At 42.9% G+C, this 71,502-nt stretch overlaps 4 protein-coding genes and 1 long non-coding RNA gene across 11 annotated transcripts; 2 read left to right on the top strand and 3 right to left on the bottom strand.

The window, feature by feature from the left end:
* Positions 1-11,734: 11,734 nt before the first annotated feature.
* Positions 11,735-12,828, bottom strand: LOC101532785 (olfactory receptor 52B2). The gene has a single exon (XM_004589974.2). It carries the CDS (start codon positions 12,826-12,828, stop codon positions 11,860-11,862), a length of 969 nt encoding a protein of 322 aa, XP_004590031.2. The 3' UTR covers positions 11,735-11,859.
* Positions 12,829-24,654: 11,826 nt separating this feature from the next.
* Positions 24,655-40,544, bottom strand: LOC131480204 (uncharacterized). Of its 2 annotated transcripts, none has more exons than XR_009245330.1 (2): positions 37,943-40,544; positions 24,655-24,768 (listed from the first exon to the last, which is right to left on the bottom strand). It is a non-coding gene; the product is annotated as an uncharacterized LOC131480204 (long non-coding RNA). The 2 variants fall into 2 exon arrangements; XR_009245329.1 differs by lacking the exon at positions 24,655-24,768 and adding an exon at positions 37,555-37,619.
* Positions 33,956-35,005, top strand: LOC101528164 (olfactory receptor 52W1). Its single transcript, XM_004590104.3, has one exon. It carries the CDS (start codon positions 33,959-33,961, stop codon positions 34,919-34,921), a length of 963 nt encoding a protein of 320 aa, XP_004590161.2. The 5' UTR covers positions 33,956-33,958; the 3' UTR covers positions 34,922-35,005.
* Positions 39,775-45,528, top strand: C4H11orf42 (chromosome 4 C11orf42 homolog). Its single transcript, XM_004589975.3, has 3 exons — positions 39,775-39,906; positions 44,222-45,020; positions 45,303-45,528. Exons 1-3 carry the CDS (start codon positions 39,835-39,837, stop codon positions 45,431-45,433), a joined length of 1,002 nt encoding a protein of 333 aa, XP_004590032.2. The 5' UTR covers positions 39,775-39,834; the 3' UTR covers positions 45,434-45,528.
* Positions 45,529-45,758: 230 nt separating this feature from the next.
* On the bottom strand, positions 45,759-67,440 carry FHIP1B (FHF complex subunit HOOK interacting protein 1B). Of its 6 annotated transcripts, none has more exons than XM_058663473.1 (12): positions 67,419-67,439; positions 58,462-58,787; positions 57,716-58,354; positions 57,232-57,390; positions 56,989-57,075; positions 56,614-56,781; positions 52,839-52,918; positions 52,425-52,630; positions 50,707-51,498; positions 48,030-48,208; positions 47,710-47,872; positions 45,759-46,281 (listed from the first exon to the last, which is right to left on the bottom strand). In XM_058663473.1, exons 2-12 carry the CDS (start codon positions 58,597-58,599, stop codon positions 45,920-45,922), a joined length of 2,973 nt encoding a protein of 990 aa, XP_058519456.1. In that variant the 5' UTR covers positions 58,600-58,787; positions 67,419-67,439; the 3' UTR covers positions 45,759-45,919. The 6 variants fall into 6 exon arrangements, with proteins under 6 accessions (XP_058519456.1, XP_004590035.2, XP_004590033.2 ...); XM_004589978.2 differs by having other exon boundaries at positions 51,301-51,498; XM_004589976.3 differs by having other exon boundaries at positions 67,296-67,432.
* Between the last annotated feature and the right edge of the window lie 4,062 nt (positions 67,441-71,502).

Genomic DNA, 71,502 nt, shown 5'->3' with positions numbered 1-71,502 from the left:
CAGATATGGCTCTAGTAAAGTGTTTTCCTCTTGAGAAGAAGTGTTCATTAGGGAGAATGCTCTGGACTTGTTTCATGAAGTTCTCTTTTGCCCCTCCCCATCTACATCCATCAGGGATTTTTTCTGGGCGTCCTGTAAGAATCTGTGCAGTTCTTGAGGATGAAACACGGGCTGTCTTAGGAAGGCACATCTCTTGATGGTCTACATGTATCCTCCAGTGATTTGTCAAAATTACCTTTGAAGTTCTACAAGTTTGTGTCTCCAAAAGTTTCTGATGTGAGTATCCAGATCTTAGCAGTAGTTTCCTGTATTTAACGCCTCCAGATTTGAGGATGGCATGACGCCTTGCAAAACAAATGTATAATGGGTCTATAAAAATGTATTGACTTTTCCTGTCCTTCAGTTGTTACTTATTCTATGGATTAGAAGAATGATTTTTAAACTTTATATGTCAAAAATTCTACTTTGGAATTATAACACAAAGTTGAAGATAAATATCAGACTGTGATCATTCATATGAATGATCTGACAAATAAATAATCGAGAACAGAATAGTTTCCCACACAGCAATATTCTAAATGATTTGTGGAGATGTGCCACCCTCAAATAGCTGCAGCATGAATTCTCAGTTCTTAAGCTCATATGACTTCTTTCCAATAAAGAACAATATGGAAATGAGAAAAAGTTTAACTTCTATTAAAAAGCCTGGCCACCCTACGTTAGCAGTTAAAAGTTTACATCAATAGAAGTCATGTTCTTCACTGGTTATCTGTGATGATATGACATGTAGATATGATGAAAAAGACACTTTACCTCTCTCACTGTTGTCTTTCTAAAAACAATAATAAACAACAAAACAAACAGGAATATATAGCCCACTCCAATCAAGTGAACAGCATCAGGCAATTCCCATTCAAAAGTGTATTTTCCACAAAATGCCTGACAAAAAAATAAAAGGAAGTCTGAAAAAAATGCCCTGACCTAGAGTTTAAGGAGACCAAACATCTAAATGCAATAAGGTAAACACAATGGAATTCTAGAATGAAAAAAAAAAGGACACTAAGTAAAAATTAAGGATGCCTGAATAATGCATAAACTTCAGTTAAGAAAAATGTATTCAATCTAGTTTATTAAATGGAAAAAATATATAAAAGTACATTGTTAAGAATAAGGGAAACTGGAAGCAGAATATATGGAGACCGCACCATGTTCACATTTCTATAAACATAAAACTACTCTAAATAAAAGCTCCTTTTTTACTCGCCGTTATCTACAGCTGTCTGTTTCTTTTGTTATTTCCATTCTAGGAGGTATGGAGAATATTACACTAGGTTCTGACTTCAATTCCCTGATGGCCAGTGATGTAGAGCATCTATTTATTTGTGTATTGACTGTAAATCATCAGAGAAATGTCAGTTTATATCCTTTAACCATTTTAAAATTGGATGTTAGATGAATTATTTATCTTATTTTTGAGCTGTAAGATCTTTTTAATATTCTAAGGACAAACTGTTCACCAAATGTATTATTTATTTTCTCCCATTCCATGGGTTGTCTTTTTAATTTTTAAGGGAATTATTAAAGATTAGATTCTCAGAGTCACAGCAAGTGCTTGATATTTATCAATACAATTCTATATTAATATGATATTAAATGTAGGTCATAGATAAAAATCTAAGAATATGAAATCTCCCTCCTTCCTGATTTCTTTCTCTTTCTTTTACACTCTTCTTTCCTTCTTTTCATTTCCCTTTCTTTTTTTTAAAAAGAAAGGGTCAGGCAAATCACCCAAATCAACCCTTGTAAGAGTCATGTTTTACCTGAAAGGCAGAGTTAGAGAAAGAGAATCTTCATCATCTGATTCGCTCCCCAAAAGGCTGCAATGGCCTAAGCCAGATATTGGAAGCTTCTGGGTTTCCTAAGTGGGTTGCAGGGGCACAAGGACTTGAACCATCTGCTTTTTGCTTTCCCAGGCACACTGGCAGAGCAACTAGAACTACAATTGGTGCCTGTATGGGATGTTGGCACTACAGACAGTGATTTAACCCAGTGCACCACAGCACTGACCCCTTTTCTTCTCTAGTTTTTGAGGTAACGTATTTTTAAATTTACATTATACTTAAGTCTACACTATAATGCTCCTCTAAATAGAATTCAACAAATAAAAAGCAATGAGACTTTAGACCAGCAGGAATATAAGCAAGGCTATAAATAATAATCAAATCAAAAGATGTTCCTTTAACTCAAATGCAGCAAATTTTGAAATAACCTCAGATCGTTAAGACTATAGTCACATAGCATTCTTAACCATTAGTTTGGCAAAGATAAAGTTTGGCAAAACTATATTTGTGGTCCATATGCGATAGCCTAGCATCTAAAGTTCTCGCCTTACACACACACCGGGATCCCCTATGGGCGCTGGTGCTAATCCCGGCAGCCCCACTTCCCATCCAGCTCCCTGCTTGTGGCCTGGGAAAGCAGTAGAGGACGGCCCAAGGCTTTGGGACCCTGCACCCGCATGGGAGACCCAGAAGAGGCTCCGGGCTCCTGCCTTCAGATTGGCTCAGCCCCAGCCATTGCGGCCTTAGGGAGTGAATCAGCAGATGGAAGATCTTCCTTTCTGCCTCTCCTCCTCTCTGTATATCTGACTGTCCAATACAAACAAAACTTTTAAAAAAACTATATTTGCAAACATAGTAATATACCCAGGCACTTCTTTATACCAGATCATCTGTTGTAAATGTTATTAATAATTCAAATCTAGAAATTTTCAAGCACTTTACTTTCTTTCCTGGCTTTATAAAATAAATCAAAACAAATGTCATTGCACCCTTAAAGTCTATGAGGCTTGAATCCAAAGGAATTTTTTCCTAGCATTTAATATTTGTACACATTGTGCAAGGCAATGCCACAGATGTACAACTAAAGTTCAAGCTTGCATAGCCATACTCCCATGTGACTCAAACCTCCTAAAAGTTCCTTTCTATGCCAATGTCACTGATTCCAGGGTTTTGTGGTGAACCCTTTAACCCATGCTTTCTCTGAAGCCGCAGATGCATATTTCTTTAATAAAACTCATCTTATTATTGAGGCCATTGAGGTACCTGTTGTTGAAGTGTGAATGACATCAGCTTTGCTGAAAAGTCTAATAAAAATGGACTTGGACTTGCTTTTGCTTTGGCCTTACGGCAATTTTCTAACTTCTTTCTTTTTAAAAGATGTATTTATTTATATGAAAGGCAGAGTTACAGAGAAAGAAGGAGATACATATTCCATCTTGTGATTTACTTACTTCCCAAATGGCTGCAACATCCAGGATTTAGCCAGAAGCCAAGAACTTCATCCAGGGGTGCAGGTGCACAGCTCTCCTCTCTGACCAGTTGCTGAAGCACTGTCCTTCCAGCGTTTGAGGGAACTTCATGTTCTCTTTAGATGTCCTCAGGCACCACAACTCTTGCTGCACAACTTTGAGGTTGCATGGGTTCTGCCATTTTGTTAGCATGGAATACAGCTCTTGGGTTCCCCACTCCATGAGAACTATCAGCTCCATTTATACTAATTTTGGTTACAAATCATACCAGGTGGTTGGAGGAGTTGCCTCTGGGTGTTTAGCCCACGTTTAGGTTTTCGTGAATGGTTTTTGGAGGACCTTTTACCATCCCTGTCCATCTCGTGTTATGTGTTCCCTGTTTCCTAGCTCCCAGCTAACTGTTGCCATATCCTATTCCTTTCTGGCATTCTTCGAGTTCTTCCAAGAATCAGAAATTGTGAGGGACTTTTACTCCAAAGTCCATGGGTGGCTGCCAACATTTGTAACCCTAAGTGTGTAAACCAGTAACTTCAAGCTTTGTTCAATAATCTTTGTTCTGTTTTGATCAGCTGCCCCTCAAAAGACAGAATAATATCCTTTACAGCTTGTCTATTCTCCCGATTTTTCCGTGTCATTTGTACACTGGGAATAGTTACTATTTTCCCTTTAGAACCGTAATGTTAATAAAATCAATAGATACAGAAAGAGAATATTTTATTCATACAGTAGGAATTAAAACTGTTTTGCCATAAAACTCAAAGCATAGAAAACGATTTCAAGTGTGTTTTTGGTGAACTCTGAGTAGCATTTTACTGTTTTTTATCTCTCTAGTGAAATTAGGGACAGGAAGTATATGCGTCACAGAACTCTGCCTCCCTTAGCTTTCCAACACTTCTGGGTGAAGGACTCAGTCAGAGAGCTAGTAAATGTGCCATTGCACTGAGGCAAGCCATCCTCAAAACGCAGACCAGCTCTCTGGAGGCCAGAACCTGGACAGAACCTGGCTGTGGAGCAGAGATGGGAACCACAAAGTCAGCTACTGCAGTGCCATACATGGAAGCTGAAAACTCACAGCAGAGCTAAACTCAGCCTTAAAATTAGAGTAGGTAAACTGGAGAGACAGCTGGGAGGAGAGAAGTTGCATTCTGCCAGGCTGCTGCTTCTCCCTGTGGTCAGCAATGTTAGACTCCAAAAAAGACAGGAAGAAATGGGTAGTTATTTAAATGAGTTCCAGTTAACACATTAGTGTCCATGTCTCCACCTGGAGAAAGTATAGGAGTGACAGTGAAGTCCTACATGAGGTGTTTGGCAGATTAAAAATTACCCGAAAATCCATTTGGTTCCAATAAAATCCTGTCATTTAAATATATTGTTTGACATTCAAAACTTTTGAGTCAGTTAACTGTTTAATATATAATTTCAGATTTTCAACCAACATAATAAAACACGATTTGTTTTCACACAGAAAAGGAAACAACAATGCCTGTCGAATGACTCTACAAATGATTATTCTGCAACTGTTAGTGTTTGATACTCTTTTCATTTAATACTTATTTGAAATGCAAGAGGGCAAGAAAGTGCAAAGAGAGGAGAAAGAGAGAGAGCAATTTTTCATGTATGAGTTCACTATCCAAATGTTCCCAATAGCCAAGGCTGGGCCAGTCCAACATCAGGAGCCATCCAGGAAGACCTGGATGACCCAGGCACAGTACCAGATAGCTGGATCAACACAGAAGTGAGATCTGATTTCTGATCAGAGCAGAAATGAAAAGGACTGGTGAAACTATTTGGTTTCTACTTCCACTACAACAAATTGCCACAAATTTGGTAGCTTAAAATAACTGATTCCTGATCTTCCAGCTCTGGAGGTCAGAAGTCTGAAATGGGAGTGGATGTAGAGTAACTGTGTAGTAGAGACTACCGCATACAGATGTGAAGCCAGTGCACCAGTGGATGGAGCTTAGCATAAGAGTTAACATAACTATTGGTTTCATCAACAGGAAATATACTGATACCTTCATATCTCAAAGAAGGACACAATGCCAATATCGATGTGGCCTAGGAAGAAAAGAAACTTCCAAAGAAGCAGCTTCTGTGAGCCACAGTGACACTGTGACAAAGGATCTAATAAAGAAATTTCTGCCAAACCTAATATGTACAGCCTTCACAATTCCTGCCCAGTGGGGATTTCGACATTTCCATGGATCAACCACTGCTTGTTTCCTACTTTCCCCCTTTTGATTGATTATTACACGATCCCGTTACATATATGTTACAAGCTAATTACAAATTATCACGTAAATTTCATTTTAAATCATAGGTATCTGGACCTCAAAGAAAAAAAAAATAAAACTTGTGTCCCACCCACCTTCCTCTTTACCTGACCCTCCCCACCCTAATCAGAGGCTTATGTGGGATGCGTCCCTTCAACTAGGTAACAATAGTGAATATAAATTTTTTAAAAGAGTATCTGTTTTCCTCTCTGTTGGTCTCTCCCTCTTTCTGTCTCTTTCAAATAAAAAAAAATCCTTTGCTTATACAGAAGATGAGCCAAACGACACTTCAACATGCACTACTGGTAAAGCACTAAGTTTCTGAGCTGGGCACATGAACTAAGAACAAGTTACGGGGTCGCACTAATAAAAAATGAGATAGCATACAAATTCTGATATTAAAAGGTTGAAACAAGTTGATATTTTATGATTCTCCACCCTATTTATACCTATACTTTTTGTTTATCAAAGCTAGTTACATGGTTTTAAATCCCACTTATAAATTATGGTAAATTTAAGGGTATTCTCCAGCCCTGTTTTTTCCTTTGATACCTAAATTTATATATTCAAATATTTTTGACATCTCTTGCTGTGTGTTTATTTAGGTATCTCTAAATAAACATGACTATTTCAGAAAGAATATTTCAAATTATGCTATATTAACAAATCATAAAATTTTAGTAAATTATCAAAGCTAAGATTATTCCTCTTTCATTTGATATGTAAGCATGCAGTAAGATTTATTCTCATACAGTGACACAAAACACTTGGACCCTTCATCGTTACAATACACATTTTTAGTTGCCAAGGCAGGGAAATGGAGGGAAGGATGAGGTGCAAAAAAATTATTAAATATTGTGGTCTTGAAGTAATTCATTACTTTTGCTCACATTTCCAGTGGTAAGTGGCCTTGGTGACCCAATTCAACTGCAAGAAAAGCTAGAAAACACAAGAACACTCACAGACTTACATTGAGTACTGATTGTCTCTGCCATCGTCTGCATTTGTGGTCACTGGATATTTTTTTGCTTCTATTTGCCCCATATAGATCATTTTTAATTCCACTCCCCAGGACAAACTTAAAAATACCACACAGGAACTTTATCCAGAAAAAGTGTAGGAATTTCCAGATATTCAAAGCCTTTCTGTCAGAATCGATTGAGTCTGAGTCCAGCAATCCACAGGAAACCTCTCCTAGGTGACCTCAAACAAGTGCGCAAGCAACTGCAGGGTCAGGTGTGGTCTGTCACCTGCACCTGCCAACGCACCACCAGTGGACAGAGCTTAGTCAGTTCTGCTCAGCTCCATACCTCACACGACCAAAGGGTGCTGCAGCCCAACCCAGTCAGCCATAACCCAGTCCTCACACATACCAGTGGATGCTGCAGTCTAGTCGAGACAAAGCCAATACCTCTCAGCAGGCCAGTCCCCAGCACTGGATTTTTATGCTTGCCAGCATCTACTGCAGCCTAGCCCAACCCGGTCTGCATCCCATCCAGCTTTCTGCATACCCTCGGGTGCTGAAGCTTAGTTCAGCCCTACACACCCCCACAAAACCTGGTCCTCATGTATGCTTACAGGTGCCACTGCCTTGTCCATCCTGGCTCACCCCCAGCCCTGGCTCTTCTGCTCACTGGTGATAGGTACAGCCTAGTAGGGGAGTGCCCACAGACCCCCGCCAAGCATGTTCCCAGCTCTAGATTTTATGCCTGCTAGGGGTTACTGAAGTCTACCCTGAAATGACCCAGTCCCAGTCCAGGCACTTGCTAACAGGTGCAGCAACCTAGCTCAGCCTGGCCTGCCCCCAGACCATCCCTGAAGTTCCCCTACTAGGTCTTCTTCCAGCCTTGGATCTTACATGTGCCAGCAAGTGCTGTGGCCAGTCTGAGATAGCCCACCCACAGTCTCGACATTCACAAGTAGGTGCTATAGCCTGGCTCAACCTGGCCCACCCCAGTCCCAGATCACCAAAAGAGCAGCAGCCTAGCACAGACTGGCCCACCCTCAACCTCATGTGAACTGTGAGCTACAGGATGTTACAGTCCAACCTAGCCTGGCCTACACCCTGCTCTGGCTCTCATGCCAGTGTGTGCTGTGGACAACCCTTCCCAGCCTACCCTAAGACCCAGCTCACACATGTGCTCCCAGCCCTGGCCTTTGTGCTCACCAGTGAGAGCTATGCCTAACAGGGAAGTTCCCCAAGTCCCCCTACCAGATCAGCTCCCAGCAATGGAGTTCATGTGTGCCATTGAGTACTGCTGCCCAGACTGACATGGCCAGACCCCAGTCCTGGCACTCACTGGTGGGTAATGTGATCTAGCCTGACTGGTCTGTACCCATTTTGGCTCTCACCAATAGGTGCTAAAGCCAGGCCTGCCCCAGCCCTGGTTCTCATGCTCACCATTGGGAGTTGCAGCCCATCAGAATGGTGCCCATAGTTTCCCTCCTGTGCCCACTCCCAGTCCCAGCTCTTGCACTCTTCAGGTGGATCTGTAGTCTAACTTGACAGGACTTGCCTCTCAGTCCCAGCACTTGCCAGCTGATGCTGTGGCAAAGCCCAACCAGCCTGCACTTACTCTGGCTCATGCATGCACCAATTGACACAGTCAGTTAACCCAGCCTGGCTCTCCCCAAACCTGTTTTACATGCATGCCAACAGGTGCTGTAGCCCTGCTCAGCTTGGTCTGCCACCAGTCCCAGTTCTCACTCTCACCAGGGGGCGCAGAGGAATTCCCACAGACGACCTACTGGGTTCACACCGCTACCCTCTACTTCAGGTCTCACATGTACTGGTGGGTGCTGTGGTCCAGTCTGGCATGGCCCGCCTCACCTCGGCATCCACCAATGGGTAATGTGGCTTGGCCCAGTCTAGTCTGTCTCCAGTTCTATCTCATGTTGGTGGGTGCTGCAGCCTAGCCCTGCCCAGTCTGCACCAATCTCTGGCTCATGCAAACTGTCAGGTGTCATAGCCTAGCCTGGCATGATCCACACTCCAGCCTGGCTCATGCACAAGCCAGTGAACTAAGGTTTGACCCAGCCCTGCCAGGTCCATCCCCTTCCAGAATCAAACCACACAGTTGCAAACAGGTGGAGCTATCTTGCCCAGCCTTACCAACACCCAGACCTGAATCACATGCTCACCAATGGGAGCTACATTCCACCAGGGAAGTTTGCCAAGTTCCCCCACCAGGCCTATTCCCAGACCCAGATCTCATATATGCTGGTGAGTGCTAGGTCCTTTCTAGGAATAGTCTTCCCCCACTGTCTCAGCCTTTGTATGAGCTGGTGGATGTGACAGCCCAGCCCATCCCACATCTTTTTCTTGGATGCCTTTGCTGGTGCTGCAGCCTGGACCAGCCTGGTTGTTCCCAACCCTAGTACCCATGAATGTCAGAGGATTCCCTGGTCATGCTTAGCTCAGCCCATCACCACACCCTGCTCTTAAGGAAACCATCAGAAATTGCAATGCCACAGGGGTGAACCCACATACCCCCACAGAATATGCCCCCAGACCTGGTTCTCTCATGAGCTGGTAAGTGTCATGACCAAGCCTAACATTATTCATCCCCCTGTTCTCTCACTGGCAGGTACTCTGATCTAGCCCTGCCAGGTAGGCCCTCAACCTTAGCTTTGGTGTGCACTGGGGAGTAGTGGTCAGTGGTGATCCATGCTAACTGGCCCAGCTCAGGTTTCCCATATGGGCTGGTGCATTGGTCTGACTCACAAAGGTCCTCCAGCTTTCCCCCTTCCAAACTGCTCAATCTCAGCCCCCTTGCAAGAACGTGGCCTTGTTGATGGAAGTTCCCCAGAAGTCATTCCTCACCTGTAACGTATTCCCTCAATGGTCCTGCCTCCCACACACCTCCTTACCCTTACCACTTCCTTGGACAATCCTTGTGCACCAGGGAGCACGAGGGCTTTCCAGCCCAGCCTTCTGAAGCTCAGTCTTCCAGTGGGGTGGTGTGCTGGCTTGGAGCTCTGCTGCCCACTAGGGTCCAAGCTCCACACACCCAAGACCCAGGGCCATTCAAAGTTCCCCTAGCCTGGTCCACAGCACACCAGGCCAGCATGCTAACCTAGGACTCTCTCCTCCCCTCCCCCAACCCTGCCAAGGATCAAGCACAGGGAGAAATCCACAGGTTCACTCCACCTGCCTGGAAATGAGCCCCCAGGCCCCCTTACACTCTCACCGGCTCCATCTCCCAAGCCTCCTGCAAGCCCACCCAGAAAAGTGCAAAAGCACCCCTCAAATTTTTTTTAAAAAATTGAATATAAGAAAAAGAAGTGCAGTCATTTTTAAAATATCCATGAAGAATTGCCATTATGTACATATTTTAATCTAGAAATTTCATTTCTGAAAACTGCTGAAATTACAGCATGAGAACATATAGTTATATCTATATTTATTGGCAAAAGAAATTATTACAACTTTTATAACTAACCATAGAGCAAAAACTTATGGTACATACATTACAATGCAATGTTTTATTAGTATTTTAAAGAAGAAAGTATATGTACTGTAGCATTTAGTTGATTTGAAAAAGCTAATTAGAGGTTAAAATATATGAAATATTTTTTTCTTCTGCATGAGGATCAAGCATCTTAGATTTTAAGTACCAGAATTGAACTCAGTTTGGCATGAGCACAAAGGGAAGTATATTTGCTCCTGTCTCTAGTGTCAGTTTCAACTAAAGATTGAAGACATCACTAAAGGCTCCATTTCTTTATGATTGTCTTGGCGCTCCAGGTGTTGACTCCCCTAGAATTAGAACTAAGGTGAGACAAGTGAGGCCAAAAGTGGTGCCAAAAAATTTCAGCAGCTAATACAGGTAATAGTTTAGTAAACTGTTTTTGAGATAAAAAGTAATGCAAAAAAAATCAATAGAAAACAATATATCAAAATTTAAAGCAAAGAGAAACTCTGACATTGTGATACTGGGCAAATACAAATTATTTGTTGAAAAACCAAGTCTGAAAGGAAGAAGTTGAAAAAAAACTCCAGGGTATTCAAGTCCAGGAAAGTTGATATAATCACCATTATGTTGTTCCAAAAAAAAATAATAATAAAATAAAAACTAAATTGAGAGTTTTATTTTTTTTTTAAATTGAGAGTTTTATATTCTTGGTAAGTTAGTACAACAACTGTTGGAGTTATGTATCTAAAACACAGAAGAGAGTTCTTGCCTAGAGAGAGAAGTGGGATTCATTCATATAAGTTGAAGCAATGGTGTACATAAATTTTATGCAAAGTATGAAAGAGTGACCAAGAATCTGAGCTCCAAGGGAGTATTCCATTTTTGCTAACCTAGTTATGAACAATGTGTAATAATTCTTAATATTGAGGCAGGTCAAAAGTCAACTAGAAGAGAATCAAACATATTCTTGCTTCCTCTTACTTTGCACATCTCCTTATTTCTGGATTAATCAAAGGTTTGAGAAGTAACTACTATGTATCAACAGATGATCTGTATCCAAAATTTTTGTACAAAGAACTGGTTTACTAATGACTGGTATGGAGGCTAATTCAACTAATGACTTCAGTGTATCATAGAGATGCATGTTTTGACTTTAAGAAAGTAAATTTGTTCTCATTCATTTTACAAAGACATAGTTACCAGCTATGTTGTAACACATAAAAGATAGAAATATCAATGATACACACTTTTCGTTTCAAGAAGCCAATGGTGCACAAATAAATAATTCATTGTGTACACTTAGAGATTGGTACAATGTGCACTAGATGGGATAGGATAGGAGCCTTAGCTTGCCTGGAAAAATAAGAAAAGACTTCTCAGAAAAGACAGTTCTTGAACAGAAATCTGAAGAATGAAATGGAGTTTTCCATATGTCCAAGGGGCATGCACGGTTGTTTTTCACACACTTCCCATTGCAGAAGTGCATGGGGGAGCTACTGGACTCTGCACAAAGAATCAACACACATTCTTGAGATTTAAATAAATTAGAACTCCTTCATGTGCTAAATGTGAAATTATTTTTATTCACTGTTTACAACCTCATTTTATATAGTATTCAGCTCCTGTGTTCCTGGAGTACATCTAGTCTGATGAAGATATCAAATATTTATATGAGAGATATGTACACTTAATTTCATTTCTAGAAAGTAGTCAAAGAGAAAGAGGTAGAAGAGAAAAAATAAAATCAATGAAACAGAAGAGAATGAGGAAAGGAAGATAAGAGCACTCCCAGTCTCAGGTAATTCTGTATTTCACACTTAGCTTCTTCGGTGAACCTGGGGGTGATGATCAATGGGATTCATCATCCAAGAGTGGAGGAACAGCACCAAGCCTTAACATCCAAAAACCGGTGGACTAGACCCTCCCGGATCTGCTTAGTCTTTACACCATAGACAATGGGGTTGAGCATCGGTGGCACCACCACATAAAGATTTGCCAGCAAAATATGCACATGTCGAGGAATGTTACGCCCAAAACGGTGGGTCAGTAAGGTAAAGAAGGATGGAACATAAAACATGAGGATGACACAGAGGTGGGAACCACAAGTGCTGAGGGCCTTGTGCCGAGCATCCTGGGAAGGCAGACGAAACACGGCCCGGAGAATCAGTGAGTAAGACACAGCGATGAGAATCACATCCAAGATGACCATGACAATGGGCACTGAGAAGCCATACCAGATGTTAACCGTGATGTCAGCACAGGCCAAGCGAGCCACTCCAATGTGCTCACAGTAGGAATGGGGGATGATGTTGGTGCGACAGAAGGGCAGCCGCTTCAACAAGAAGATCACTGGGAAGATGATGCAGAAGCTTCGGGTGACAATGGCCAGAGCCATCCTTCTTACAGCAGACCATGTCAGCACAGTTTTGTATCTCAGTGGGGCACAAATGGCCACAAAGCGATCGAAGGCCATGGCTAGCAGAATGGCTGACTCACCTACAAACATCACATGGACAAAGAAGACTTGGGTGACACAGGCATCAAAGGCAATGTTATTTGCCTGGAGCCAAAAGATTCCCAAGGCTTTGGGTATGGTGGTAGTAGACAGCAGGATGTCTGTGATGGCCAGCATGGAGAGAAAGAAATACATGGGCTCGTGAAGGCTGTGTTCTGTGATGATGACCACTGTGAGAATGCTGTTTCCCAAGACTGCAGTGACATACATGAGGCAAAGGGGTATTGACAGCCAAATGTGATAAGCCTCCAACCCAGGGATGCCAAGTAGGACAAAAACTGCAGGGTGGAAGACAGTAAGGTTGATGGGAGTCATGACGCACTTGACGGTTTCTTAATAATGATTCAGGAGCTGATCCGTCTGCTGCAAGCAATGAGAACAAAAAGCACCCTTGACTATGCGCAAAAATCACAAAAGACTTCATAGATTTTTAAGTTGCTGTGCTTTCCAAGAGAAGATAAATCCAGAGGATGCTCAAATGACTGTAGAAATGGCTTCATTTACCTCCAGAGCTTTTGCAGCAACATTTCTGAAATCAGAACGCATAGAATATGCAGCTGCCTCCAATCATGCTGATCCCAGAGCTGGCCCCACCGACTTTCTGATCTCCTTTTCTACTTGCACACAAGCAGCATCGCCCTCTGCCTCTATTATGCTTGGTCCTCCCACCAGCACTTTTCTCTTTCCGTATTTACCTAAATTTACCTTTTCTTCTACTTCTATTTATCCAGATTTTATCTTTTATATGACTCCTTAACAAAGGATATGAATAGGCATTTTTTTAAATGATAAAATACACATGGCCAATAGACTCATGAAAAAATGCTCAGGATAATTAGCCATCAGGGAACTATAAATAAAAATCACATGAGGTTCTCCTGACATCCTAGTAAGAATAGCTATCATCCAAAAATCAAAAAATAACAACTGGTGGAGAGGCAGAGAAAAAGTGCGCTAATACACTGTTAGTAGGAATGTGAACATATAACCATTGTGGAAGAATATTTAGATATTTCTCAGAAATCTGAAAATAGATTTACTGTATGATTCAGCCATCACACTCCTGGAAATATACCCAAAGAAAATGCAGTCAGCATATGAAAGAGTTATCTATATCTCCATATTCACAGCAGTTCAACTCATAATGGTTAGGATACAGAATCAGTACAGTTGTCCACCAACTGATGACTGGGTAAACAAATGTTGTACATAAACATAATGAAATTCTATTCAGCCATACAAAGAATGAAATTCTGCCTTTTGCAACAACACGAATGCAACTGGAGATCATAGTGCTAGTGAAATCAGACTCAAAAAAAGATCATGTCTTCTCTGATTGGTAGTAGTTAATATGTGGAGTACCAAAAAACCAACAACACAAATTAAGCTAAACCTACATCATGTGGCTTGATTGTTGTCTACAACCTTTACCTATACCCTGAAGAACAATGACATATCTATCTTTTATTTATACAGCTCTTTGTTTAGAGGAACATTCAGTCCATTGAGAGAATGCTATCACAAATAAAATTAAAAGACAGAAAGAGGAAAGAGAGGATGGAAAAGACTAATGCAGTCCTGCATTCTTGGGATTGTATCTATGAAATCAGGAAATCTTGGCATTATATCTATAAAACTCAGGAAATCTGTTTTCCAAATACCAATACATTTTAAATGTAATTTTAAAATTTCTCCTTAAAGCACATCATTTGGGAAAAAGACATCACTTTGGATGGCTTGTGCTCATAACAGTGTTTCTCCTTCCTGAAGACCCACTTCCTAAACTATGTTTTCACTTAACTACTCATTGTCATATTGAGTTTGTTTAGCTATTACCTGGAACATTTTACAGGACACTTGCATTTGTGTTGCCCTGTGCATGGAAGCAAAGTGTCAAATGAAAATTCGGAAGGAGCCTAAGTGTTGCACATGTATTTCTCTTCACTCTAATCCGAATTCCCAGATTCCCTAAAAGCAATGACTAGTGGGAAAGCCAAAAAAAAAAAAAAATGGAAGGGACAATTTTTATTGCTAGCTCTTTATGAGCTAACTTCTTATGCTCCTCTCAAACAATTCCATGCAATTCATGTTTGGCTGTGTGTAAATTTCTTCACCCACAGAAGCCCCAAACTCTCCCAGAGAAACTGTTTTGAGGAAGGGAAGTCAATACATCTTGCCTGTCCCTCCCCGATTACTAGAGGCCTTCTTCTTGCCCCTTTCATTCCTTGGCCTGTTAGGTTTGTTTTATATTTCCCACCACTCATCTATTTGTTTCCTTCTGAAGCTGAACTGTGAGCTGTTATGACTACAGAAAAGATGAATGATTAGAACTAAAGACAGGAACACACATATACATATAAGGCCATGGACAGAATGAGAGAATCAGGAGTATAAAGGTACCAAATAAACACCAGCTGGAGATTCTGACACTGATTCTCTGAGGGATCCAGGGAAAAAAGCACACAAGAACGAGCTTGTCATTCCATGAGTCTGTCTCGCCTACTTCTATGCAAAGATACTGGCCCAGAGCATGACAGACTGTGCATAGGGAGCAACGAGACTCCAGGCAGGGATAAAGTAGGGCACAGGGCCAAATTCTGTCAAGCCAAAACAAATCTGATTCTTCACCTCAGATGGGAAAATAGCCTGAGATCAGTTCTCTCCGATGGAGTTAGTGTCTCCAAGCCCAAGATCCAAGGACTTTGTGTGGTGTATGAGGCAAGTCCAATAGGATAGATTTAGCTTGAGTCAGAACCACCTAGACTTTTCTCAAATGCTCTGAAAAACGTCAAGTGCTGAGCAAAAATATATAGTATCATTTCTATCATTTACAAAGCCCCAGAGACATGGTGGATTAATGCGAGTCAGTTTTAGTTCTATAATGAAGAAAAGCCAGCAGTAGCAAGCCACTGAATCACAGAGCAGATTCAGTGTAGGCTAAGGAGAAACGGAGGCACTACTGCCATGCAGCCCGTGAGCAAAATGCTTTCTCTTTCTCTTCCCCAGGTCTCCCTTCCGTCCACTGAGTCCTATTCAGCTCTGGTTTCAGTAAAGCTTCTACCCTCCTTAGGGTTGTAGAAAGGTCTTTTAGGTCTTTATGCAGTCTTGGAAGACTCCTCTAATATGACAACAACATACTAAAAGAAACCCACAAACCACTGGATATGGCTGTTCGATAACTGTGTAAGAGTTGACTTCATTATCATCTGGACATTCATTTATACATGTGTTAATTGCACCGTGCTGTTTTTTCCTTCGTGCATTGATTCAGATCTCAAGCATTCCCCAGCCCCAACTCAGGCTCTTCAGAATTGGTGGCTCTATAATAGCCATGTCTCTAACAATAAAATAGATGCCCCCTTCACCCTGTGTGACTGTAACCAGGACTTCTGCTGCACAACAGAAGGAGGATTGGTTGTGAAAGGTGTCACAAAAATTTTTTTTCTTAATAATGCAGAAAACATCAAACTCTTTATATGATTTAGCCTTTTAATATAATGGAGCAAAATCAGATTTATACCTTTAATAACCTCACTCTTGTTCACAGGCATGGAAAGCCAGCATGCAAAATGTTTTCAAAGCTAAAGCTAGTGCTATCCATGCTGCAGAGCGACTGTCACTCCTTCAATTTGATGACATACCCTTAACACAGACCGGTAGGTCTGAAAAAAAATCATCATTAGTTGAAATAAAAATGGTGTATACTTTATAACATGATGTTTTTTTAAAAACTGTATGCATTGTGAAATAGGTACAAGGTCATAGCACTAGCTAATATACATATCATTTTTGGTGTTCATTAGAACACTTACACCTACCCTCTTAGCAATTCTTAGGTATATGATGCATTGTTTTAACTATACTGACCGTAAGATACAATGGAGCTCATGAACATATTCCTTCTATCTACAATTTCATATTCCTTAACCACCATCTCTCCTATTGCTCCACCCCAAGTCCCTGATAACTGCCATGACTCAGGATTTCTAATGAATAGACATGCCAGGAAAAATGTTTATCTACCCATTTGCTCTATTCCCTTTAAAAATTTTGAGGATTTTTTTCCCCAAATTTAAGAAAGCACAGGGTGGAGTGTAATGTGTAAATAACCTCCATGTTCTTGCAGTGTAGTGACAGAAACGTAGAGAACCCCAGTCCCAAAGCATAACTTCTTCCTTTTCCAATGTCTGTCCCTGCTTTACAAAATCTAAGACAGGAAACAGAATAAGAAGAGTTTGTTCAGGCTTGGTACACCTGACACACAGATAAACAAAGGAAGTTTCATCCAGAGTCCTCCTCATTTTTGGGCTGGGGAGCTCACATTAAGCACAGAGCTCAGCACACTGTAGTTACTAGGAAATACCTGAACAAACCAGGCACATAGTACTGCATTAATCTTTCTCCAAAAGCTTTCCTTGCTTCATTAAAATAGAAGTGGTGCTCAAAACTGGACCATTATCATGAAGTGGGCCCACATGCCCCTCACCCAGTGCAGTCTGATTCTGGTGGACTTTTAAACTGTCCTTCCCTCATATCCTCTTGGGGCTTTTTCTGGTCCCTCTTTCACACTATCATTGCTATTTCTAAACATTATCCACTGCCTAGTTTCATTTTCACCCAGTACTCTGTCACACTACAGTTCCTGTCAGCTTTATCTAATTGATCTATGTGTCATCTGTATTTTCATGTCTTCTCTGCTAGCTACAGTTTTTGTCCTTTGCAGATATCCCTAAACACAGACACACACACACACACACACACACACACAGAGTAATGCCAATCTCTCCCCCACCACGAGAAAAGCTCTTAAACTCACCTACTATATCAGAGTATGAGATTAAGTACCTGATTAAGTGGTAAAGGAAATGAAAATTTTCAAAGATAAATGAGGAGGGCAGAGAAGACTGTGGCCTGATCATGGTGGTGTGAGGAAGTGTCACTAGTCGCCTCGCGCACGGCACCCTTTTATTTTAGAGACTGAGAAGCTATGGGCTCCCTCCTGCTAAACCCAGATGTCAGAGTTCCCCCTGGGATCTCGAAGGACGATGCAGTGAGCCAAGAGAGAAATGAAAATCCTTCTCTTAATGCAAGAGTGGGTACTCGAGGGATAACTAGCAACTCCAGAACAAAAAAGAAAGCACATAAAGTATTTGAAGACAGAATGAGAGCATCGAGAGAATTCTCAACAATAAAATGATAACTAACGTTGTTTTAGTTAACTTACTACATGCCAGTCACGGTTACACTTAATATAAATCACCTCTCTTAATTTTCAGAACAATCCAATTAGAAAAGAGATTAGCTACTCATTTTGCAAATGAAAATATGGAGACTTAGACGAGGAAGGCAAAAGCCTTCCACTGAGCAAGTGAAAATGTTCAGATTCAGTCCTGAAATATTGACTAATAAAAAGAAATAACTTGGGGCCCGGCGTGATAGCGCAGTGGCTAAAGTCCTCGCCTTGAACGCGCCAGGATCCCATATGGCGCCGATTCTAATACCGGCAGCCCTGCTTCCTATCCAGCTCCCTACTTGTGGCCTGGAAAAGCAGTCGAGGACAGACCAAAGCTTTGGGACCCTGCACCCAGGTGGGAGACCCAGAAGAGGCTCCTGGCTCCTGGCTTCGGATTGGCTCAGCTCCAGTCATTGCAGTCACTTGGGGAGTGAATTATTGGACGGAAGACTTTCCTTTCTGTCTCTGCTCCTCTCTGTGTATCTGCCTTTCCAATAAAAATAAATAAATCTTTAAAAAAAAAAAATAAATAACCTTTGAGGCAAACTTGCAGAGTCAATCACTTACGTAAATAAAATGGTAAAAGATAATAAAATAAAAGGATGATTTTTTTAAAATTTGCTCAGTTAAAAACAAAATGTATAGGCACATGAAAAGATGTTCATCATCAGTAATTATCAGGGAAATACAAGTAAAAACTTTAATGAGATACCATTTCACATCCACTAGGATGGCTACCACAAAAAATTTTTTAAAACTACAAAATTAAAAAGTTGGACAAGAATGTGGAGAAACTGGAACAGCATAGCAAGTCTTGAAACAATTAATATTAAACCAGCAATTCCACTTCTGGATATACAATCATAGAACAGAAATTCATGTCAAGATATGCTTAAATAGTACAATGATGCACTTATAACAGAGTATGAAGGCCTACACTACTGGAATAATATAGGGAAATAATATAGGGGTGGAGGTGTGTAGGGAGGGGATATGGGAAATCCCAGAACCTATGAACTGCATCATAAAGTGAAGAAAAAAAAAAAAAAAAGACAGAGAACAAGCCTAAATGCCTGCCAATAGATTAATGAATACAGAAAATGTGCCATACACATGTTAAGAAAGAGATAGGCTTACATCCATATTAATAGCAGCACTAGTCACAATAGCTAAAATGTGAAAACAATACATTAATGCATCCAGATGTATAGATAAGCAAAATGAGTTTTGTACACACAGTGGAACATTATCCAGTCTTAAAAAGAAATGAAATTAAAAAAAAAAAAAAGAAATGAAATTCTGATTCAATTTGAAGATATACACAGTGGAATAAACCAGTCACAAAAAGATAAACATTATATGATTTTATTTATTTTTCTGCATATAATAGTCAAAGACATAAGGAGAGTGGTTGTCAGGGGTTTACTGGGACAGGAAATGAGAAATTAATGATTAATGGCCCATAGTTTTAGTTTTGAAATATGAAAAGAGTTTTAGGGATGGATGATGGTGATGGTCACATAATAGCATAAACATACTTAATATCACTGAACTTTACACTTTAAATGGTTAAGATGGCAAATTTTAACTTTTTTATTTGCTTTAATTTTATCTGAAAGGCACAGATAGAGATCTTCTAGCCACTTGTTCACTCCCCAATGCTCCCAACAGTCAAAGTGGGGCAAGGCCAACAAAGTCTCGAACGTCATTAGAATCTCCTACATGTCTGACAGGGACCCAGGTACTTGAGTACCACAAGCTACTTCACAGAAACTGGATCTGAAGCAGAGGAGCAGGGACCAGAACCAGGCACTCCGACATGGGATGTAGGCAATGCCCTCCCCAAGACAATAAAACCTTTATGTGTATTGCAACACCAAAAATAAAATAGTGGGACGAAAAATAAAATTCACATTGTAGGAGTCTTTATTTAAAGTTTTCTAGGGGCCAATGCAGAGGCACATCATGTCAATTCCCACCTGAGGTGTTGGCATCCCATATAGATGGTGGTTCACGTCCTGCCCACTCCACTTCAGATCCAGCTTCCACCTAATGGCTTTGAGAAGCAGCAGGGAATGGCTGGAGGCCTTGGGCCCTGCACCCACGTGGGAGACCTGGAAGAGGTTCTTGGCTCTTAGCTTCAGATCAGCCCAGATATTAACATTGCAAACATCTAGGGAGTGAACCAACGAATGAAAAACCTCTCTGTTATTGCCTCTGTGTGTAATTCTGGCTCTCTCAAGTAAAATAAGTACATTTTTTAAATAATAAAGTACTCTTTTTGGGAGGGGAATTACATTCCCCATTCATCCTATAGCTTTTGGAGCAAAGAAACTACTAGAAATACACTAAAAAGATAAATACCAATGGCATCAACCAAAAAGAACCCACTGCTAGGTATTTAAGAAACATAATAGCATAGGTCACAAATACCTTATATACATATGTCACAACGCTTTATTCATAATCAAAAACGATGGCTGCTCATGTAGCTAATAACAGAACAGATAAATTGTGTTATACAATGGAGTAATTAATACTCAGCAACTAAGATGAATAAACTTAAAACATGCAAGACACAGATTAAACTCAAGATGCCTATATGAAGTGAAAGAATCTAAACACAAAGGGCTAATATTGCATGATTAAATTTATGTGAGCTATAACATGGTGATAGAAATCAGGAAGTGATTGCTTCTGAAATGGGAGGAAGCAAGGGATTTCTTTGGAAAAAAATATTCTGGTTTTTCAGAGACGTGTGGGTAAATTATTCTCATGTATTTTCTATATTATCTCCAATGATTAAAAATTATAACTTTGGATACCAAAACAATGACATTCAAAAGTGAGAAAAAGTAAAAGGACCCAAAAGAAAGGCTTCCATTAAAAGTTTCAAATATTGATAACAGCAGATTATGATGAATCAACATTTCTATAGTCTAATACACAAAACAACCACTAGGAAAACTATAAAAAGTGACACATCAAAAAGAATCAAGATGAAATCCTAAAAACCTCTGTGTAATCCACAGGAAAACAAGAAAGCAGAAACAGAGAAGAAAGAAAAGGAAAATAAACAGAAAATGCACAAACACCAAGACACTGATAATTTACTTAAATTGTAAGTGGTCTAAATACCTCAATTTAAAAACAAGAGGTTAGTAATATGGGTTTTTTAAAAAAATTGATAAGTAATATATTCTTTACAAAAAATTGGCTTCAAATTCAAAGCCAAAAAGAAAACTATCTAAAAATAAAAGATAATCCAAAATGTACTGCTATGATATTTTTAATGAATTTTTAATAGCTTGATGCTGTGGCATATCAGATAAAACTGCCATCTGCAAGATGCAGCCCATATATCCACCGGATCATACTCCGACTAATTTTCTTCTGATTCAGTTCTCTACTGATGGTCTTGGAAAAGCAGCCAAAAATGGCCAAGTGCTTGGCACCCTACCACCCATGTCAGAAACCCAGAAGAATCTAGCTCCTGGATTATGCCTGGCCCACCCGGTGCTGTTACAGTCCTCTGAGGATTGAACAGTGGATGGAAGATCTTTCTTCCTCTTTCTGTTGCTCTCTCTCTCTCTGCATATATAGCTCTGACTTTTAAACAAATTAATAGATCGTAAAACATGAATCTAAAATCTCCATGAATAAGTCAGGCGTCCAGCATAGCATCCTAAGATGCTGTTTTGGAAGCCCACATTCCATATCGGGTGCCAGCTCTGCCCCCAGTATCAGCTTCCTGCTAATGCAGACATGACAAGCAGCAGCAGATGGCTCAGTTACTCGGGTCCTTACCATCTATGCAGGAAACCTGGGTTGAGTTCCTCAGCCTGGCTCACGCCCAGCTATTACAAGCACATGGAGAGTTAACCATCAAATAAAAAAATCTCTTTTTGTCTATCAGTGTCTTTCTCTTCCCTCTACCCACCAAATAAAATATAAAAATAAAACTCAGAAAACAAGTTAATGCCAAGTATTAGAGAGTCCCATCCCAAAAATAGAGAATAACTCCCAAGTTGCTTCTATGGGCTAGCATTACCCTTAGCCAAAATCATATGAAAACCATATATTTTTAAAATATTTTTAGATTTATTTTCATTAGAAAGATAGATTTACAGAGAGGAGAGATAAAGTGAAAGATGTCCCAACTGCTGGTTCATTCCTCAAATGCTGCAATGACCAGAGCTGAGCCAATCTAAACTCAGCACCCAGGGGCTTTTTCTGGGTTTCCCACATGGATGCACAATTCCAAGGCTTTGGGCCAACATCCACAGCTTTCCTAGGCCAAAAGCAGGAAGCTGGAAGGGAAGTGGAGCAGCTGGGATATGAACCAATGTCCATTTGGAATGCTAGCGCTTACAGGTGGAGAATTAGCCAACTGAGCTATTGCACCAGCCCCATGAAGACTATATATTTAAAAACTCCTAAAAAAATGCTAGCTGTTCTAATAGGACAATGTATTTTAAAAATCACACAGCATGACCAATTAGAATTAATTCCATATATGCAAATGTGAATCGATATTGAACAATCAGGCTGAAATTCACTATATCAACAAGCTAAAAATATTTATACGAATTAAAACTAGAAAAAAAGAGTTTGGCAAAATAAATCCCCTTTCACAACTAAAACTCTCACAACTTAGCAAGAGAGGAAAACAGCTCAATTTGATAATGAACATCTACAGAAGAAACCTACACCATACTTCATAATAGTGGTAAAAGATCAAATCCAGAGTGAGAGTACCTCTCACTCTCACCCAACATCACAATAGAAAGTCTAGCCACTGCAGTAAGAGCAGAAAAAGAAAATGTACAGAAAAGTGGGATGACAGCTATATTTCAAATTAGGTTGCTCTACCAAACGTGCCATAAATTGGGTGAATTTAGCAACAGTTTTAAAGAGCAGGACTCCACAGTGAAGGCACCAGCAGATTCAGTGGCTGGTGAGAACCTGCTCTCTTTTTCTTACATATCTGTCTTCTTGATGTTACACAACAGAAAAGAAATTTCTCTGAGGAGTCTTTCATAAGGGCATAAATGCCATTCACTGGGTTTCTGTTCTTGTGACCTAGTCACACCCCAAAGACCAACTTCCAAAAACATTTCATTAGGATGAAGTTTTAACTCACAAATTGGTGTTGAGGGGAGGAGTGGTCGAGATGGCTAATGGAAATAAACATTCAACACGCAGGAAGAATGTGCCACTACATTCAACCCAGCTATTGAATGCTCACACATTTATCCTGGAGAACTGACAACATATTTTCCACCAAAGCTCATATATATATATAGCTCAAAGAGGATTTTCTAGTGGTGTTCAAAAGCTGGAAATATCTCAGATGGCCTTCATTAGATGAATAAACAAATTGGTACAGACAGCCATAAAATGCTATTCAGCAATAAAAATTAACTGCTCATACACAAAGCAAATTTGTTCAATTTTAAGGGAATTATTTTGAGTCCAAATAAATCATGAAGGGCTTTATACTGTAGATTATATAACACTCTTAAGATGAAAAAAATCACAAAAGTGGAGAATAGATGAATGGCTTTTAGACAACCTCAATGGGAATTTGGGAAGGAGGGAATGACAAAAAGAGAGCTCATTGTGATGATTATATTATGTATCTTGGCTATATCAATGTCAGTTGCATGGTGATGATATTGTACCACACATACATTAGTTAGCTTTGCAAAATGTTACTAATGGGAGTAACTACATAAATATTCAACAGAACCTCCTCATATTTTATCTTACAACTGCATGTGAGCATCTAATTCATCTTATAATAATAAAAATGCAGGTGTGCTTAACTGTTTAAAAAGAATACATTAGAGATATATGTTTGAGTAGTGACCTGAAGTATACCTTTGATATATTACTGTTAAGCACCTAAGAGTAGTCCCTGGTATAAAGTAGATACTCTTTAAATACTTGTTAAATCAGTAAAGGAAATCTCATTAAATATTATTCTTTATTAATTTTATATTTATTATTTTATTCCAAAATCATAAAAACAAAATTTAAAAAATAGAAATATGCCTGTGCAAATATATACAAGCATGGAGAAAGATGTGAAAAGACACACAGTAAAATGTTAACAAAAATTACCTATGCTGTGGAGAAGGGACTGCAAAGAGGAACAAAATGGAAAGATGTAATTTTTGTTACCTCTTTTAGCAACAGTAAATATTGCTGAAATGCATATTTTTGGAAGAAATAATATTTTAAAATATTTATATTATGGGTCCAATGTGATGGTTCAGTGGCTAAATTATTGCCTTGCTTGCACCAGCATACCATATGGGTGTCAGTTAGGGTCCCAGCTGCTCCACTTCCCATTCAGCTCCCTGCTTGTGACCTGGGAAAGCAGGAGAATACACCCTAAAGCCTTTAGACCCTGTACCCACATGGGAGACCCAGAGGAAGCCCCTGGCTTCTGGCTTTGGATCAGCTCAGCTCTGACACTGAAATCACTTGGGGAGTGAATCAGCAGATGGAAGATCTTTCTATTTCTCCTTCTCTCTCTGTAAATCTGCCTTTCTGATAAAAATAAACAAATCTTAAATACAAATATATTTATACAACTTGGAGAAAAAGCAAACTATTTTTTTAAAGATTTTATTTATTTTATTACAAAGTCAGATATACAGAGAGGAGGAGAGATAGAGAGGAAGATCCTCCGTCCGATGATTCACTCCCCAAGTGAGCCGCAACGCCGGTGTGCGCAGATCCGATGCCGGGAACCAAAAACCTCCTCCAGGTCTCCCACGCGGGTGCAGGGTCCCATATGGGATCCCGGGGCACTCAAGGCGAGGACCCTAGCCACCAGGCCATGCCGCCGGGCCCGAAAAAGCAAACTATTAAGGTGAAGAGTAAAAATAAGAATAGTATGAACATGACTGCAGGATGTAATTTTTAGCACATTGGTCGTCCAATGGAACAAGATTTGCACAGGATGAAAACACAGTTCTTATCTTCAAGTCAAGGAAATTGTGGTGAGGGCCCTAGGGAAGAAGAAGGGAGAGGTTCAGGGACAACAAACTAAGCATAAAAATCAAACAACAGAATGAGGAAGAAAACTGTCATGACATGTTGGCCCGAGCTCAAAACAATCCATGCTCAGGCTCCACAGACTGCCTAACATTGTCACCTCCGTGCAGATACGAAAGAAGGCTGGACCAGGAACAAACACACAGAAGTTGGGCAATGCAAAGGGTAGTGGTGGCACATTGCAAAAGAGGAAGAATTGAGTAATGTGAAAACAGACAAAACTCATTTGCAACGAAACTCAGCACTTGCTATCATTAAGTGTAATTTTACAGAGTGTCTCACAAAGCCAGCAACAAACAAGGCAAGAAGAAGAAGGATTTATTTTTCCCTAGAAGATATTTGACTTGTTTGTTGTTTATGAAGAAGTAACAGAGTTCATGTATTTTACATATACAATTTTAAGAACATAATACTTCCTACCTCCCTCCTACTACTCTGCCTTCTCCATTCTTCCTTATTTCTTTCTTCAATGACATCCTTTCACTTTACTTAATAATCATGAGTTTAATCTTCCACTAAATAAAGAAATCAATAAGTTGTAAATAGAAAAATCACTGTTCCTTAGGTGTAAATGACAAGGACTATAAACAATAATCAAATCTCAAGATGTCAATTTCAATCATATAAATTATATTTTTCCATACACTTCTTAGTTACCACAAATTAGAAAGAAAATAGCATTTGTCTTTTTGTGCCTGGCTTCTTTCACTAAACAAAATAGTCTCCAATCACATTCATTTTGTTGCAGAAGACCATATTTCATTCTATTTTATGACTAAATAGAATTCCATTATGTAGACACACCACATTTTTCCTTATTCAATCATCAGATGATGAACAACTGGGTTGGTCCCATGTCTTAGCCATTCTGAATTGAGCTACCAAAGCCAGCTAATTCTTTCTAATGCTGTTCTCATTTCCTTTGGGTAAATTCTCAAGAGTGCAGGCTGGCACAGTGGTACATAAGGCTAATCCCCTGCCAGTAGCACTGGCATCCCATATTGTTCCTGGTGCAAGCCCTATCTGATCCACTTTCCATCCAGCCCCCTGCTTACGTCGTGGGAAAGTACTGGAGGATGGCCCAAGTTCTTGGGCCCCTGCACCCACATGGAAAACCTGAAGGAAGCTCCTAGCTCCCAGCTTGAGACTCAGCCAGCTCTGGCCATTGCAATCATTTGGGGAGTGAACCAGCAGATGGAGGTTCTGTCTCCCTCTATCTCTCTGTAACTATGACTTTCAATTAAAATAAATATATCTTTAAAAAAAATACCTAAGAGTGGGATGGCTAGGAAAAATGTTAAATCTATGTTCAGATTTCTGAGGAACCTCCATACTTTCTTCCATAATGGTGATACTAGTTTACATTCCCACCAACAGTGGGAATATCTTTTTCTCCATATCCTCACCAGCATTTTTTATTTTTTTAATTTGGGAGTGAATACCATTCTAACTGGGTTAAGGTAAAACCTTATTGTGGTTCTTATTTGCATTTCCCTGATGGCTAGCGATCCTGAGCGTTCTTTCATGTGTCTAGTAGCCATTTGTATCCCATCCTTGAAAAATTCCTGTTCCTATCCTTAGCCCATTTCTCAACTGAATTGCTTGTTTTGTTGTTCTTGACTTTCTGAATATCAATCCTTTATCAGATGGAATATTCACAAATATTTTCTGCTATCCTGTAACACTTTGTTGAGTGTTTCCCTTGCTGTGCTGAAGCTCCTTAGCTTGATCTAATGACATTATTTATTTTTACTTTTATTGCCTGTGCCTCTGGGGTCTCATCTGAAATATTTGCCTAAGCCAATGTCTTGCAATGCTTCCCCTATGTTTTTCTGTAGTGGTTTGATGCTTTCAGGTCTTGATTTTTGCAAGAAAAATAAATCAAAAGGATACCAGTGAAAACGGGGGAAGTCAAATTATACCTGATTGCTAATGATATGATCCTCTACATAGGGGAACCAAAAGATGCAGGAGTCCCAAGAAGCAGCTTAACTTGCTGTCCCACATGTCTACCCATTTTTGGCATACTTCTATTTAAGAAGCGACTAAGAGATGTAAATAAGAACATGCGCAGGGGCTAGTACTGTGGTGTAGCATGTTAAGTAGCCCCCTGCAGTATTGGCATTCAGTTCAAGTCCTGGCTGGTCCACCTCCAATCCAGCTCCCTGCTAATGTGCCTGGAAAAGAACAGAAGATGGCTGAAGCACTTGGGCCCCAGCAACCACATAGAAGTTCCTGGTTTCTGGCTTCACCCTGGTCGAGCCCCAGCCATTGGGCCCATTCGAGGAGTCATTCAGCAGATTGAAGAACTCTCTTTTTCTCTTACTCTTCTGTAACACTGCCTTTCAAATAAATTTAAAAAATAAATTTCTTTTAAGCATATACACAGGTGTCAACACACATGCATAGCAACATAACAATAATTTTAAGGCTGTCAATGATAAATATTGGGCAAAACCATACACCACAAAATGATTTAACAAAATGAAGAGATGATAAAGATTCATTTATCTGAATAAACAAGTCAAAAATATATTCTGCATACAGAGTAGAAGATAATTTATGTTAATATTTAAATGGGCCAACTAACAAAAATACTGAGTTAGACTGACATATTCTAAATTCATAATTACTGTTTTGTTAGTGAGAGAACAGAAGATAAAAGAGGCTTTGTCTTTATCTGTAATTTTTATTGCTTTTATTAAAGAACTGAAAGCAAATGGGACAAAATGTTAATGTAGTTCTTATGTTGATACTTGTACCTGTTCTTATTCTTTGTACTTTCATATGTTAGCCACTCCCAAAAAAAGTATAACAAAAAAGTAAACACAAAGAATGTATTGGAGACAAAAGGCTGTGTTTTGATGCTGCTGCAAAATCTTAGGATAAAGTTGTGAGGAATAAAATAAGGCATACATCATCCTACAAGACTGAGAGGAGCTAGACACAGAAGCTCTTCAGATGTGTCCTAGTGGCTGTACGAGACCCAGCTTAGTCCTTTTGGGCTACCATCACAAAACACCACAGACCAGATGGCTTAAACAACAGACATTTCTCTTCCTGTTCTGGAATCTAACAAGTCCAAGATTAAGGTGCTTCATGCTTAGATTCCTGGTGGAGGCTCTCTTTCCGGTTTGCATCAACAGCCTTCTCACTATGTCCTCACAAGACACAGTGAGAGAGAGGCACAGAGGTCTAGATCTTCTCATTCTTTTGTTTACAAAATGTATTTATTTTATTGGAAAGGCAGATTTACAGAGAGAAGGAGAGAGAGACAGATTTTGCATCTGCTGGTTCACTCCTCAAATGGCCACAATGGCTGGAGCTAAGCCGACCCAAACCCAGCAGCCAGGGCCTTCTTTGGGTCTCCCACATGGGTGCAGCATCCCAAGGCTTTGGGCCAGCATCCACTGTTTTCCCAGGCCACAAGCAGGAAGCTAGATCAGAAGTAGAGCAACTGGGCTAGGAACCAGTGCCCATATGAGATCCCAACACGCTGAAGGTGGATGATTAGCCATTACATCAGGCTCTTGATCTTCTCGTTTTTACAGGGACACTAATTCTGTTTATCACAGCCTCACACTCCTGACTCATCAACCTCTAAAATCTCCCAAAGGTTCCATCTCCAAATACCATCAGAGGTCAGCCCTACAACATAAGATTTTGGGAGGCAGGGGACACAAACATGCAGTCCATGTTTAATTGTCATCCTGTGCTTATAATGCAATGAAACCTTAATAAGTTTTGCTGAGTCCTGAGAATGACATTAATTACTCATCTTGATTGTAAGAGTAACTCAGGCAATGTGAAGTCAAAAACAGGCAAGCAACCAGGGAAAGGACAAAGACAACATTGCCTCAGAGGTCTTGAGGGAATTAATTTCCTGTAATATGGCCTCAATTCAAGCCCAACAAAGGGAGCCACTTCGGGAGTCCTCTTCTAAATGGGCTGATGGAAATTCCTCGTTGGAAACTACCTCCAGAAAACCACTTTGGTCTTCTCAGTTAACATTGGTCAGTTAGTAAAACATTAAACACCTCATGCATGCCTCCCACTGAAAGAAAAGAACCACTGGATAAGTCATTATATTATAGAAGGAAGTTGCCTTGAAGACAATGATGGCCATTGTGACCTCACCATGAAGGAGGGCAGTAAAGTCATTGCTACATGGTCAAAGATGGCATCATTCCCAGAGTTTCGGGAACTAGAAGTAATAACCCTGCTGTGAAGAAAGCAGAGATAGTGAGAGCATATAATATTGTTCAAGAGTTTATTTGTAAACACTAGGTATATATATATATATGTGGAAATATACATATGCACATATATATGTATGTATAAATATAAATATAAGTATAAATATAAACATACATAACCCTTATCAGAACCTGACTTCTATTTCCTTTTACAATAAAGAGAGTGAGAAGTTTCTTCTCTAAAGGCTGTGACTTCAGTGCAAGTACAGCTACTAGTCTGAGAATTAGCTCCAGAACTTGATGAAATACTAAGGATTTCTCATGGAAGGACTGGGGAACCTGAGATGGAAGGGAGAGATAAAACCATAAGTCAGATAGGTGTAATGTTTACAGTTCCTTCCTCACCTCCACGGGGAGGTGTCATATAATATTACAGAGTCCTTTTGCTGCCCCTAGAACTGGGGGAAGGAAAGGCAAGGGCTACCGTGGAACCAGAGGGAGCTTATACTGACCTGAGAATTGGGATTTAACGATGGCAACTTAGAACATTTCTAGAAGAGAATCCACTACTGTACAATACTCCTAAAGCCCAAACTTTTCTGATATATAACTGGATATTTGAAATGGAAGAATCATTGAGTAAGCCCACAAGTCTTAAACTCATATCTGAAAATCCTATTCTACAGGTATTCATGATAGCAGCATTAGCCAAAGAAGTAAGGAAACCGGAGTTAATCTTCAAATAGAAACATCCTATTTAACAGTCTAGAAGCATCTGAGGTGTCCATTGAGCCTTTCTTTCTCTTCCCACCCTGCGGAGACCTGGGACCACCACTGTAAGCAGGCTGTGGCACATCGCCCCACAAGATCACAAGCATTTTGTCAGATCTCCTCTTCTAGTGGCCAGTATCACAGAGAATAACCAGTCAGGTGAACCCAGCAATGTTCAGATTCTGTAAAACCAGACTGGGAGCTGGGCAATAAGCCAAGGAATTTTTTAGAGGTAAAGTCTCCCAATGTATCCTCAGTTACTGGAGAATGAGTACAGCAGATTTCTGAAAATCTAACAACTTCAATTTTGGAATTGTTAGCTTATGGGGTCTGTGACTTACTCTATGAACAATCTTTGCACAAAGATCAAGTGCCCAAGAAAGCCAAAAATCCAATTAGTGTTTTCTTGATGCCAAGAGCATCCTGTCCTACCCTTCCATGGTTTTTAACCCGCTACTCCCATCTTCCTGTAGATGAGATTACCAATCTACTTCCAAACAGTTGTAGCTCCTTCTTTATCTCCACACTCAGTAATCCTGGGATCACTTGCCAATCTTCAAAGTTCCACGAACTCCTTCTCTGAGGAACTGGGTGCACTTTTGTTCGAACACAATTGACACAGTAAGGAACTTGACATAATGTGAATTGTGTTTCACATATCTGTGATTCCATTTTCATTTTTAAGAAATAAAGAAATCATAAAAACTGCTGGCTGTACCAAGCTAAGTAGGAAAACTCAACATGTATACACCTCAAGTACCTATCATATACTCAGCTTATCAGTTATGTTGTAAATCACATCCACATCAGATATCACAACTTTTCACCCAGTTTCAGACAAACCTCCTCCACTGCTTCACAGTAATCCACAGCTGCTTCCAACACTTCCTGCCACAAACCAACAGCAGATTGTTTTCAAGACAAAATATTGGGGACCAGTATTGTGACAAAGCAGGTAAAGGTACCTCCTGCAACACCAGCATCCCATATGGGTAACAGTTCAAGTCCAGGCTGTTCTACCTCTGATCCAGCTTCTTGGTAGTGGCTTGGGGAAAAGTAGCAGAGGATTGTCCAAGTACTTGGGACTCTGCCAACCACATGGGAGACCCAGAGGAAGTTCCTGTCTCCTGGCTTCAGCCATATCTAGGACCTAGACCTGGTCATTGCAGCCATCTGAGGAGTAAACCAGCAGATGGATCTCTCTTTCTCGCTCTCTGAAACTCTGACTTTAAAATAAGTAAATAAATCTTTAAAAGGAAATTTTTTAAAAGTCAAAGTATCATATTTGTCAGAGTATTCATGTACTTTCAGATCATTTTACATGTGTAAAACAGTGCTGCCACTTTCATTAAGTTTCTAACTTTAAAAAAAAAATGTGACACTGATATTACTAGTAAGCTAGGATTTTGAATGCTTTCACCACAAAGATGAATGCTTGACTGAATGAGATGTGGGACAGACTGGACCAGTCTGCTGTACAAACTGGCAAGTACATGAGCCACGGCAAGGAGCGGGCCTGGTGGGGGTTAGTATGGATCGCTCCATAGGCTGCAGTTTCCACTGGTTTGCGTGAGGGATGAGTGTGTGGTGGGCAGGATAGGGTTGGATTGCAACACCCATGGGTTCCTGTGGAAGACAGGCTGAAAACAGAATTGACCCAGCAATTGCAACCACCAGCATGTTCATAAGCTGATAGGGTTGACAGACTGTGCCGGACCTTGTATTGGCATGCACACACAAGAATCTAATCTGGGATCACCTAAGATGAAGTTTCTTTGGGGATCCCTCCAACCGAACTGCTGATCTCAGACCCCCAACCATGAAGAGAAGTGCAGGTTCCATGGTCTGACCATGGAATGCAGGTGTCAAAGCTGAGCCTCCTCAGAGACTCAGACAGAACAGTGCACAGCATATCCAGGTGCACATAGAGGATATGGCAGTCCATCAGAACCTGCAGAGGACCTCTGGTACCACAGCTGAGGACAGAGGACAGAACAAATCAATCATCTACCCCAGCCATGTGTTGGCAGTGAAAATCTGGGCAAACAGAGATGCTAAGGTGGACTATGTCAGCCAGTGGATTCTGGAGAGATTTCATCATGCTTGGAATGGCGAAATTGGCAGCAATTCAGAACTACTGAACTATCAAAACTGCTTGAGCAGGACCCTCGGAGCATGCCCCACATCGGGGACCTGGGATGGGTGGAAGGCGTGGTGGGGCTTCTTCCTTTATCCTCCCCCTTACCCTAGATACAGAAAAAAAAATAATGTGTTAACAATGGTCTTACCCACTTTCCTGTAGCCCTTGATCCTTTGTACCCTAATCAACAATGTAAAGATTATCAAAATAAAATTAACAGTTAAAAAGTTGAATGTTTGAGATAAATAGGTTTACTCTGATTTGAATACTACACAGCACACACATGCTTTGAACATCATGTAGTGCCTCATAAGGATGCACAACATTTGGGTGTTGATTTTAAATTTTGTTTTAAATGTACCACTGAAAAGAGTTTTTAGATGCTGTGCCCCTTCCTTTTTCCAATAAGCCCTGTGGATTTCATTGTTGGATTTCTGCAAAGTGTGGTACTTTTAGGGGTACGTCTCTTTATATTAAAAAGACTACCATATACTTGTAGTTTTATATTAGACTACTCACAGAATTATAAGAAATTCTTTCTGTTCTTTATGGACACCTACAGCTCCTGAAACAATAGCAACCCATTAGTCATCAAAAGATACTTGGACTGGTCATTCTGTATCATATATGAAAGCAGAAATTATTTATTCATACCCAGCTACATGCTAGGCCTTATAGTAAGCAATGGAGATACAGTGGTTAATAAGAAGCAAATCCTTCTACTTTTTCAAACTAGAGAGGAGACACAATAAAGTGGGGCAGCTGCTATTGTAAAATTAAGCAGGGTCTCCCTCTCCCTAACTCCAGGGACTCCACAAAGACCCCAGGGGAAGTGATTCTTTTCCTCAGGGTTTTCCTCTCCATATTCCTGGTGTCTCCCTCTTTCTCAGTTACCAGATCCATCCACACTGAGTGAAGATGCAGACAGGGAAGAGTTAATTGTACACAGGTGACAGGGATTATGGCCCTGAGGGAAGCAAGCAGAACAGCCACTTAAAGGGCCCCATGGGCACCAGCCAAGGCATAGAGAAGCTGCTCCCACACAGGGCACGGGCTCTTCCCTGAGTCAAGCCCTCTGCTACTGATTGCTTCCTCATTCCTGTATCCATTCATTGTTCATAAGATCCTGCAGGATTCCAGGTTAGTTTACTCACCCTGCATCCTAGGCAGGGTGCCTCTTGCCAACATATCAGTTTCTTCAGATGGCGGAGTTCAGTGACACTTCCTGTCTGTCACTTTTACTTCCTACCCACCTCTACTTCACCAAGAATGAGTTAGAGACTTTCTTCTGGATCAAGAAGGAGAAGGATGCAGAGTTCCCTTTCTTGTTGCCGGATCTTCTTCCATTGCTCCTCGTCCCCAGCTCCTCGTTCACCATAATGTAAGAACCTACACCCTCGAATACTTATATGTCACACAAGGCTTACAGTTTCACTCTAAATCCCACCTGCCTCTCACTCTTTCTCCCTTCCTATCTGCGTCCTTTCTGCTCAGAGGGTCTATGCCCATAAATAATACAGCTGAGCAGCACTTAAGAACATTGTGTCTACCTCCACTGTAGAGCTAAAGCTGAGGCCCAGAAATCCTAGCCAAGGAGACAGCCAATGACAGGACAGCCCAAGACCTGGTCCACTTCTAGCACTGGCTTGTTCCACATATTCAGACAGACTGTACTCAGATCTTGAGGTAGGAGACCTCTCATCTCAGCTGACTGCCAACTGGAGAAAATGACTATACTACATAATATAGCAGTCACTCTCTTGCTCATTACCTCTTTCTCTCCATCACTATCCAATTTCTCCTGCAACATTCATGGATTTTAGGAGCAAGGACTCTCCCATCCTAAGACTGTGACCTTGACCATCCATCCAAACCCAGAACCAAAGGTTACAATCCTGTGATCCTGCAGTCCTGTACTACCGCCTCACACAAGCCCTGTGAATGAGTTTGTGCCACTGTGACTGCCTTAAATCTTCCTTTTGCCCTTTATGCCAGGAATCATGCCCCCATGAGCCTTGTAACGTCATTCCCTACAAGATGGCAGAAACTCCACTGCCCAATTCCACCTTCCTGCGTCCAGACTTCTTCACACTGACTGGCATTCCAGGGCTGGAGGGTGTCCAGGCCTGGTTGACACTGGCCTTTGGGCCCATGTATCTGCTGGCACTACTGGGTAATGGAGCGCTGCTGGCAATAGTGTGGATAGACTCCACACTTCATCAGCCCATGTTTCTACTTCTGGCTATCCTGGCGGTCACAGATCTGGGCTTAGCCACATCTGTAGCCCCAGGGTTGCTGGTCGTACTGTGGCTTGGCCCCCAACCTCTGCCATATGCTGTCTGTCTGACTCAGATGTTCTTTGTACATGCACTGACTGCTATGGAATCTGGTGTGCTTTTGGCCATGGCTTGTGACCGTGCTGTGGCAATAGGACGCCCACTGCATTACCCTATCCTAGTTACCAAAGCCCGTGTGGGCTATGTGGTCCTGGCACTGGCACTGAAAGCTGTAGCTATTGTTGTGCCTTTCCCTCTGCTGGTGGCACGATTTGAGCACTTCCAAGCCAAGACCATATGCCACACTTACTGTGCACACATGGCAGTGGTAGAGTTGGTGGTGGGTAACACACAGGCCAATAACTTGTATGGGCTAGCACTTTCATTGGCTGTGTCAGGTGTGGACATTCTGGGCATTACTGCATCCTATGGACTCATTGCTTATGCTGTATCACAGCTGCCTACCTGGGAAGCTCGTGCCAAAGCCTTTGGTACGTGTAGTTCTCACATATGTGTCATTCTGGCCTTCTACGTACCTGGTCTTTTCTCCTATCTTACACACCGCTTTGGTCGTCATACTGTCCCAAAGCCTGTGCACATCCTTCTTTCCAACATCTATTTGCTGCTGCCCCCGGCCTTCAATCCCCTCATCTACGGTGCCCGCACCAAGCAGATAAGAGATAGACTCCTGGAAAGCTTTACCTTCAGAAAAAGCCAGTTCTGATGGACAATGGTAAGAATGGAGCACGAGGGTACGTGGATACTCACAGTACAGTCTGGGGTCCAGGAAACTGTTCCAGTGTACACTGCTCACGTATCTAAACTTTAGCCTACCCATGTGTCCTAGTTGGAAGGAGGCAAAAGGTAGAGAAGGAGGACTAGATATTATCTTTCAAGGAGAATGAAGATGTGTGGGAACTAGTTGAGATCATAATAAGAACCAATCCATACCTATTCCCAACGTTTTAGCATGTCTATCTGTGCTGCCACATAAAAACTCCTCTGTCTCAAACATAAAGGCTTGGCACTGTCACAGAGATGGTGTTGAGTCCAGAGGCCAGTGCTTGAGAACTGCCTGAGATGTTGGAGCCAAATTCTGTTTCCTGCCTGTCCTCAGGGAAGAAGGATACAGGCTTAGCCCTGTGCCTCTAAGAATCTGAATAATGTGCTCTGTGGTGCCACTTTGGCCAGAACAGTGGTTTTCTTTTTTTTTTTTTTAAGATTTATTTATTTTTATTGGAAAGTCAGCTGCACAGAGAGGAGGAGAGACAGGGAGCAAGATCTTCCGTCCGATGATTCACTCCCCAGGCGGCTGCAACAGCTGGAGCTGAGCCAATCCGAAGCCAGGAGCCAGGAGCTTCTTCCAGGTCTCCAACATAGGTGCAGTTTCCCAAAGCTTTGGTCTGTCCTTGACTGCTTTCCCAGGCCACAAGCAGGGAGCTGGATGGGAAGCACGGCTGCCGGTATTAGAACCGGCAACCATATGGGATCCCAGGCATGCAAAGCAAGGACCTTAACCACTACATTATAGCACCGGGCCCCACAACACTGGTTTTCAAGACATTCACAATCCAGAGGATGCTCTTGGTCTCCAAAAGAAACCACTACTCCCTGTTTCCTCTAGGCATACAACTAGAACCTCTTACTGGGCCTGTAACTTCAGAGATCAAGGAGTTCAACTGAATGACATGTTGACAGCCCAGAAAAACTGTTACAATCACATCATCTGCTTGCCTGAAGTTGAAGCTCTGTGGCCTCTAGTCAATTTACCCTTCTATGCACCCTCAGTCAAAAATGTGAATCCCAAATAAAACCTGCATATCAGCCCCCTTGTTCACAAAAAACACGTCAGCATAACAAGACAAAATAGGGGTATTTCTTGCTACTATAGCATAAAGATATTAAATATGAAAATCATGGTGTTGGGCAACAGCTGATATATTTTTAGCCAAGAATCCCATTGAAAGAAACTAAACATAACAAAAGGTCTTCCAAGACCAGTTGGAGTTCAAAGTCAGTCTATCAGGCAGAAGACAGGGAGTGACTGTTAAGACATCAGGGAAAGCTGTAAGCTATACAGGCAAACCCGAAGTCTCCAGGAAGACTGTCTGAACAGCAGTTACTGCAGACTTAGTCAGGAGTCCCCTAGCCCACCTAGCTCAGGTAGCTGGGTCTTAGGAGTGCAGATCTAAAACAGCAAACAATGCCATCTCCAGAGCTACGTGGAATCTCACCAGATCCTCACTAACAAAGAACTCAAGCCCAGAAGTTCTGCATGATGTTCAGGAGTTATCACATTGAATCTGAGGGGATCAAGAGGAAACTATTACCAACTCAACTATGGGCAACAGTCATCGGTACAACTGACTTTTTCATCAAGCTCCAAGTTTAAAAGCACTCCGAGCAATGATGGTGTAGATAACTGGGACAAAATACTGTTGACTGGGTCACAAATCTTGAATATGTACATATTCTCTTTATTATTTTTAATGAGTTTGTCTTGAGAAAGTAAATGAGATGGGAACGGAGACGTATGCAGTAAGATATTTATTACAACATTATAAAAAGAAATGTATGTGCAATAATCCCATGTCACACATACACACACCTTTCTTTCTTTCTTTCTTTCTTTCTTTCTTTTTGGCCTTTCCCCTGATACATAAAGAGGAAAACCACATGCAGTCACTGTTCACACACAAGAGCTCTTCTACCTTCCCACCTTAGGAAGACTCTTCTAAGGCACCTTCAGTCGCTGGTTTTGTATGTTGTCCATTTTCAGAATCTTGTCCTCCAAGCCACAAATCCACCCGCCTGAACACTCTTTCTTTTTCCTGGCTCAAGATTGCATACATGTCAATCATGTGATGTGTTCACAAAGCTCTACCATCCCTCCGTCATTCCTCATAATACCCTGAGAATTCATTATAAGCCCACAATTGCTTACCTGCAATTCCAAACTTTAAAAGCCTCTAAATAAACAATTTTTTCATTACTTTGGCCCAAAATCTGTCCTCAAGTGTTATGATCTAATTTATAATCTTTAGCTTTCTTAGTATAACTATTCATACATTTAAATGCAGAAATATTGGTGTTTGATTACAAGGCACGGCCCTGAATTCCCCAGGATATTCCTTACTTACATGATATACGGACTACATTCTCTTTCTACAAGCTGAAAAATTCTAAATTTCAAAGCATATGTCCCCAAAAACTTTCAAATAAGGTTTTAGGGACTTGTATAATTATCCTTGCAGCCTGAGAGAAATAGACTTATTGGGGCTCTTTGTCATTCTAGAGTCGTCTGTATCAACACACGTCATACTTCTGTGCAGGTTCATGTGGAAAACCTTCATATTACCTGGAAAAACAGACCTATTTCTTGGTACCCCTCATGTTATCCACTCAGGTCACCCTCAGATACCCTGCAAATGAGATAGGCCAGAGTATGCCACACTGGGAACATATAGCAGTAGCAGGATATAACCCAAACGGCAACCAGAACTCAGTTGTCATGTTTTCCTTCAGTAACTTTCAGGCTCAGACTCTATGAGCCAAAAGACAGAGTTGCTTAATGTCAGGATAGAGCAGTAGTGCAATTTATGAAACCTAGTGAATCATGGTCATCAGACATTAAGTGAAAGAAACCAAACCGTATAAGCTTCTGACTGAGGAATGCATCAGTGCCCATTTTCCCTAAAAAGATTCTTATTCTATATCACCAACAACCCACCAACCGTACACTTACCTCAGCCATTCCTTTCTTGTTCTGGAATTGCCTTAGGATCCACATGTGTACCATGCTCTGTTGCTGTTTATCAGCTCATTATAGCTGCACCTTTGCATCTCTGTCTTCTTACGCTGCCTGTCAGGTATATATGTCTTGTCCTTGCGTACACTTCTTTTCATTCTATCTCTACTCAGAATTCCTTTCCGGACAGAACAAAGGTACCAACTGAACTGCACATCTAGTGATACCTTTGCTAGTCATAACAATTTTTAAAAAGTGCTAAACTAGGAAGGAGTAAGGTTTTACTTGCCTTAACAAGAAACTTGGGCTTATTTGGTCTGTGTGGCTCTTCTCTCACCTTGCCCATTCCCTTTTCACTAACCCACTCTATACTTTCCATCTAGCATGGACTCTTCCCACCATACTCTGAAGTAGCAGAACATGTTGGCTTCTACCTTCACCAAAAGAAACTACTGTGCAAGGGTTAAAGCTGGACTCAAACAGCCTTTGGTTTGAATTCTGCATCCCTTTTAATCCACTGAATGCCTAGGGCTAATTATTTAACCTTTATAAGCCTGCTTCTTCACTTGCAAAAAGAAGCAATGATGGCATCTAACTCAAGAGGCTATTTAAAAGATTAATCAAGATAATTCATTCAAAGTGCATGGTAGAGCCTCTAGCACAAATGAGTTCAACCAATATTTGATACTAATTCCCCTCCTGGAAAACAGAATCACACTCAAACATTTAGCACCCACACCCTTAGCTCTAAGGAGACCTGCCTTCCCCTGAGGACAGTCACATCTCCTTTGGGAAACTTTGCCCAGCACTCTCCTGTCATGGCAGGACCCTTGGCTGTGCTGCCATATTCATGAGATCTCAGCCAACTTTGTGGGATAGCTCTACAAGATAGGGGAAGATAGTCTCTACACACAAAGTGTATTCCTGAGCACAAAGGAGACTCAGAGGGAGGACTCTGAAAGACAAGGCGCAGAGTGAAAATGTAGCTACTGGAAAGGTCTCCAGAATAACTACTCTTCTCCAGCGAAACTCTAGGTTGAGATCTTTAACAAAGACACAGGGGCAGGTAACCTATAACTAAGAAATGATGTGAAAGAGAAGCTACCGGACACAAATAAGCCTAGGACAGTGAGTGGAACATGATGAAAATGGTGCTCAAATTTACATTGGTTAATTACAGTTGCCTGAAAATTTTCTTCTGTTACAAAGGCAACATTAATTCCAATTAGATTCTTACAATACACACTGTCGTTGTGAGGCACAGCACCCTCCTATACACACACACTGTAATTTGTAATCTACTTGTTAGTAACATGTTTCAACCTAGGCTGCAACATTAAATTTGCTTTAGGAGCTTTAAAAAATTATGATACCCAGGTACACCCCCGTATCAATTACATCAGAATCTCTGGATGTGAGATCCAGGCATCAATAATTTTTAAAGCTCCTAGTTAATTTCAAAGTGTAGCCGTGGTAGACAGCCACTGTTTTGGTCTTAGTGTTAGTCTTGCCCTATTTCTTCCATATCCTTCAGATTCCTGGTCCAGTCTCATCATCTGTAACTAACACCTGACCCTGTCTCTTTAAAGAACTCAGTCTAAGAATTTCTCTCCCTGTGACACCCCCACCCTCTCACACACACATACTCTAACAAATACCTGCATTTTCCTCTCCTCGAGCACAGGAGTAGGTAGGTGACTCAAAAGTATGAACCATAGGCTGTAGTGAAGTAAAGTCCTCTCCCCACCTAGGGGCTCCATCACCTAGCAGGACCTCTATGACCTCATGTTGAATGGGTCAGAGACCAAGGCCTGCGGCCTCATCAACCTGGGCAGCTTGGGGTTCCTGCAGCAGCCACTATCCTGCCCAAACCCTCCCACTCTCCAGCCATGTTGGTTGGTACCCCTCACCTGCTAACACTGGATGAAGCTGACGCCACATGGACCCTCATCAAAGATAAGGTGGGTAAACTAAGGAGGCTAAAACGAAAGTAACAAAGTGTGACCTGAGTGAAACTGACTAGCTTGTGAGTAGAGAAGAAAAATATCTGAAGACAATAATAATTGTCTACTCAGTGTATACTTATTAACCAGGCACTATAGTAAAGTGCTTTGCAAAAACTGTCCCATTAAATCACAACTGCAAAAACAGAATGTTCCTTAAAAAGCAATGTTCAGGGAGCTAGGAGAGGAGAAACAAAAAGCACTAGGAGGTCACTATGGGTGAATGAACAGCATACGAATATTAAAGGTACAGCATATAGTGAAAACTAGGGAAAAAAAAGAAAAAATGTGTATTTGTGAACTGCAAATACTCTTCTAGAGCAAAGCTCAGTGGAGTAATGATAATGAGGCCAAAGAGATGTATGAGTTGATAATGAAAGGCCCTTAAGCTTCCTAAAGAACCTAAACTTTACCTCAAACCCTTTCCATATAATCTCTCTACCTACTTTCCTATTGACTTCTGATAAATGGGGTTTCAGTCTAACATACAGAGTTTAAGAAGCAGGAAGATTTCAGCAGTATTTGGGTTGAAGGCACCCAGAAGTTTCACCAAATTATTTGTTAAATGAAAGCAAGATGGCCAGAAATTACTTGGGTTTTGGCCGAAGGAAAATGCATTTAAGGCATTCATAGAAACCAGCTCAAAAGCTTAAACTATCTTAAAGCAATATATATACCAGACTAAATCTGCCTTAATGGCATATAACTCCCATTCGTTGGAAAATTTTTCACCATGAAGGCCAGCTTCTTAAGCAGAAATAGGACAGGCAATTTTCCTACTGTAGTAACACTCTTTGGGCAGAAGGTTGGTCCCGGCCTAGAATCAGAGGTTAAGGAGATGGTGTTTTCTACTGATGGAAAGCCACACAATCTGAAACAAAACACTAACTCTATCTAAATGGAAACATATTTAAAATAGAAAGTTAGGGTAGACACCGTGTATAATAAATTAGTGGTGCAACGTGGCAAATTAAAAAGAGCACCTTTGAGTGCATGGTTTCCTGATTCCAGAACTGTTGAAAGTTCACTTACGTACTTTGAAAACATTTGGTTCCTACAGAAGAACAATAAACGTCCTTCGGGACCAGGGAGGAGAGCTTTCTCTGGTCTGAACCTGGCTCCACCTCTGGACCCCCACCCTCTCTCGCAATGACCATCGGGATCGCTCCGAAAACCCCTCATAGCAAACAATCATACAAACTAAAAAAAACCTAAAATAAATAGACAAACAACAAAAAGTAGAGCCTGGAATCTGACAGGAAAGAGCTGGCGTGGATTGGCTCATGCCTCGCTGGGTGGGACACAAAGATTAGTCACTCCTCACCATGGTGTTGGGGATTTCCCTGCACACCGCCCCCAAAACAAACAAACAAAAAAATGTTCAGCACCTTAATTGTCGACAAATGTCTTGTTAGAGTTACAAGTCAGTCTAGATTACCCTAAAATCTGCCAAGATCAGCAAAATTATACTTCAACACAACAAACGGCTAAATACTAAAATGAAATAGACACGAGACAGCTGAATGGTACCTTATAGCCATTTTAAGGTATATAGCAGTCGGTTCTGTATATAAAACTAAAAATGAAATGTCAATGGGCTAATCATAGGTTGTGGTTAAGAACTTGCTTTCTTTTTTTTTCGTAACACACTGGTTACTCACAACCATGTCAATTCCATAATGTTGCAAATTGCTGTTGATGTTATGTCGGGACTCTTGGTTGAATGGGATGATATTTTACCAGCTCTAACTTCGGACCAGAAATGGTCTCCCCAAGAGACTGTTCAACCCATCTGGACAATAAATAGCTGGACTTTATACTTGGTATATGTTTGCAAGGAAAGAATCTTGATTGAATTTGAGCTGTAATACTGCATCAAGGTGGAGGAAGCCACCGGGGGGAGGGGCATGGGGGGGGATTCCCAGAGCCTATGAAACTGTAACATAATGCAAAATAATTAGTAAAAAAAAAAAAAAGAAAACATTTGGTTCCTAGAGCTCTCCACTTGGAATTCAAAGCAACCAAGGTACATCTAGGAAAGCAATTTTCCACCATCACTTTCCTACACTGCCCCTGGGTAACTTAAGTATATAGGCCTCTATGGTCTATTGAACTTCTATCCAGAAGTAAAGTTCAATAGGAATAGGAAATAGTCGCAAATGGTGACTCTACTAAGAACACCAAGAGCACAGTCAATGTTGCAAAGAACTAAGCAACTGAGTCCCCTTACTTTCCCCACCTTAAACACGAGGGCCTTCAAGGGTAAGAAGGAGGACCTACCAAACCTCCATGGCAAATTAATCTTCTATGAGGTAGACAATAAAAACCAGGTATTTCAATTGTCACACATGTTTTGAAGTGCTATCTCTAGAAGACACATTTGGCCTATTTCTGCAGGATCCTAGAGGCCAAAGAAGTAGCTAGAGTGGTATTCTGAATTGGTGTTTGATGAATATGCTATCACTGTCACAGGACAAAGTATTCTATCCAAAAATGCTAACCAACAGGGTTCTGTTCCTACCTCTAGAAACTCCACTGGCCCTTCTCAGAGCCTTCCTCTTCAGCTTGATACTCCCTACCCAAAAGAAAGTGCTCCCTATCTCAGTGAGGCAAAGTACAGGGAATGAGGTGAAACTCTTCTATACAGATCAAGAAAGAACACCAGTTATTTCCTTGGCCAGGTGACAAAAAATGGTAGTCTTCAAACTACCTCATCTCCAAAGTGCAGTTCTCCAACTCCACCAGTTAGCCAGTCTCCTTGCTAGGAGGCAACAGCTTTATGGATCAAATATCAGGTTAGCCTTTTGAGGGAACCACTGAGTAAATTTTACCAGAACAGGAGGTGGGCAGTACCATCAGGAGGGCACAGTTATGTAGGATTTGTGGTCAGGAAATCAGGAGTAGAATACAACATTTTTAAGCATAGGGTTCAAATAGAGAAGGGACCCAAAAGAACTTTCAGTTGCCCTGGCTTCCCAGCATTACAGAGAACCAATCAGAAGTCTTAGCCAACAAAACCTGAATGGATTGAGATCAAAATGCCAAAGTATAATTACCAAAAAGAGTATTAATAGGTTCCAGGTTAGTCAGAAAATGTGTTCCTGAACTGGTTACCAAATCCAAAAACATCAAGACACTAGTGTTACAAAGAAGCCTCAAATTCCCTAAAAGAAATGGTCCTTGCTGCTAGAGTGAAAAAGTAATACTAAGAAAAAAAAAGAGAAAAAAAAAGAGAAAAAGTAATACTAAGATAATAGCCATAGTTTACAGGTAAGAAACAGATATTCCAAATACATTAGCACAACCATTCTTGGTTAATGATGTAACCAGTCTCATAGGAATTATCTCAAGGATTGCTTTCCCCACTATATTTAAGCGTGAAAATTCCACTAAGTATCTAACACACACACACACACACACACACACACACACACGTAAATGTATATATGTGTATATATATATACATTTATGTATATATGTGTATATATATATATGTGTGTGTGTGTATACACATATATCTTCCCCTGTTGTTTTCATTTAGGGCTTTACCATGTCTTGCTTGGAGTATTCCAATGCTCTCAACTAACTGATGTTTCATTTTACGCCTTCGTATTAAAAATCAGCTTTCTAAATACTTTCTGGCCCCATCCCTTCTAACCAAAACCCTTCAAGTAGCTTCCCATTGCCCTCAGGATTTTAGTACAAACACTGTACTTTTATAATATAGTTCCTGTCTTTCCCTCTTCATAACCTACATGTGTAGTAATATGGAATTTTGTATTCCCAAAGGTGCTCCTCTAGGTTTGTCAGTTAAGGTCTTTCACTGGTTGTCCTCTATGCCTAGACTGACCATTCTCCTACCTGGTTCATTCCTTCAAAACTCAAGTATTACCACCCAGAAACCTGCTTTGATCCACTTTCTATCAAAGACAAAAGCTATATAATCATTTTTCCCTCTTTCTTATTTTGTTCTCAACCATTTTACTTGGCTAATTACTGTTTATATTCTTATTTCCTTATGAGAATAAGCTAAACTAGGAGAAGAAATGTCTCTGTTACGTATCCTAGCATCTGGTATAGTCTAGTATATGCAAGACATTCAAAGTTTTGATACAGGAGAAAACTGGGAGATAAGCAAGAGTGTGAGCCTGAGTCTGAGCATACTGTAGAGATGTAATTGAATAGACAGCAGAGAGAGGGTCAGTCTAGAGCATACTATCAGTTAAATGTTAACTCTAACTCAGTCCCTGATCTATAACCTGGCCACCTGCAGGTCATTGAAGAGCGCTTTGGGTCCAATGTAGTGGCGGTACCGTTCCTGTCAGATGCAGCCTGCTATGACCTACTGGGTGTGCTAGTGAAACAGTCCCGCCCAGCCCACACCCGCCTGGCTTTGCCAGGTCGGCAGGGTCGGAGGGCATTGAAACCAGTGGGGCCTCTACCAAGCCTCCTGGAGCAGGCAGGATCTGAGGGTGCCTTTGCCCACTGCACTCGGGAATACTCACCAAACGGCCGGGCAGAGATTGCCTACGAAGAGACGCGACTGTTGGATGGGCAGCCCTGCCGGATCCGCCTACATATGGGTGGCCTACGCAAGAAGGTTGCCTTCCTGCTGCTGCCGCCAGGGCAGGTGAGCTTACAACAGACTCTTCCCTGGCTCCGGAGCACACACAGCATTTATGTTATCTACCAGGTCTTCTCCTGCTCCTGGCTACAGCTGGGACTGTTGCCCACAGCCCGTGAGCCCCAGCTGCTCCAGTTACAGCGGTCACTACCTGTTGCCTTTTCCTGCCTCAAGTTTTCATTGCAGCCCAAGGGTGTGCTGGGACCACAAAAATCTCTGACTAAAGACCCACTGCCCCATGGAGTCAACTGGGTCAGACCCAACCTCAGCATCATGACAACTCTGGTCCCCACATCAGCACCTGCTGATATCCCTGAAGCTGCTGATGTACCCCCACCTACCCCAGCCCCGCCAACACCACCTCCCCAGGAAGGGCCAGAGGGAAGACCCTCAAGATTCTCCTACAAGGGTCGAAACCCCTTCCGGAGGGGGCCCCAGATGCTGTCAGGTACTACTAGAGGAAATGAAAACAAGGGGAATGGATGCAATGGGATTGGGAGGATTGGGGCCGGGTGAGGACATAGTAGGTAAGCCCTAGAATGTGCGGGAGCAGCTGTAACTCCACAGAATCCTGATGAGGAGGGTGGAATGTGGGAGACAGGGAGAATAAAATGGAAGCATGTGGCCTGCGCTGAGGGTGTGGGGATAGCACAGAGGACCAGAAGGAGGGACTAGGGAAGCAGAAAGACCAAAGCATGAGTCAAGCTGTGACTATCCCCAACCCTGGCAGAGAACTGGCTCTTCAGCCCCCGCAGCCCCCCACCAGGAGCCCAGGGTGGGGGACCCGGGGATCCCGACCGGCACTCCATGTCCCTGCCCCTGCTGCAGGGTCTGTCCTCGGAGTTCGACAGCGACGACTGAAGCTGAGGCAAGAGATACAGGGGGCAAAGCCCCCAAGATATGACATAGGGATACTGGTCCCCAATAAACATCAGCTGCTGCTCCCCCAAACCATCCTGGGCCAATGTTGCTTCTTTTTCCTGGGGCCCAGAAGGAGGAGAATTCCCTTTTTCTCCTAGGTTTTAAGTGCCTTCACCCTCTCAGGGCCTAGGATACCTTGAAACCCTGGTATTGAGGCCCTCTTCCATGAGAGAGAAAGCATCCCTGACCACCTCCCCATCACATACAATCATTTTTAGGGCTCCAGCCCATGATAAAAGGGTAGGAAAGAAGAATGAGCACAGAATAGAGATTTCCCTTTTATACATATTGCAACAAGTTCTCCATAAAACATTTATCTGAAATAAATTAAAAAGTCCTTTTGCCACGGCCTCTGAACATAAAAAGGAGCCTGTGCCCTGGCCCCAGCCCAGAGCACTTGTGGCCTTGATTGTCCATGGAAGAAAGTTAAGGATTCAGGGGCCCAGAGCCTGAGGTGGGAGGGCCAGATCCCTCCTCCGAAGTATCCAACAAGAAAGGCGAGGTGACAGCATGGGCCTGGGATATGGCAGCCAACTCCTTGAGAAACTCAGGGAAAATGACTGCACAGTAGACAGCATTCTTGACTCGCAGAGCCTCACCTTGGCGCTCAGGGGCCCCGCCCCTGGCAGGTAGAACTGGAGTTGAAGTCCCAGGGGAGCCCCCACCTAGGCCAAGTCCTGCTCCATCTCTCCCAGGCTGAAGGACCAACTGTGCCGCCTGCCGGGCCCTGGTTGGACTGTGTGCATGCCGCAGGAGTAACTCCCCCAAGGATGGCCTCCGGCTCTTCACTGGGAATAAACAGGGGTATCATGAAGGTGCTGGCATCAGGGAACCTCCCTAGGTATGGAAATGATATCCACCACCCTCCCTCCTGCCCCTAATACAAAGGGTTCTTAACTTTTCCACTAGGGGACTAAGGGAATAGAAGATAAAATGTACAAGAAATGAAACTCAAGCACAATTCCCTATTCTTCCTCAGAAGATAACCCTGAGGACCAGAATGCAGAGGGGAGTTCTTGTCCTAACACTAAAATCTTGCCTATCCAGCCTTTTTCCCTCGTGCGGCCTCCCCACCCAGCCACCCGCCATCCTCAAGCTTAACCACTACACTCCAGTCACTTCACTCCCAGTTAATACTCCTTCCTTTTCCATGTCTCTGCACTCAGAAATTCTCCTCTACCCAAACACTACTCTACCCACCAAGCTCTTCACCCTCAGTCCACAGAGCACACTGCTTTCAGACTTCCCATCACCCTCCTAAACTAGAGTCCACCACTCCCAACTTGCCCTGCACAGCACAATACCTGACCCACATCCTCTGCCGCTTCAATGCTAACAGGAGCAACACATGCAGTTAGTTCAAAGGCTATTTCATTTCTGTCATGCTTTCCTGTCCCTCTAAGATCTGCTCTATTTCACCATTTTTCCATTCACCAGTCTCTATCCTATATTAACCAAGGTCACCTCCCACTGCTTGTGGCCAGATAACCTCATATCAGCTTAGAATCAAGAAAGTGATTTAAAAACAGTGTTTTCTCCCTTCTACTTTTCTGCCTAGATCCCTGGATCTGAGCCCAAGAACATTACTAAGGCCTAGGTCATGGTAAAAGTTCCCATTCTCTATCTCTAAATGGCTACAGTGATGTTACTTAAATCTATTAACTGGCAGAGTCTTTCACAACGCACAGTACATATGGCAACTGCTCAGATATTTGTTAAACGAAAAATTTAGATTCAGAAATTTGTGGTCATACTTGAGTCCTCTTCTTTCTTACATCCCAAAAGCACTCAAATGGAAGTATTATGCCAATACTTCATTCCATTCCTATCTTACCAAGCTCACCTTTTAAATCCCATAGGCCAACTACATGGTTCAAAATGTCTCTTGAACAAAACTCTCACTTCTTTGCTTCTGTCCTACCCATCTCTCAAGATCCCAAGACAAATGTCCTTTGCTAAGGCTATAACAATATCTCAACCTAGAAACTACTATGTCCCCTTGCCTGTTCCCAAATCCTAGATCAGTTTTTGTCAGTACTGCTGATCAGGTTCTCAATTAGAATTATATTCTATCTTCTGACAAGAAGCCTGGGGGCAAACATCAAGACTCAGTTTTCTACAACTTTACTTCCTAGTACAACATTTTATCCTTAATAAGAACTCAGTTTAACAATGGCTAGTAGGCTACCTAGGGAGGATAGAAAGACAGGCCTCACCTAGGGGATCAGAGCGGCGAGAGGCAGATCCTGTTGTAGGACCCTCAGACCAGTCCAACTTGCCTCGGGCAATGAGGTACTTCTTGGCTTTGGATAGCAGTGCTGGGAAGTCCTCCTGGGAGGCTGCAAAGCTTTCAATCTTATTCTTCACAGAGCCCAGCACCTATGAAGCACAACTTCATGACATTTCTGGGTTGCTCTAGATTGACAGTCTTTTATATTCCCACTGGGCCTATTCCCAACCCACCCAAGGTCACTTCAGCCATGGACCTGGCCCACCACAGAGCCTGGACGCACCCATGCATGCATGCATCGCACACCTGCAGCAAGGACTTGACACTGGGCTGGAAGACCATGTTGGTGTTGAGCAGGAAAGAACGGAGCAGGGGCTGGGGATGACAGGCCAGCTGGGCCACCAGCCCCGTCAGCAGGAAGTTGACATAGACGGAGTTCTGCAGCATGTTCTCGAGTTTGGCAAAGAGCACAGCCATGAAGGGGCCTGGGAGGGGTAGGCACAAGGATACAAGGCCTGAACACAATGCACACAGCACGCATTCCTCCCCAAAACAAGAGATTCCCCAATAGATGAAAAATATTTGAAGTCTCTGGGTATGTCTAAGTATTCTGTGACCATGGGAACTAAGACAACAAACAAAAATGGACCCCAAAGAATCTAGATGCCAGCTTTGCACACACATGAACTAAAGAGCCAGATCCTCAGCTCTGAAGCCACACAGATCTGGTTTCAGATTTCATCTTGGCCCTTTACTAGTTACATTATTAGATAAATTAAAACTTTCCAAGTTTCACTTTTTTCTTGGTAAAATAAGAATATACGTACCTATGTAGTTAAAGAGAAACAAAAAGATCTACATAAGTGAAGCAGTTAGGAAGATCTGAGAGATTTCATGTGTGAAATTATAAACAGAAGTTACATAATATTTATAATACTCAGTTTTTACAACAGCTTTACTCAAGAGGCATAACAGAGGAAACAACAGGCAAAGAAGATGATCAAGATGGGAAAAAAAAACAGAAGCTGAAGAAGAAAAATTCAGGTTCCACAAGACAGAATAATCTGCTGGGTTAGAAAGAAAGCAAAAAGATAAGAAGATCCCCCACACTCAAAAAAAGGTGATACACAACAGACCAATTAAACCTAGAAGAGGCAGGAAGAGCAGGAGGAATGGAATCTTTGAGGGAACTAGGGGAAAAAAAAACATTAACTCTCTTTCAAGAATTGTACATCAAGCATACAGAAAGTGAAACAGAATGGGAAGTAAAGGAATAGCTTATTCCAGGGCAGAACAAATTGACTCAAGACAGACTCTGTTAGGAAAGAAGTGAATAGAAGGGATTATCATCTATTAGGAGAAACAGCCTCACCTAAATGGCATCACCAGTCAGAGCAGAGTCATCAGTCTTTCTGAACAGAGATTAAGGGAAAGGAGCATACCTAAGAACTGTACTACAAATTGAGACAGGAAAATAATGAAGGGCAGGAAGCAGTAAATACTGAAAAACTCAGAAAACATTTCTACTCCAGGTTCGTAGAACTAGCCTTGACTCAAAAACAATTCTAAAGATAACAGGGTCCCAGGAGAACGCACAACCTTGTCATCCTGCTCCCCTCTCATATCCAAGGGATTTCTTGTAACAGACAATTCAAAAAGCTTAGATGAGTTTACAAAAAAATAGGAAGAAAGGAAGGGAGGGAGGTAAGGAAGGAGAGGGAGAGGAAAAAGGAAGGAAAGAAAAGAGAAAGGAAGGCTCTAAAACTACAGGCTCTAAAACCTGCATGCCACCTCCTAGTGGCTCCAAGCAGGAACAAGCACAACAATCTAAATGAATGGGATAATACGCTTTTCTACAGCTGTAGTCTGTAGTGGACAAGTAGCTGGCATGACTCCAGGACAGAAGAGCTAGTAGTGTAAGCAGAATAGTGAGTACACCCTGGACATAGTCAAGACACAGACCAATCACAGCATGACAACCTAACTACAAACAAACAGAAAATCTGGGTTTGCCTTGGTCAGCTTAAAGATACCATGTTCGCAAAGATGACAATCCTAGAGAAAAGCTGCCACCACGCCAACACTGTAGAAAGTGGATTTACATGCATCAGTGGTAGAGATGGGATGATAACTTAAAGTACTTCTACTCCACAACCTGTGGTTGAAGCCTTAGGCACTTAGATTGTTCTCCTGTCCAGTGATGGATGACAGCTAGACTAGGATGACTCTCAAACAAAAACAAAGAACAGTTACCCAACTAACCAGGGCATCGTGACGAGCCTAAGAGAACTCAGCTTGGGAAAGCCCCAAAGAATTCAGGGTCATGCACTGTCATTTGCCCTCAAAGAAGTATTTCATGCTATCTGCTTCAATCCTTACAATTAACTGTAAGTCCCTAAAGCAGTCTCCCTAGGTAGTCATTGTTACCAAGAACGTAAAGCAGTAACAGGAAAAAAATTTGGAATTAGATCACCTTTAAAAAGACAGGAAGGAGAGGGCTCTCAATAGGAGGAAAAGCACTGGAAGGGCTAACCCTAAGCAATGTGAAAATGACAGGAGATTCAACACCCAGACAAATATACTGGTGGCAACAGTATGAAGAGGGCTCACAGGTGCCTCTTACAGGATAGCAGTCTTTGATATGGTTCTGATACATTGCTTTGATTGACCAGGAAACACCAAACATAGAACAACCTAATCACACATCCCAGGAAATGACCAGACTAGAAGAGGAGGAACATGCATGTAGGACAGACATACAAGACTCAGACATCAGTCAATATTCAAACCAGCACAAGCATGGAAGACAGACACAGGGACACAGTATGACATGATAGGTACCCGGAAAGGACTGAAGCAAAATGGATGAGAGGCTAGGCAAGTACAAACAAATGACATAGCCAGGAAGTCTCAGAACCAGCACAAACAAGTTGAGAACATGCAAAGAGCACACAAGGGAGAAAGCCTAGGCCTAATAGCTTACCAGTGAAAGGCTGGCTCGGCAGTTGGTTTAGAGTCCACAAAGGGCTGCTGAGGAAGGGGCCAGGGGGCTCAGGGGGACAAGTGAAGCTCTCGTAGGCCACCTCCTCCTCAAGAGGCAGTGGAGGTTCTAAGGGGGGCTCTGAGACAGCTCCCCCATTGCTCAACGCCACCTCTAGCTCCCGGAGCTCCTGCCCAAAGCTTTCTAGTTCTACCATGCCCTCCAAGGTGCCCTCTAGAAGTTCCCCAGATCCCTCCTTAGGCACTGCATGTGGTACCAGACGAACCTTCTTGGGTCCCTCAGGCCATGGTCCTGGCACCCCATTGAGCTGGGGTGGGGGCAGGTGGCCAGGACCCTCCCCTGCACCTCCAATTAGCCCCCTACTCCCCAGCTCTTCTTCCTCCCCTTTCCCCACTTTGTCCCTGCCCTCCTCAGGCAGTAGGCTGCGTTTCTTAGTCCGGGAGCCAACAGGACTGGGTTCAGGAGGGGGTCGCTCGCCATCATAAGGGGCAGACCAGGTTCGGCAGGCTCGGACACAGCGGTCCACACCACGGCGCGCCTCACGAAGATACTCCAGGTAATTGTCTTCCAGCTCACCAGGCTCCTCCACAGGGCTAGGCCGTCGGCCAGGACTAGAAGCTGGGGATGCAGCAAGCCCTGGTGAGCGAGGAGCTGGACCTGGGGATTCAGAGCCCCCCAGGCTCTGCTGCCGCAGGAAGAGAGCCAGACGAGATGGTGTGGAGGGCCGAGGCATGGTCACCACTGAAGAGGAGTCAACACTTGGACTTCCAGGGCCTACAGAAGGAGAAAAACATGAGAGGACTCAGACAGAGGTCCAAGGACAAAAAAGACATTTAGAGTGACTGTGAGAAGGCAATAAGATGGCAAAAACATGAAACCTATTCAGACAGCTCACTCCAATCTCCAGGCTGACTCTGTCCTTATTCACTGGCTTCTCTATCACCACCAGAGAAACAACAGAAACAGGAAGAGTATAGGAAGAGAAATGAAGAAGAAATACAGCTTTGTCCAAGTGTCTCCGTCTAAATTTCTTTGATGAGACTAGCAATGTTCCTTGTGTTAGTGACCTCGAGTTCTCTTGCTCATTGCAAATAGAAATTAACAAGAGGTCTAATAAAACTCAAACAAGACTTATACTCAAATACGAAAGAGCAAAGCAGGAAGAGGTTCTCCCAACTGGCTCCCGATGAGGAGCTGAACAGGTGCTTTTCTTGATTTGGGAGACACAGCCATCCCCCTTTGGCACTTTGATCTGCATCTTGCTCAGAACTGGGGGCTCATCTCACATGGCCGACACACTTTAGTTCATACCCAGCTTAATGCTATACATAAGGGCTTTGTTTTTCCACGGATAACATGCTTAAAATCATAATGCTTCTCACTACTGCCCCCTCAGGAAGATCACAAATGGGTCACAACGGATTATTTTGGGCAAGCTGTGCAGACTGGAAAAGTTTCCACCAAGATCATAGGGAATCTTCTGCAGTTAGGGTCTTAGGGCTACTTGCTCTTGATTGGTTTGCAGCAGCAGACAGATGCCATATGTCAGTATGAGGCCTGATTTAATGAGTCTTTTTCCTGTTCTATCTCACAAGACTGCTCATCAATCTCCCCAAAGAAGAAATGTCACTCATGCCCGCCTCCCTCCCCTCACCCTAGCCCCATATTCTTGCTAGACTCCCACAGAACATAGGCCATACCCGTGATGTCCTCCCTTCTCCCTGCCTCTCTGCTAGGCCCACCTCGTGCCCACGAGGCATGCTCTGGACGAGGTGGGCTGGGGGCATGGTGCCGACAACAGCGTGGGATTAGGGAGAGAAACTTGTCAGCTGCTCGTCCATATAGGTCCACATCACGCACAGCTGGCTTCTGACTCAGCATCACGTGGTTACATGGGACAAGATACCTGGGAAAGACAGCAGAAAGGAGATACAGTGTGGATCAGGAAGGAAATGATAGGGCCTGGGAGAACCACAGGCCGGTGGAACTAAATGGTTATGCCAGGTTCTAAGAGGATACTCATGAGTCACCTCATAAAGCCCAACAATGCACAAAGCCTTGAGGACTCTGAAGGTTCAGGGTCAGCCATCCCTCAGCCCTGCCCCAACAGGTACCTGAGAACCAGCTGCAGCAGGACATCCTCACAGCTGAGGTTCAGGAGGGTCCTGAAGAGACTCAGAGAGACCATGCAGAGCTGAGGGTGGGGAGGAGGGAGCAGTCACCATAAGGTCTCTCTACCCTCCAGACTATTTACCATATGGAAGCCTCCCCCAGCCCCACACCCAACCAGCCACTCCAAGAGGAACAAACACATACAGTAAAAACCACACAACAGTCATTACAGTATTGACTAAATGAGCACACAGTACCTGTGGGAAAGATTTTGTTATCCACCAAGAGGAATGAACCATGTCAAACCTGATGGGTTTCCACAGACCATTTTTCTATTAATAGATTCCCTGGCTATGTATACCTATTAACAGAGATTTTAGCAATACCCGAACAAAAACTGAGAAAGGAGACACTGAACGATACTGTTCCTGTGTGAATGACTAATAAGAAATAACAACATGGTACCTAAGTGAATGCCTGTCAGTGGGACTACAACATCACAGTAACTACACACCTGCCAATAAGAAAACAGGAAACCTGGACAAAGTCTAACTGGGAAGTGGGTGGGGCTGTGAACACTGAGTCTGAGTCACCTCTCCAAAACCAGTGTATCTTTCAGAAGGTGGGATAAAGTTCAGGGTAGCTAGCAGGAAAAAGAAGAATGGTAGTTGATCTCTGAGTGGGGAGACACCTGTAAGCTCTACCTCACTCCTCTGAATGTCCACAGCATTTTGTCTGTAGTTCCATTATGACAAATAGCTCAGATACCCTGGAGTCTCTCAAGACAACTCATGGGGTCTTGGTGTGTAGCACTACCTGCAAAAACTAGTCTTCTTATCTGTTAAATGATTGGGAGAATTAAAAGTCAACCACATAATGGCTGGTGCTGTGGCACAGCAACTAAAGCCTCCACCTGTGGCTCTAGCCATACAGAGGCATCGATTTGAGTCCCAGCCACTCCACTTCTGATGCAGGTTCCTATTAATGTATCTGGGAAAGCAGCAGAGGATGGCCCCCAAGTTAGGCTTCTACACCCATCTGAAAGACCTGGAAGAAGCTACTAGCTCCTGACTTTGGACAGGCTCAATCTAGCCACTGTAACTTGGAGAGTGAACCAGTGAATAGAAGACTTTTTCTTTCTCTCTCATGAATAGAAGACCTCTCTCTCTCTCTTTTCATCTTTGTATCCCTCTGTCTCTCTGTGTAATTCTGCCATTCAAATAAATTTAAAAAGTCAACCACATAGCAGAAAAGAGATGAAACAGCAGTTCACATTTTAGACAGCATGGATGTCCAGAGAACTTATTCTAAATGACCACTGTTAACTATCAAGGAAAAATTCAGGCTCACTGAAAAAGTAGTATGGAAGACAGAAAAGCAGTCCCCTAAAAATATCCACATCCTAATTGCTATAACCTGCAAGTATTTGTCCTTATGTGGCAGGACTTCAGGACTTGACAGATGTGACTGAGATTGTGGAATATGAAATGGGGAGATTCCTAGATTATCTGGCTGGGCACAATAAAACCACACGATTTGGTTCCTGGAAAGCAGAGACTCTTCTAACTTTGTCAAAAAGTAGGAAATGAAATTTGAAGTGTAACAGGAACTTGATGCTTTATTAATGGAAATGAAAGGATGCAGTCCAGAGCCAAGGAAATTGGTCAGCCCTGTAAACTGAGAATGGTCTCCAGCAGGCAGCACGGAGATCTCAGACCCACAACTGCAAGGAAATTAATTCTGCCAAGAACCCCAAAAGGCAATTCATCAGAGCCTCCCTTGAAGCCTCTAGAGGAACACAGCCCCCAACTACCCTAACTCCTTGATTTCAACCTGCTGGAATTTGTCTCAGATCACAACCCCCAAAACTGTAAGATAAAATATTTGTTGTTTTAAGCCACTGAATTTGTGATATTTTGTTAAAACAGAAACAGAAAACCACCAGAGACAAACAGACATACAGACTGGCAATTCACTAAAATGCATAAAAGACAGGTTACAGAAGTTACAAAGGCCAACAGAATCAAGTTTGAAAGAACCAACAAGTGCAACAGAAATCCATCTGCATGTTCAACATGAGCGTCTGAAACAGAAGAGATCTGGCACCACAAAAGCAGCTCTGGCCACTTTGGGAGTAAACCAGCAGGTGAAAGATCTTCCTCTCTGCCTTTCCTTCGCTCTGTATATCTGACTTGCCAATAAAAATAAATAAATCTTTAAAAATAAATTTTAAAAAATAATAATAAAATGTACTGATACAAAATACAACTCTGCAGGAACCTCACTAACCAACTATCTCAATTATCTAGAACAGTTTTTCAGAACTCGTAGTGATGAAAGAACTTCAATTTTAAACACAAGAATCCAGGAAACCTCAACTATTCATAATAAAGGAAGGAAACAAAAATTGTCCTAAAGCCAAAATAAATGCCATAAAATCCATGGCTAAACTAATACTTCATTTCCTTAGGAAAACTATTTACGCATTTTGTATATACTTCTACCGGTGAAAATTCAGACTCCTTACCACCATCTGAACCTTACTTAGCTCTCAACTTGCATCTCATTCCTACACTTCTGGTTACCCTGGTCTTTCATTTCCTTAAGTACACTACGTTCTGCCTCCATCTGATGTCCTTTGCATGCTGCTCCCTCTGCGTCAATGTTCTCCCACTGGATGGTCAATGGGCTGATTCTTTTCCAACCATATGTCACAGATCAACATCACCTCCTCAGAGAGGTTTTTCTTGATCACCCTCTCATTTTCTAAGCATCCTGTTTGGTAATTTTCATGATACTGACCACAATTTCCAATTAGTTTATCGATATATTTGTCTCACTTCTCTAAATAAATTCTGTGAAATCAGCATCAATGTCTGCTTGTTTATATGTTATATGTACTATACTGAATGATACGCATACTACACTTTAAGGTACAAAATGAACAGTTAATAAAAATGTTTAGGAGGAAGTGTAGGTGAGTAAGTGCCCCAGGTTACAGGTCCAATGCAGCAAATGCAAATGGGAGAGAAGGTAAGAACACTAGTAACAGCTAAACCATCTATCAGAGCAGACACAACAACCAAAGTGATCTCAAGAGATGAAGCAGATGAAGAGAATCTCAGGGACCCGGCGGCGTGGCCTAGCGGCTAAAGTCCTCGCCTTGAAAGCCCCGGGATCCCATATGGGTGACGGTTCTAATCCCGGCAGCTCCACTTCCCATCCAGCTCCCTGCTTGTGGCCTGGGAAAGCAGTCGAGGACGGCCCAAGGCTTTGGGACACTGCACCCGCGTGGGAGACCTGGAAGAGGTTCCAGGTTCCCGGCATTGGATTGGCGCACACCAGCCCGTTGCGGCTCACTTGGGGAGTGAATCATCGGATGGAAGATCTTCCTCTCTGTCTCTCCTCCTCTCTGTATATCCGGCTTTCCAATAATCATTAAAAAAAAAAAAAAATCTTTAAAAAAAAAAAAGAGAGAATCTCAGGCCAGTGGTACAAGCACTGCACAACAGCAAAACCTAAAGTCATAATGAGCAACCAACCAGTCACCCCGGAAAAGGTAACTGGGACTTAGTTTCTTGTATCCTAAGAAAGATAAATAGATTAAACTCTGTTCCTAAAATGGCTAAAAGCTTAATGCTAGAAAGTAACTGCCACTTAATTTTGAAGTGACTGCTGGAAACAAAGGTCAGAAGAGGTCAGGAACACCTCCCAAACAAAGGTCAGACAGAGAACACGGCTCACCCAGGCAAGCCAGGACAGAGGGAAGGGCCATACCCGGGAGTTACTGCCAATACGAGCAACAAGCGTGTCAAGGATGGTGTGGGTGTCATGCCGGTGTAACAACAGGAATCGCAGGAAAGTACGTAGCAAGGCAGGCTCTGAGATACTTCGCAGAAAGAGCTCCAGGTAGGCAGTACTGGCGATCATCTCCTCCACAGAAGTCTGCACCAATGGAAGGGAAAGTTTGAAAATTTAGGGTTTCCCTACCCATACCCTGAAACATGTTCCCTGCGATCTAAGCAAAAATCGGGAACTGATGGGAAAGAAGAGAGCAAACCCCCCCACCACTGCCTCCCACACTGGTCTTGTCACTGAAGTCACCACACTAAGGCCCAGACTCAAATCTGCCTTGCGACCTGTGACTCTCACCTTGTGCAGGGCAGGTCCCATAACAGGCACCAAGAACCCATTGTGAATATAATCCACCAGCTGCTTCTGTACCAGGGGATGAGCCACCTGAAAAGGGTATGAGAGAACAGGAAGATGAGGGGCTGCTATCTGGATGGGAAAAGGACAGTACAGCCAGACCCTATCCCAAAGATGGAAGACACCCCTGCTACTTCATCTCCCCAAAATGACCAAAGGCCGAATTTCCTAGGAATCCCAGCCTACCTGAATGACTGCATTGCAGAACTCTAGAGAACTCATAAAGAGTGCAAGGGCGGGCACCCCCAGCCAGTCCTCTCGCCGCAGGCAGTGCCAATCATCTCCTGGCACTTCTATCTTTCGGGGCAGTGAAGAGTATAGGGCACTCAGCCCTGTGGCCAGCACCTACAGGAAGTGACCAAAGTATAAAAAGTGGCACAGGAGAGCTACTATTCCAGAGTGTTGACCGAAGTAGGGGTAAAGGATTGAACTATACAGCGTGCCAGGATCTCACCTGGGAACACTGGCCCACCAAAAACCTAGTATCTGCCCTGTCCGTCTGGGCCTATATTCTATCCCCCACAATTCCAGTGGGCTGCTTTCAAACTCAGGGGGTTATTTCCTGGAGATTTCTGGTATATAGCCTTTCCACAACTCCTGGATAGAAAGAGGCTGCCCAGTGTCTACATGCCATGCCCTTTTCCCTCCCCCAACCTGAAGGGATGCTAACCGGGCAGAAGTAAGAGTGATCCGCGATGTAGCGGCCCACGGTGGGGCTCCCAGCTGACAGAGCCATGAGCAGAAGGAGAGCATCACGGGCTTGCTGGCCCAGAGTGCCCTCTCGATGGACGAAAGGGACAAGGCGAGAAAACAGAAGAAGACGGGGCGCAGCTCCAGGTTCCGGAGGTGGCTGAAGGAAGAACTCGAGTAATGATGGTTCCTGGGCCACACACACGCACAGCTGGCTGAGAAATAGCACCAGGCCTTCATCCAGTGCTGGGCTACTGGGCACAGGGCGGCCACAGGCATCCAGCAGGATAAGCAGAGCCTCACGAACTGGACCATGCCGCAACAGTGGCTGGCGAGCTTCACTCACTAGCATCTCAAAAAGTTTCAGCTGCTCAGCCCGACGCTCCTCGACCCCGTCCCCAAGCTCATCCCATTGCAGCTGCCATGCCAACACACGAGTCAACAAATCCTCACGCAGAGCAAACTCCAGCAGAGGCCCTGGGCCTGTGGGGGCTGAAGGGACTGCACGATCTTCTGCTAGCAGGGTCAACATCTGGTAAGTGTGGTTGCGCACAGCGCTGAGGTCATCCGCACCCCCAGGAGCTGCTCGAGGGCCTTGCCGCTCTAGGATTCGCACCACCTGGGGATAAAGGATAGAAGATGGAAGGAATCTTTCATGATAAAGTAACTAAACACAATGGTATGTTTAGTTACCCAATGGACTCGGCACTCTGGCAGTCTTCATACCTGGGACCAGTGATTCTTGAACACCATGAGGCAGGTCTCAGGATCAGCCATGACGGGTGTCTGCAGACTGGCCCCTTGAGGCACACGGTGCCCAGGGCCCCGGGAGGCCAGTCTGCTCAGCCAGTTCATCCTCTCCATGTGGCAAGCTGGGCAAGGCCAGCAGCCAGAGGGCTACACTCTGAGGATGTGCCAGTTGGAGGTTTTCTCCACTTCTGTCTCCAGTCTGCTTCATCCGGTCTGTAGGAGCCAGTGGTTGGCCATCGAGCCAAAGGTTACACCAGATAGTAGTAAGCCAAGAAGTCACCACCCAGTCCAGACTTGCAAATCTATTTCAAAGAGAGAAAAATGGAAGAAATAAACAGCAGCTCACTCTCAGAATTCAGACACACACACAGTCAGTATCTGAAACATCACATGTTTAAAACAGATCACTTGATTTCTGCCTTCAAATCTTTTCTAATTCAATAAATATTGACATTCAACTGTATGCTAAGGCCAAAAATCTGGGTATCATCCTTGTTTCTGCTTTTCCTCCCTTCCAATATCCAGCCATCAGCAAACCCTTTCATCTCTCCTCTCAAAACATGCCTTATAACTGCAATACCTTCCAATCTGGTCTCTCTGTTTCAATTTTTGTCCTTCTCAGAGTTTACTCTCCACATAGCAACCAAAGTAATATTTTTAAACCTAACTCATATCAGGTTTGTTCTCTGTTGAATATTTTTCCAATAGCTTCCTTTGACACCAATAATAATCCAAATCCTCACCTTGGCCCACAGGAGCCAATATAAAACCAAATTATCTCATCTATATAACCTATCATTCTCCTTACCTATATTTTGGTCACACAGCCATCCTCAGTATGTCAGTTCCCTGTACCTGGAATACTCTCTTCCTCTTTACATTGCTTTCATTACAGAGTTCTTTTCAAACACTACCTCCCCAGAGAGGCCTTATTTAACAATTTTATCTAACTAGCACATCTCCCCACCTTCATTTTCTAGCTGTCTACTTATTTCTTTGCAACTTCTACTATCAGAAATTATCCTCCCCACTAAAAAAATAAACTCTCTGAGGATAGACTTTATCGTCTTTATTACTGTTTCCCCCTTACCAACAACAACGCCTAGGAATGCACTAAACAGCTTTTAAATGGATGAATACTTAGGTGACTTAATGAATGAACAAGCAATCAAGAAACAGCCTTGATCTTACTCAGCCCTCCATTCACGATGAAATTTCCTTCTTTATAACACAGATCCTTCTCCAGAAACCTTCCCAAAACCTCTGCAAGATGGGCAAAAAGACACACACAACTGACTGAATACTCTTAAAAGGTGCAATTCAGAAACAATCAAAGAGCAGAGCTATTTTCACTATAGCGAGACACACTCTCATAGTCCTCATTCCTGCCAGGTACATGCAGCATCCACCCCAGGACTGCAACAAGATACCCTCATAGAGAGGTGCAAGCTGCCAAAATAGTTATTGGTCCAAGCCACAGCCTACAGGTCCTTCTCTGTCACACCAGCCCAACCCTCATTAGTATTGCCCCTCAAGAGCATAGAACTTTCAGGGTTCCGTTTGTCCTTCCTCTTGTCACTCAACAACAGCTCAAGGAGTTTAGACTGGGCACCATTCCCACGATCGGCCCTAAGATCAGAGTAGACAACATCTCCTTTCATCCAGGTACTCCCACAATTACCACCTCACAACTAAAGAAAGGCAGAAACTATGCTCTCAGAAACGTTCTTTAGGGCAGAGACAATCTTACAGAGGGAAGCAGTCCTGCACAGCAGGCATGGCTTACTAGCTGATTAGCTCAAAGTACATTCATGCTAATGAAAGTACTGAACCTTGTACTAAGTACTGGAAATAGAGATGGATAAAAATAACTGCGGGAGCACAGACACAAATTCAGCAAATATTCTAAACAGAACTGTCACCAGGACTCAAAGGAAAGCAACTAACTGCCTAGAGTGCTGTGAAAGGATTTCACAGAGGTAAATATCTGCCTTGGATCTTTAACAGCCAGATACTGGCTATGTAGAGCACAGAGGGGCAGGCTGTCTTCATATTGAAAACAGCATATGGGTGGACAACTGGTTTGGTGGTTAAGTACCATTTGATGTCCACATTCCATATCAAAGTGCCTGGGTTCACATCCAGGCTCCCCTCTGGATTCCAGGTTCCTGCTAACCCACACCCCGGGAGGCAGCAGAGACGGCTCAAGAACGAGTCTCCGCCACCCACATGGGAAGCCCAGATAGAACGTCGACCTCCTGGTTTTGGCCTGGCCCAGCCCTGGCTGCTACAGGCATTTAAGGAGTTAGCTAGCAGATGAGAGATTCATTTTCTGTTTCTCTCCCTCTCCTTTTCTCTTTCTCTGATAAACAAGATAGAAAGTAAAAATACATACATAACAAATAAATAAATCAAGTATAGCATTAGTCTGAAAAAGAGGTACTATTTTCTCTGACAAAGAAAAAAAGAGAGAGAGAAAGGACAGGGCCCGGCGCAGTAACCTAGTAGCTAAAGTCCTCACCTTTCATGCCCTGGGATCCCATATGGGCATCGGTTTATATCCCAGATGCTCCACTTCCCATCCAGCTCCCTGCTTGTGGCCTGGGAAAGCAGTTGAGGATGGCCCAAAGCCCTGGTACCCCGCAACTAGGTGGGAGACTCGGAAAAGCTCCTGGCTCCCGGCTTCGGATCAGCTCAGCTACAGCTGTTGCAGCCACTTGGGGAATGAACCAGAAGATTGACGATCTTTCTCTGTGTCTCTCCTTTTCTCTGTAAATCTGTCTTTCCAATAGAAATAAATAAATCATTTTTAAAAATAAAATAAATAAATAGAGATAAAGGATGAGTGCCACTTCAGGTAAATGTATCATGTTCTTCCACCCTACCCTTCCTTCTCTCACATGCCCACAAGAATAAAGATGGAAAAAAATAGCTAGAAAGGAGGTAAAGCCACAGACAGGTGCCCAGTCCCTCATACCGTTTTGTATAAGCCATCAAACATGGCCACAGATTGATAGCTGTTAGCAGCAAGAATGCACTGGAAAAAGTACTTGCTCATCTTCCCCAGTACTTCAGTCCCAAGTAAACATGGACTGGGGAAGGCAAAGACAAAGAACTCTCTCTTGTTACCAGCCCTTGTTGCTGCTTTTAGCCTTGGATACCTTACCATCCCTTGTTGGTTCCTGAAACTCTGCCCATACCTTTGTTTACATAGTCCCTTTATTAAACTCTTCTTAAACCCAGCTTGGACCGTCTGCCACTTGGAAGAAGCCTGACTGATGAAAGAATATTACTATTTACAGAATACACTTTCTCAATCATATCTCTTTTTTTTTATTCATTGATTACATTGTATTATGTGATACAGTTTCGTTGGAACTGGGAATCACCCCACCCCTCCCCCCCGCCCTCCCCCCATGTGGAATATTCCACCTTGTTGCATATCCACTGATCAAGTACAGTTGAGATTCCCTCTTTGCAAGCATAAACTAAACATAGAGTCCAACATCTTATAGTCCAATCTAGTTCCTCAGCTTCCTGGGGATACCCTGTCCGGTCCGAGGGCAGAACCATCAGATTATCAACCCGATCAATTAAAGGCTCCATCGTACCCTCAGCAACAATTAACTTCGTTGTGTAACTTATAGATAAGAAAGCTATGGTTCATCTACTCCATGGAATACTACTCAGCTATTAAAAAACACAAAATGCAGTTCTTTGTGGCCAAATGGGCCAAACTGGAAACCAATAAGGGAAATGAGCCAATCCCAAAAGGTCAGATACCACATGTTTGCGTTAATTTAAGAGGATATGATGTTATGTAAAACATGTTATTTCATGTATATTATGTTATATGTTGTGTATAAACTAAAACTGAATTGACAATGAGGTGATCACAGAAGATGGTTAAGAAATTGCAATTGTTTTTAACATACTGGTTACTCAATCATATCTCACTCAAGGGTATCTCTAATCAGAGACCTGATGACCAAACAAACATAAACCCAAAGCAGCAGTTAAAGTTTGACCTCCAGAGGCCCTCCAACAAAGGTCTGAATCTCAGTCCACCACTTTCCAGCCGTGTGGCTTCAAATAATTCACTTCACACATCTCAGCTTCAGTCAGTTTCCTCATCTGTAAACTGGTGAAATAAGCATTATTAGTTGCAAAACTTAAATAACCTACAAAGTACTTCCAATATAGAAATCACATGTTCCTTTTTTTTCCTCCCCTCTCCTGATTCTATTTAAAAAATATCTCTGAGGAACAGAGGCATCTGACATGCTCTGATGTGTCCATGCTCACCATCTCACGTGCACTACGTTACAGTGAACAAGCGCCAGGCAACATCCAAAACTAAATCACCTCCAGTACCGAGTAGTCTACCTGAGGTGCTCACCACTGCTTTACTGTCTGACCAAAAAAACAGCACTGCTCACAGGCCTCAGGAAGGCTGGATCATTCCTCTCTCTCACACCTCTCCATTCTCTTTTCAAAGATCTCAGAGTCACTCTGGAATCAGTGTCTCAGAACCCAAGAGTTAGCATTTAACCAGAGTTCTGTTCACACACCAGAGAAGCATAAAAGAAGGCCACAGTTTGTTGTTTCTACACCTGCTTACATCCTTGCAAATGAAATCACCACGTGCTTACAGTATGCCCTTTCCTCACATAATAAAGTCCAAAACAGACCATCCCCTTCCCCAGGTTCACCTTAGGTCAGCTGCAGGATAGTAAAGGAGAGAAGGAGCTATCTCTTAGTCACACAAATGGCCAAGCTTAGGTAGGTATTGTAGGACCCAAAATACAAGGTTATAGGCAGCAGACACCAGGCAGGAAGTAGCTCAGGCTCACTTAAGAACCTTTGTCCTGGGAGAGGCAAAGAGAAGGAGGGAAGTGGGGACAGAGATATACCTGGAATATCTATGTCAGACAGGGAGAGAGCAAAAGGACATTCCAAGAACAAGTCAATAAGATTCTGGCTCTTCCTAGGTAATGCTGATTGCTGACAAAAATGACATGAATGGGCAGTTACACCAAATACCAAAACTGGAAAGACCTCCTCAAAACTCACAGAAATACAAAGGAAAAACAAAAGCAGGAGCCTACCAACCTGTATTCAGCCCACCTATACGTTCCCTGCTCGTCTACTCCTCAGCCACAAGGGATATCAAGATAAGATCCCAACTCATTCCCTCCCTTCCACACAAAACACCTCTGCTTCTTAAAGATATCTCCTCACCTGACTCCAGCAGAGCCCTTACAATTCACTTTGTGAATCTCCATCACACAGCAACTCCTCTTTACACCTGCGAGTCTTCATGTCACACAAAGCTATAGCTACTTCTGTGAGGATGACAAAGATGGAAGCAGGTGAAATTGAACAAACAACCTAAGAGATAAGGCAAGGCATTTCCAGCGAGGAAGCAGTTATTGCAAAGATATCACTTCTGGAAAAAGTAACATGTTTACCAGAGAACAGTGAACAATTTCTTCAAGCTCAAGCACAGACAAGGGAGTGGCAGGAGATGAGGCTACAGAGGTAAGTTCAAGCCAAATGATGCCATATAAGGAATTCTGAAGTTGTGCTACAGCAAACGAAACCATGAAAGTTTTTAACCAGAGCAATTATATATTCAGATTCATATTTTTTCTTTAGAAAGAGCATTGTAGTGGTAGAGTGTAAGACAGCAGACTGTTTCAAAATCATATGAGAATTGAGTAGGAACTAGACTACAGCTATAATGGAGAAGACAAGGCAATGGAAATAAAAATAAAGAGCAGATGCATTAAGATGTACTAAGATTTTAACGACTTATTGAATTCAGGGAAGTGAAGAAACAGAAAGGATGGAAATTGGCACTGAAGTCCTTGCCTAGATTGAGACAGGTCATAGAGCTGTGAAACCAGGGCAAAGACAGTGAGGTCTGGGACAGGTCAATTTTGAACTGCCTGGAGATACACAAATTATGTGGAACACAGGAAAAGCCCGGGACTAAATAAGGAGACATTATCAATACCTACTGATACATTTTTACATTTCACATATTTCTCTGAATTGAAACAATCTTTTCAGTCTTCCAACTAAGAATTTCCTGAGACTTCAGAAGACCATACCTCATTACTCTTCTCTAATAAAATATGAGCTTCATGAGGGCAAACTATATGCTCAAGCAGACTTGTCAAATCAATGAATTTATGTTCCCAGCATAGAAAACCTGGCACTCTGCATATGTGCAATAAATGGTTACCAGAGCACTTAAAATATGTTTCTATCTCTTCATCATCATTCTCATCTATGTTTCATCCTCTTAGATCAACCACATAGCATTAAGCCATTGTGAAAATTCATTATACTTAATGCACTGTCATTTCAACAAAGAGTTCTATGCAGCAAACAATAAGCTTACCTAATCTCCAGCATAACCAAGATTACGGACAGTACCTAGGAGTCCTCTGACAGCAGACTTAACTCATTCTATTGTTACAAAGATGTGATCCACTATCTAGAAGTGACACTGGGGGAAGCAGGTTAAGATTCCTCTTGGGATGGCCACATTCCACACCAGAGACCCTGGTTGAGTCCCAGCCACTCCACACCTGATCCAGCCTCTTGCCTAATGTACCTGGGAGGCAGCAAATGGCAGCTTAAGCACTCAAGTCTCTGCCACCACATGAGAGAACCGGATGGATTTTCAGCTCCTAACCTTGGCCTGACCCAGCCCCAGCTATTACAGTTTATAAAAAATCAATCTCTCTCCTTCTATCATTCAGCTTTCAAGTAAATTAATAAATCCACCATTTACTAACACTGTTATTTCATTAATTGAAAGAGCATATTAATAGCAAAAGAATAAGAATGATAATTTAAAGACCCAGCTTGGTAGCCTAGCGGCTAAAGTCTTTGCCTTGCATGCACCACGATCCCATATGGGAGCCGGTTCTAATCCTGGCGGCCTCACTTCCCAACCAGCTCCCCACTTGAAGCCTGGGAAAGCACTCAAGGAAGGCCCAAACCCTTGGGACCCTGCACCCACATGTGGGAAACCCAGAAGAAGCTCCTGGTTCCTCGCTTCGAATCAGCTCAGCTCCAGCTGTTGCAGCCACGGGGAAGTGAATCAGCAGATGGAAGATTTTTCTCTGTGTCTTTCCTGCTCTGTGTAAATCTGCCTTTCCAATAACATTTTTTTAAAAATCTTTAAAATGAATGATCAAAGTAAAGTTATCTTTAAACTCACTATACTGTTTCATTTTTCTCCTTACACCTAGGATGGATGGAAACTAACACAGACTGAGTCCTTGGTCCAGTATTTAGGAACCCCTGCTATGAATTCCATAGAATTCTAAGTGGGCAGGCTTTCCCAGGGTTAAACAAGTATGAAGATTTATTTGGCCTCTAAAGAGAAGTATAGACAGTATCCCACAGGATGTTACAGTTGCCTCTGAGGCCTACACTCTGGAATTAAATGGGAAATGAGACTCCCTCTAATTCTTAGGGAACGGTCTGAACAAGGAAGCTCTAACTCGTTGTGAGGTTAGAGTCAAGATGTTGCAGTCCCATGGCAAACTGTCCGCACAGAGGAAAGCAAATTTCGTTTGGCCAGCAAAGCCCCAGTGGAGCCCCAATCCAATTTTCTAAAATTTTCACTCATTTGTAGGCTGACAGGTAGAAAGGGGCCAAAATTAAATAATAATAATAATAATTACAGGGCATAGAAGGAGTAAACCACAAAAGTAACAGGAGAAAATGTTGGTCAAAAAGTTCAGTATCTTAAGAGTGCTAATGGCTTCACAAGTCTGTGAATACATCAAAACTCATCAAATTCTGCACATGAATGTTTTTAATTTTAGATGTACACATTGAAATTGAATTTAAATTTAAATTTTTATTAAAAATCAAATTGTAAATAAGAGCAAATAAGTACTTCAACAAAGCAACAAGGACAACAAAGCCAGCTTACTTGGGCACCTAAGTATGTTGTTGTATGTGACAATCCATGCAACCTCCACGAAAGGATAAGTAGCACCAGAAAGTGGTCAGTCCAAACTTCAGGCCAGCCATCGGAAGGACCCACAGCTCCTAGGTGAGGAGCAGCAGAGAGGCCAGGTCCCCTAGCAGCAGGTGAGGACACCAGCACCCATGGCGAAAGAACCTGCGTGACCCATGTCCCGGCCCCAAGGAGGAACGGGTGGCTGGGCTTCCAGGGAACCTCAAAAATGACTGTATCACAGTTACTAATTTTTTTTCTGTCCTCTAAAACATGAAGACTCTATGGAAGAAGAAGAACCGAGCACATAACGCTTCCGCACTAGTTGTCCTACTTGGTCTACTTGCTCTCACCGGACAGGACAGTCCACGCACTGGATAGGAGCCAACCGCAACAGCCTCCCAAGTCTCACTCCTTCCTCCTTCCCGGCCTCCACCTGCCTCGCAATTCACTTCCAAGCCGCAGGCTCCCGCCTTTGCCCTCCACCCTCCTCCTCCTCACCCGGGCCTCGCTCCCTCGCCGGTGCCAGGGCTGTCCCTCGCTCCTGCCCTCGGCAGCCCCAGCCCCTCAGGTAGCCGTGTTCGCGAGTACCTTCCAGCTTGCCCCTCAGAGAGCAACGCAACCCTCCCACTGCAAGCCCGTTACCTGTCCATTCCGCCCCGGGATCTCACCCTGCTCCCCTACCTCAGACACTCAAGTCCATACCACCTGCCAGCCCCGCGCCCTGTCCCTGCACAGCCAGCAGTGTTCAGGCTCGGTGCCATCATTCTCCCTGCCCCTAACGGCCTCTGGCGCCTCTCCGGGTCCGCGAGTCCACGCCTACCGTCCGCTCACAGACGTCCGATCGCAGCCTGGCCCTCAGGGCAGCGGTGCTGCTAGGTGAGTTCAGGCCGCCGCCATCGCTCCTCAGGCGCCCCAGCCGCGCCCCGCCCCGCGCCACACGCACCCGCGCCTCCGCGCACCACACGTAACCGCCCAGCGACGCACGACTGGCCAGTGGCGTGCCAGCTCATTGGCTAAACCTGGCCAGAGCCGGCGCGTCGACGCTCGTTTCCTGGCAACGACAGAGCGTAAGGGCGGAGTCGCCGTCGGCGTTTCGAGGGAGGCGTTCCGTCTCCCGCCGAGGTTCCGCCCCTCCGTTCTGTAAATCCCTCCCCTTACAGGGGAAGACCACTGGGGAGGCGGAGGCCCTCGGGACGTGGGTGGAACCGGCCGGGGAAAGGTCGAACCAGAGGGCTGCAGGCGGGACCTAAAGAGAAACGCAACTTTTGAGATGCTGGAAGAGGTCGGGGGGGCGAGGCTAGGGGAGTGATGGACGGCGAAAGGGGCGGAGTAACGGGTGCCCTGGGCGAGTGGGCGTGGAAGGGGCGTGGGCCCGAAAGGAGGAGTCAGCAAGTGGGCGGGGCCGTGGGAACGGGGAGCCCTGGGGGGTGAGGGCCAAGAATGTTCCATTCCCGCAGCCCCTTGGAGTCCACCTTATTCTGGCTTTGACCGCCTTTCCTCGGCCCATCCAATATCTATGCTCTGTGCTGCTCTGGGGGCTGGCTTAGTCCAGGAAAGAGGAATACGTGCTCCCTGTCGGGATGGGTATCAGAACCGGTCTCTGCCCTCCAAAACCTCAGCTGTTTAATCAGATATAATTACCTGTCAGGGAGTGATGTAGTAGGGGGACCGGCTAGGAGGAGCAGTTAGCATGCTGTGCACACGCGTCTACACAAGAGGATGAGGGGATGAACGGATGAAGGAGCTAGGGGAAGACTTCCAGGAGGAGATACTATCAAGAGTAAGATAAACTAAGCCCGAGAAACAGAACCTTCTGATAAGGCCCACAGTTTAAAGTTTTGAGCCAGTGTTAATAACCTGGCTTTGATTGTGCTTTTATGGTTCCAAAGATTAGGAAAACAGGAGTAAGTTCACATGGACTTCCTGTACTATTTTTTGCAACATTTCTGTAAAGTTAAAATTTACTCAAAATAATAAGCTTTTAGAAAGAAAAAAACAAGTTTCAGCACACATGATAAGCCTGTATCAGAACAAAGAATGAACAACATGGGGAGGAGTGGGGGTTAACTCTCAGAAGTGTAAGCAGTCCGGTTGCCTGGAGCCTGGGAAAGAAGCAGAAGAAACCGCGAGAGGACGCCGAGGACACCAACCGAGAGTTTTGCAGGCTGTGCTGAGTGTTTAGAGAGCTACAGAGCATTTATACCTGGTCAGAATGACTGGGAGGCTTTGCCATAGAGCATACAGGAGCTGATGATACACTTATGTGGGCATGTGGACATTGGACGGTAGATTACCAGCATTGGAGCATTGGAAAAGCCAGTAAAAGGATTAAAACCTTATTCTTGGCTGACAGAAATTTTTAAAAATGTGAAACTAAAATTATAGTTTTAGAAGTCAGGACAGCAATTACCCTTTCAAGGGCAGACGCAAGATTTGGAGACACTGATAATGTCCATTTCTTAGCCTGGGTGCTGGTTGCATCGCTATGTTCACTTTGGGAGATTTTTTTTTTCTTATTTATTTGAAAGTCAGAGTCACAGAATGAGAGAGACAGAGATTTGCTGATTCACTGCCCAAAGGGCCGCAATGGCTAGAGCTGGGCCAGACCAAAGCCAGGAGCCAGAAGCTTCATCCAGGTCTCTCCTGTAGGTGCAGGCGTCCATGCACTTATGCCATCATCTGCTCCCTTCCCTGGACACACTAGCAGGAAGCTGGATCAGAAGTGGAGCAACTGGGGCTCACCCTTATGGGATGCTGACATCAGGGGCTGTGGCTTTACTCACTACACTGCAATGTCAGCTTCCACTTCATGAAAATTTATCAAGCCATATACTTAGCACATTTTTCTACACTGTCTTTTTGTTCTGGATAGTATGCTATGTGACAAATTATCCTAAACTTAGTGCTGTAAAACCATAGTCGTTTTACTGTGCTCACAGATTTGGGGAATTGAGACAAGATAATACAGCAGAAAATGGCTTGTCTGTTACATGATGTTTGGAACCTCATCTAAGAAACTCAAATACTTAGGGATTGCTTGAGCTTGGTTCATTGGATCATCTAGAGGCTTATTCAATTACATGCCTGGGCTGGGACAATTCAAAGCTAAACCCAGCTGGGGCTGCCAAATAGAACTTCACAGGGAAACAGCATTGTGTGCTGGTTTAAGTTCCAGCTGCTCATTTTCCAATCCAACATCCTGCTAATGTGCCTGGGAAGGCAGCAAAAACAGTCCAAGTAATTGGGCTCTTGCCATGCACATGAAAGACCAGGAAGGAGTTCTTGGCTCCTGGAATTGTCCTGACCCAGACCTAGCTGTCACAATGAACCATTCATTCATATTCATATATCTCTGATTCATTCATATTCATATATCTCCTCTCTCTCTCTCTTTCTTTCTTCTTCTTTTCCCACCCTCTCTCACACTCTGATTTTCAAAAAACAATTTTAAAAATAGGGCCTCACAAGGCAGTGGCTGTATTTCAGGAGGAAGCACCCCACCGGAGTCCAGCTGCAGCTGAGTTTGGAGCTCGAGAAGGGTACGTGGAGTTGGCCATAAAGAAAGACACAGACACTGTCACTTGGTGCCTTCTTGCTTGAGCTCAAGAAGAAGCTGTCCTTTCTATTTACTTAGACACAACACAAGCCTCTGCACAAACATGTGATTTTACTATCTTTAACTTCAGAACTAAGCCAGCATATACAGATGTTCAATTAATTTTCACTTCATGGTCAACCAGATGCTCTTAAAGATAATTCTGTAAGTTACTATAATCAGTTTCTTTAAAGCAAGCCGTTATTCATTCTTCAGAATTAGCCATTAGGTGACAGCCAGAGGCCAAGGCACAGATGGTTATCTACTAATCAATAAAACATTCCTACTACATTTTGTTTTCACAACTTATCTATCACTTAATGGGAGAAATACATTAAAAGAGAAAAAACATAAAGATCTAAGACAAAAGTTTCAAACATTAAATCCCCCTACAACTGCAGGCTCTACAACCTCATAAACAATCAAACAATAATCAAAAGTATATCTCTATGATGTTAGTAAAATCGCCCTTTATTTCCTCTAGTTAAAAAATTATCAAAGCGGCTAGAACAGCTATATTTTCTATGCTCTAAAGAAACTGCAAAGACAGACTAGCCTTTGAGATAACAATAACCATATGTATTGCCATAGCAGCTTCAGCTCTCACTCCCATCACTTGCATTAATATTTAGGATATTTATCAAGCCCTTTCCCAGAAGGAGTGCTACATGTCTGGACCAGATTCTGAGACAATGGTTAAGTACCCAATAAGGTGTCCAGAAATGGCACGGGTTTAATTGTGCTCTTGTGTGTAAATTGTCAAAGGCCCACTCACCAAGACATTATCAATGACATTAACTGTCAAACTCACATCGGTTGCAAAAACCGTCTCACAGGGGCAAACAACAATGCCTCAATAGATTACAGAATTCTTAGTGGGGTGCTTGAGTGTCCATGCAACCAGGGGGTGAAACAGCATCAAGGTGGTCAGAGAGACTTCTGCCGGGCCTTGCCAAACAGCTAGAAGCTCCCCTGGGCCCTGCTGAACAGGGGAGCTGTTCTCTTCACACCTTCATGTTATCCACACCTACTGCACGGACCCCAGCAGCACCCTGAACTGGAATCAGCAGACAATAATTATTGCAAAAGAATCAGAAGAACTCTGCATGGCCTTTCATAATCCAACCTCAGAAGTCACACATTGCTCATATTATACTGTTGGTTGAAACAAGGAGCAGTGTTAAAAGAATGTGTGGGTCTTTTCATAAAATTGCCACAATGTGGGCCTGGCAGCGTGGCCTAGCGGCTAAAAGTCCTCGCCTTGAACACACCATAGGGAGAAAAAGTTTTAAAAAATGAATTAGACTATAGATGTTTCTTTCAAGAAACTTCTCCAAATATACAAATTGCCCTATCCCTTGATTGCAAGACATGACACGGATCCTCCGCTGCTTTTAGGTAAAATCCAGGCTTTAATTAGAACATCTGATAA

Source organism: Ochotona princeps, chromosome 4, assembly GCF_030435755.1.
Source record: "Ochotona princeps isolate mOchPri1 chromosome 4, mOchPri1.hap1, whole genome shotgun sequence".
NCBI classification, from domain to species: domain Eukaryota; kingdom Metazoa; phylum Chordata; class Mammalia; order Lagomorpha; family Ochotonidae; genus Ochotona; species Ochotona princeps.
The sequence above is the reverse complement of the archived record's forward strand: the minus strand, read 5'-3'. Positions and strand labels throughout refer to the sequence as shown.

Excerpts from the sequence above, each read along its gene's own strand:
- LOC101532785 (XM_004589974.2), bottom strand. The coding sequence starts at position 12,828 with ATGACTCCCATCAACCTTACTGTCTTCCACCCTGCAGTTTTTGTCCTA.
- LOC101528164 (XM_004590104.3), top strand. The coding sequence starts at position 33,959 with ATGGCAGAAACTCCACTGCCCAATTCCACCTTCCTGCGTCCAGACTTC.
- C4H11orf42 (XM_004589975.3), top strand. The coding sequence starts at position 39,835 with ATGTTGGTTGGTACCCCTCACCTGCTAACACTGGATGAAGCTGACGCC. Across the intron at positions 39,907-44,221 it reads GGACCCTCATCAAAGATAAG|GTCATTGAAGAGCGCTTTGG; the intron begins GTGGGTAAACTA and ends GGCCACCTGCAG. Across the intron at positions 45,021-45,302 it reads GGGGCCCCAGATGCTGTCAG|AGAACTGGCTCTTCAGCCCC; the intron begins GTACTACTAGAG and ends CAACCCTGGCAG.
- FHIP1B (XM_058663473.1), bottom strand. The coding sequence starts at position 58,599 with ATGGAGAGGATGAACTGGCTGAGCAGACTGGCCTCCCGGGGCCCTGGG. Across the intron at positions 57,391-57,715 it reads ATCACTCTTACTTCTGCCCG|GTGCTGGCCACAGGGCTGAG; the intron begins GTTAGCATCCCT and ends CACTTCCTGTAG. Across the intron at positions 52,919-56,613 it reads GTATTGGCAGTAACTCCCGG|CTCTGCATGGTCTCTCTGAG; the intron begins GTATGGCCCTTC and ends CCCCACCCTCAG.